Source organism: Melanostigma gelatinosum (genome assembly GCF_949748355.1).
Source record: "Melanostigma gelatinosum genome assembly, chromosome: 3".
In the NCBI taxonomy this organism is placed as follows: Eukaryota; Metazoa; Chordata; class Actinopteri; order Perciformes; family Zoarcidae; genus Melanostigma; species Melanostigma gelatinosum.
The window spans coordinates 9620659-9691115 of NC_136636.1; the positions used below are offsets into that span (position 1 = coordinate 9620659).

The 70457-nt window shown below is 41.4% G+C and overlaps 5 protein-coding genes across 8 annotated transcripts; 3 read left to right on the forward strand and 2 right to left on the reverse strand.

The window, feature by feature from the left end:
* The first annotated feature begins 1106 nt into the window (after positions 1-1106).
* On the forward strand, positions 1107-4202 carry LOC306797830 (golgin subfamily A member 7-like). Its single transcript, XM_079297271.1, has 6 exons — positions 1107-1162; positions 1684-1806; positions 1890-2042; positions 2142-2243; positions 3042-3099; positions 3399-4202. The coding sequence occupies exons 1-5, from the start codon at positions 1124-1126 to the stop codon at positions 3087-3089; spliced, it is 465 nt and encodes a 154-aa protein (XP_079153397.1). The 5' UTR covers positions 1107-1123; the 3' UTR covers positions 3090-3099; positions 3399-4202.
* Positions 4203-4454: 252 nt separating this feature from the next.
* r3hcc1 (R3H domain and coiled-coil containing 1) lies at positions 4455-7779 on the forward strand. 3 transcript variants are annotated; one of them, XR_013773138.1, is made up of 10 exons: positions 4455-4576; positions 4869-5000; positions 5186-5323; positions 5490-6024; positions 6216-6391; positions 6547-6617; positions 6700-6795; positions 6935-7078; positions 7295-7424; positions 7528-7779. XR_013773138.1 is itself a non-coding variant. In XM_079297044.1 (9 exons), exons 2-8 carry the CDS (start codon positions 4936-4938, stop codon positions 7045-7047), a joined length of 1194 nt encoding a protein of 397 aa, XP_079153170.1. In that variant the 5' UTR covers positions 4455-4576; positions 4869-4935; the 3' UTR covers positions 7048-7078; positions 7295-7779. The 3 variants fall into 3 exon arrangements, 2 of the variants coding, with proteins under 2 accessions (XP_079153170.1, XP_079153171.1); XM_079297044.1 differs by having other exon boundaries at positions 7295-7779; XM_079297045.1 differs by having other exon boundaries at positions 7302-7779.
* A 218-nt stretch (positions 7780-7997) lies between these two features.
* loxl2a (lysyl oxidase-like 2a) lies at positions 7998-37628 on the reverse strand. Its single transcript, XM_079297066.1, has 14 exons — positions 37527-37628; positions 35616-35929; positions 33569-33744; positions 26663-26871; positions 24322-24538; positions 21026-21209; positions 18669-18820; positions 18413-18580; positions 14265-14430; positions 13542-13782; positions 13043-13158; positions 12720-12856; positions 12194-12305; positions 7998-10124 (listed from the first exon to the last, which is right to left on the reverse strand). The coding sequence occupies exons 2-14, from the start codon at positions 35896-35898 to the stop codon at positions 10054-10056; spliced, it is 2232 nt and encodes a 743-aa protein (XP_079153192.1). The 5' UTR covers positions 35899-35929; positions 37527-37628; the 3' UTR covers positions 7998-10053.
* Positions 37629-39442: 1814 nt separating this feature from the next.
* On the reverse strand, positions 39443-52954 carry tacc1 (transforming, acidic coiled-coil containing protein 1). The gene is made up of 13 exons (XM_079297053.1): positions 52511-52954; positions 50832-50941; positions 46727-48776; positions 45779-45842; positions 44852-45044; positions 43987-44051; positions 43386-43517; positions 43209-43285; positions 43036-43079; positions 42458-42621; positions 42254-42360; positions 42014-42134; positions 39443-41509 (listed from the first exon to the last, which is right to left on the reverse strand). The coding sequence occupies exons 1-13, from the start codon at positions 52663-52665 to the stop codon at positions 41444-41446; spliced, it is 3348 nt and encodes a 1115-aa protein (XP_079153179.1). The 5' UTR covers positions 52666-52954; the 3' UTR covers positions 39443-41443.
* Positions 52955-57265: 4311 nt separating this feature from the next.
* On the forward strand, positions 57266-62863 carry aggf1 (angiogenic factor with G patch and FHA domains 1). Of its 2 annotated transcripts, none has more exons than XM_079265885.1 (15): positions 57266-57454; positions 57751-57944; positions 58083-58182; positions 58481-58668; positions 58877-59008; positions 59114-59308; positions 59510-59579; positions 60582-60690; positions 60906-60957; positions 61047-61148; positions 61243-61408; positions 61572-61651; positions 61743-61870; positions 61962-62061; positions 62157-62863. In XM_079265885.1, the coding sequence occupies exons 2-15, from the start codon at positions 57759-57761 to the stop codon at positions 62412-62414; spliced, it is 1866 nt and encodes a 621-aa protein (XP_079122011.1). In that variant the 5' UTR covers positions 57266-57454; positions 57751-57758; the 3' UTR covers positions 62415-62863. The 2 variants fall into 2 exon arrangements, with proteins under 2 accessions (XP_079122011.1, XP_079122010.1); XM_079265884.1 differs by lacking the exon at positions 59510-59579 and adding an exon at positions 59981-60410.
* The last annotated feature ends 7594 nt before the right edge of the window (positions 62864-70457 follow it).

The window sequence follows — 70457 nt, forward strand, 5'->3', positions numbered from 1 at the left end:
TTTGTAGCATGTTTGACTTCTTCGCTTTGGGTGATGGACCTTCAAATTTGCTGCATCACATCAAACCCACAACCTCAGGTCTTCTGAGCAGTTCACTACCTGAGCTACTTCGTCATACCATTTCTACTCACACAAAAACATCTGGGATAACTAAACATCTGCTCAACCTTGCAGCATGACATTATTCTGCACATTACAAATATACAAAAATAAAAAATGAATCTATTATAAAGCTCCTTCAGTTTTTAGTGTTTCACATTTGTTGTAGAGACAGAATGGACCTTCCTGAAACAGAGCTGGGTTTTGGACCTTTTATGCCTGTCAAGTATCAATTGTATCAGCACCTTATCTTGGTGAGCTATTTCTGAAATTCACAATTCATTTCTTGGTTCTAAAATTTGTTGTCCACATTACTGTCTGGATTATATCATTTTACTTCAGCGGTTTGAGGCATCAGCCTATCTTGCTGTTATAGCTCCCAAACTGTGGACCGCTCTACCTATTGACATCAGACTGTTAGCATTTTATTCTATTCATGTTTTTGGTTTTATCTGCTGTTTTTTTCTGAAAACAAAGTGTGTGTAAAAGTGATAAATACATAAATTCATTATTATTCATCATTACAAATATTTCTTTGTCTCTTATTGCTGCTACATTTAGAACTTGAAGCATATCAGTATATTTACAGAGGTTGATGGACTTGGATCCACATGTTGAAGGCACTTATTGGAAGTTGCTTATAAGCATTGGTAAATTTACTTTATAATTGTGCCAGAAAATTACGTTTTAATAGTTCTTCAAGATATTCTATTCTGATTTTCTATCCAAACAAACCAATCATAGAAAATAAAGACATACAATTTAATTTTTAAAAGTTGTATTAAATCAATACATGATCACGACAGGAGTGCATGAAATTAAAGAAAACACATTTCAATTTTTACTAAAATACATACTATACTGTGACTTCTTTATTCCACATTGGAGATACTATACAATTACTTTTTTTGGACATACTATACTTATATAACATATTACTCATCAATATATTTGTGCAAAAGACACTTTTATTCTGAAAACAAAGGACCGGAAGTGGCATAGGATCGGTGCAGCTGGAGCGTAGATGCGCAGTAGTTACAAGGAAACGTCCACTATGGCTGAGGTAAGGGCTTTTTCTTCAGGTGGACTGGGGGAGTTTTTCGGTTTTTAAAGACCTACGTGGCTAAATGTTTAATGTTAACATGTTTACGGTGGTTATTGATGTGGATGGTGTTAAAGGCTAACATGCCGTACTTTCCAGCGCCGTTGATGGCTCAGTAAACGTAAGCTAACGTGTTATTAGCTAACGTTAACTAACTACCTCATAGGCGGATCATATATTCAATACAATTTGATCATACTATATTGTGCTATTGTTTCATAATGTCACATAGTAGCCCACATCAACATCACATATGTGGTAATTGTCGTCGGTAAAATCCAAGATGTTGTCGTAGCTATTAGCGTGCTAACAATGTTAGCTTGTGTAACGTCTAAAGTCTTTAAAGTTAGCTGATAGTATGGGCGTCATGATTTCCCCTACAGTCGGTGTAGTTAGCTGTACAGCAGGTGCCACTGAGTCAACCATTCAGACGGGTACTTTTCTATGCAAGATAACCGCCTACATGTTGATTGTTGGTCCAGACCCACAGTTTACAGGACCTCCAGCAGCCAGCTGTGTCCTCCAAGGTGTTTGTCCAGAGAGACTACGGCTCAGGAACCATCTCCAAGTTCCAGACCAAGTTCCCCTCTGAGCTCGAGTCAAGGGTGTGTATAGTGTTTACATGGATGCAGTGATTGTTGACTGAATGTTTAAAAGATTGTGTATATCTAAACTGTTTGTTTTTCAGCTTGATAAGCAGGAGTTTGAGGAAACCATCCAGACTCTCAACAACTTGTATGCAGAGGCAGAGAAACTAGGGGGGAAGTCTTATTTGGAGGGCTGCCTGGCTTGTCTAACTGCCTACACAGTATTCCTCTGTATGGAAACACACTATGAAAAGGTAAAACAGTTTCAATGGTACGCTGTGTTTGACAGATCTACCTGACAATGTTTATCTTACATCTGCATGCTGTCTGTCTGTCTATCTCTCTGTGTGCAGGTGTTGAAGAAGATTTCGAGATACATTAAGGACCAGAATGAGAAGATTTATGCTCCCAGGGGCTTGCTGTTGACTGACCCCATAGAGAGAGGCCTCAGAGTCGTATCCTTCACCTGACATATAGCAGTATACAGCGGGGTAGAAAAGTATTGAAGTTATACTGATGTAAAATTAGGCTAAACGGTGGGTTTTGGTTGATTGGCTCCTCTTTTAATGTTTACATCTAAATGCTTCGGCAGGTTATTCTTTGACATGCGCCTAATTTTACACACTAATTCTAAAACTAGTCTTCTCAACGTCGGCGAAATACGATACTTGGCTCCATAAGTTGGGTAGTAAATTCAAACACAGCTGGCATAACCTTGTGAAGAAACGGTAGATAATGGTTGAAGCTAGGGTTGGTTATGTTGAGAAGATTAAGATGGATTTTAAGAATTATCCACATGAAATACTTGACCCAGTGTTACCAATTTATTTCCAATGAAAGCAGCCAGCAGCCCGAGCTTCAAAAGTCCCAAATTTAGCGAAAAGTCGCCAGGTCAGCAGCACTGACAGCCCGACCCTTCAGGCCTCCCTCCAAAGCCACTCCCCCTAAATGAGCTGTGGCTATTGGTAGCACACACGGCTGTCAAACTAGCAGCTTATAAAACACTCAGGTGATAATGAGTGCACTGACAGAGAGCGGGCCGGTATGTAAGTAGGTCGACACGTAGGTATGCAGCTTATTACAGTAACAGCCACAGACGATATCCCTTTTCAGTGTATTTGATTTATTGATTTCTGTTAGAGTGAAAGGAGAATTTTCAATAAATATAACAACATTTTATCACCCGTAGTTTTAACTATATGAGAAAATGTGCATCTAGCGTTGTGTATTTCCCTTAACTTTCTATCTTCTAGGTTGAAATCACCATCTTTGAAGACAGAAATATTGGTTCTGGAAGATAAAGAACTGTTGGTATGGAGTCTTTCTGGTGTATTATTTTAATGAAAAATCATTATCACCACATTTTAGCCCTTAACTCAAGATATCAGGATTTTATTAAGGTATTTTACTTAACGTCAGCCGTGAAGCTTGTTCTTTTTAGCCACGGTCAAATGGATCACTGACCACTTTTCATTTAATTAAATGTGTGATCACTTAAGCAGGACATTTACTACTATCTAGTGGTCTATTACTCATAACACTAGAATCTTCATTGTCTGTACCCGTTGACTATTCTTCATGACAGAATATTCTTTCTTTCTACCTCTCAGTGTATTCCGATGACCAGAGACTCATCTGTCTGGCAGCAAATATTCAGATGTCTGCTTCACCTGACTGGATGTATATAATTTCGATCTGATCCTCTTCTCTGTTATTTATGAGTACTCTACTGTCTGCCTATCCTGACATGTTTGTAAATGTGTGTTCATGTCTTTTGATACATGCAGTGATGTACAAATCGTGTCCTAGTTGATGAAGACAGGTCTTTATGAACAGTGCCATTGTGTTAAATGCCTCTTTTTGACCATGGTAAATATAAGTGTAATGTATGGCGTCACCAAGAACTGATAAGAGAGTTGTTGGCCCGGCCCATAAACTATAATCCTCTTATGGGCAGTGCTCGCTCCACAGTGTTGACATGCTGGTTGTAGCCTTTGTTGAGGCAAATGTTTTCTTATCAGTGCATGAATGTGATTTTTTTTGGGGGGATGGGGGGAGCGGGAGCCGTGTCTTGTGAAATATGCACGTGGAAGTTCTGAACTGGATTTCTGTGACTGCAGATGGAGCATGTATACTGTTTGTACGGCCATCACAATATAACAGTGTGACCTGGTAGATTTTGAGAAGTTTCCATCTGTGTCATAGTACAACATCACTAAATCTCAGTCAAGTCCTGTTACATGTTTCCCACGAGATGCACCATCTACATTACGAATGTCCTCCCGCTTATCCATAATCACCACAGAAACCTTAAACACTCAACACCACAGATGATTGCTATTGTTGGTGTTTGATGCAGCTGGTTTACTTTTCTAATAAATATTGTTCTGTTTTATCTAAATAAAATTTCCTGCCCGAAATATGTATAGCTCCATGTGTTTTTGACTTTATTTCCAATACCACAGTGCATAAGGCTTTGAAAATAGTATTTTGTGTGCGCAATGGGTTCAAAACACAGTATTTGGTTTGAAAATCTATTACCACATAAATATTAGATGCAATTTTTTAGTATGTGTTAAAAAAGATTTGTAGGAACGTCGCTTTCATTGTGAAGGAGTCAGACCGGATATTCTGCTGCTTCTGAAGTAACCAAAAAACATCTGCTTCCGGTAGATAAATAGTAAAGACAACTGTGATCTACTGCTGCTACCTGTGACTTCTTTAACGCTACGTGAACAGCATCTCACTGAAACAAGTCACAATAATAAATCGCACTTTAAGCACAACGGTAAGCACACTCTAATTACTAAAAGCTTAAGCTAACGTAAACATAACTTACCTCGTGCGTTAACCAGAGTCTGCTAGCTTTGTTTTGACTTGTTTATTTGTGCTTTAGGTAAATAATAACGCACCATAACCAGCTAGTTTTCTGCTCCAGTTAGCTTAAACTAACATAGCTATTAATACATTGACCTTTCCAACTACGGTTGCTAGCTCGCCACAGTGAATCTGCATGATTTCTTTTGTTACCATTGCGGCTAACGTTAGGTCATATCAGTAATACATGAACCTGTCCACAGGACCCGTCCCTCTCTGGCCACCCTGGCGTTTGCGTGTATCGATGGCATCTACCTCCCAAAGCAGGAGATGGTGTTCCTGCATCACGTCAATGATGAGCTGGAAACATACCAACAGAAGAGCAACCACAAGAGGTATAAATGTGTTTATACCTGTACTGGTTTCATTGTTTACAACCTTTAAATCGGGTGGTCTCATTGACAGTAAATCCTCAAAACCAAGTCTTATCTTGAACATTTGTAACAATGAAGTTGCTTTTAAACTCTCAAAAGAAAAACTGACCTTATTGTCTTTCTGTGTTGACATGTGTCCCCGTCAGTGTGCTCCTGTTCCCCCCTCTACCGAGCAGACTACGATACCTGATCCACCGGACCATAGAGGACCTGCCAGAGCTCACCACCTTCTCAGTAGGGGACAGCTGGTGCCGTCGGGTGGTGGTCTGCCATTCTGAGCTGAGGTCCGGACTACAGACAAGATCTCTGTTATTTGATGTGGAATTAACTTTGCTGTATTGCTTTGTATGCGCAGGTTGCCAGTTTGTTTTTGTTACAAATTGCTGTTTTTTGTTTTCGTCTTATAGTTTAAATTACTTGTTGAGATAAAACATTTGTGTTTTCCTGTAGGGGTGTGGAAGAGGAAGTCAGTGACGGGGAGAGCAACAACAGCTTTTGTGAACAGCCTTTAAGAAACAGGAAGGAGAAAGGTGGCAACGGCAAACATAAATCTTCTATCCCATCGCGAGGCCGTGGACCCAAGAGGCCGGACAAACCCCTTTACATGCCACGAGCTGCTCGGGAGAGACTCTCCTTACAAAATGAAGCGTCAGGAGACCCAGGGTTGCCCGGTCCAGCCTCTAGTAGCTGTAGCTGCATTGGCAGCTCATGCGACTCTTGTTTCTCTCCCGAAACAAGAGAAAAAACAAAGTCCCCGACCACATCCAGCGAGGAGTGTGTCCTCAGTGCAGCGGAGTGTATCCCTAACCATGTTGCTGACAGTTCAACAGTTGGTGAAGTGAAACCAAAGTTGTTGCTGACGCCGAATGAAGCTGAGCCCCCAGTCTGGCAACAGACGGTGTCCTGCTTCAATGACATGACTCTGGAGGACGATGAGAAGGGCGAGGGAGACGTATGCACAGACACAGACGATGTAACTGAAGAGGTACGCCTGTTTTTGCTGTTTTTCTTACTTACCGGTAATCCATTTTACTGACATACGTATATATTAATATTAGCATCATGTCATTGCTCTGTACTTTTTGTTCTTTGGTTTAACGTTGACATTAAACTCTTTAAAGCTGAGGCCACATTAGCATCTTAAATTGTCATATTTCTTTCTGTTTGTCCTATCAGATCAAGACACGTCTGAAAGAGCCGGAGACCGTTTCCATTGAGCACGTTCACAATGACTACTCCTCTTATGAGAATGTGGGTTACAGCCTGGAAAGGTTTTGCCACGTCATCGAGATCTATGACTTCCCAGGTTGTTTGAGAACAGATGACCTCTTGGATGCTTTTACAGACTACAGGTACGAGCAGAGAGTTTAGATCCTAAATCTGTCTCCGTCAGCTTTTCTATTCTAGTTCATGAGGCCGCTGGGTTTAAGTTTATTCAATGTAAGCTACTTTAACATCTCAGACAATTGTTCCAGCTACCAAACCTGTGCTTTCCTGTCTGTCACAGTGATGGTGGAATGAAGATCGAGTGGGTTGACGACACACACGCCCTGGGGGTTTTCTCCAATGAGACGGCAGGTATGGATGGAGTCCTCGCTGCACAATGAATGTCGTGCTGAGGTTAAAAGGTTGTACTAACATATAGCAATGCCATGTGCAGCAATCCAGGCACTCTCCATTTGTCATCCACTGCTGAAGGCAAGAGCGTTGAGTGAAGCGAGTAAAAAAGCCAAAGGAAAGGCCAGCAGACGAGCAGGTCGGTGATTCATCGAACATGTATCAGCCACAGAGCTACTTGGAATAAATAACACAGCCCTTCTGTGGTATCGAGTATCATCTTTTGTTTCAACACTGGACGATGTGGATCAGATGGTTGTTTCTTTGCCATCTTCCAGAGTCTATCCAGCCGGTAAAGGAGCGTCCTCGGACAGACTGTGCTGTTGCCAGGCGGATGGTGACCAGAGCCCTGGGGATGCAGGGACGAGGCACAAGAGGGCAGCGATATTGAAGGGAATCGCAAACACTGTCGGCTTAAACAGGTGAACAGACGAACACAAGTGACAAAGGAAGTTCTCAGCATTTTTAAGAGTACGCATGCAGAATTGTGGAGTTTGCTACAGAGTTAAATGAATGTTTGTCCAACTATAGCTGCCACTGTTAGGATCTCGGTCTGACCTAGTGTGTGCTCCTCTGTTTTTCCCCCTGTCAGTGTTGTTGTTTGAAGGCCATGTGCTTATGTTTTGTTTTTGTGTCAGCCTATAGTTTCCACCCCCGAGTTCCATCTTCAACCACGCCCCTCTCCCCAGGCTCAGCTGTGGGGAATTCCGGCGATCAGCACCGACGGACTTAAATACCCCCGGCTGTCCTCCGGCGCGTTGTCAGTCCGTACGGTTACCAGTCTGGTTCTAGTCTCCGTGAGTTTGAGCAGTGTTTCCATGACCAGTTATTTCTAACCTTTCTGGCTGTCTGCAGCGCTCCTGCCGCGCAGAGTCGATCCCCGGGAATTCACCTGTGCGCAGAGGCCGATCCGAGTAGTACCACGGAGTTCACCGGTCGGCATCCCTTGTGTTCATCCCGGACCGTTTCCAGCCGTGAGTAAGGTTGAGTTTCCCTCCCGACTCAGGGAGAACGGACAGGCTTTGGCCACTGGACACGAGCCGTAGTCTGTTTGGATACTGTTGTCTGTTTAGGTCTGCAGCTATATATATATATATATATAATAAAGATCTTGAAGGATTAATCTGCTGTGTGAGCGTGTGTTTGGGTCCATCTACTACACCACCACATAACAGCCACAGTGATTTGATTGCTAGTGAGCAGAACACTAACTTGGGATAGCTGTTAACTGTTACATATACTTGAATGTCACATTCTGCAACGCGTCTCTTAATTTGCATACGAGGTTCCATTTCTATACACCAAGACCGTATAAACAAAGTTTCATCATTTAAATTTGGATCTGCATTCACCAATATTTATTTTAAAAATGTAAAATTCTTTTCCACATTCACCCTTTCATATAAAATATAACCAGTCAGGCAGCAAGCAACAAGTACTCTTTGAAAATAAAAAAACAAAAAAACCTTAATTCACAAAACAATGAAGAGCCATTTTCACATACATTTGTAGCTTTTTCAGGATGTCCGTCCACAATGTTATCACCGTCCCCGACGAGAATAATGTAACAAAACTCAGACATTGAGAAATAAGCTGAGGGGATGCACAGACCATGAAGAGGAAAATGTGTCGACTGAAACAACCAAGACAAAAAACAAATCAATAAATAAAACATTTTCAAAAGCGAGCTCAAGTATGTGGAACACAAAATCCTGATAGAAAAAAAAAAGCCTATTTACCCTTAATTCTTACAATTTATGAGTTAAAATGTTTACAAGTTGACAGAAACACTGCAGGAAACAAATCCAATACAATTTACCGTGTTCAGCACTAAAGGAGCCATGACAGAAAATGTAAAAATAAATCTAAATTTAGGCCTAAATTACAGTTTGGGTTACAAGTTGTCATCCTTTTGTGTAAAGTGAAATACAGTCTTTATAAAAACAGGAATTACTTGTCAGTTTTAGTGTTTGCCATGTTGCTCTACAGTAATTATAATCATGTACTGTATTTGTTCTCAGTTTAGAGTTAAAGCCTTTAACCATCCAACACTGTGGATTCATCTGTTTTGGGTGGAAAGCATACAGTGCAAGATTCAGTTGTAGCACCAGGTTTAACAATACACTCTTTTCATCCATCCGAAGCAAACACAACATACGGGTGAAAGGTGTCATCTAATGGATGTTGGTTTCAGGCTTTTCCCAAACTTTGGCTTCGAAAAACAACTGTTGGCACAGTTAATTTAATAAATGATGTGGCTGCATCCTATATTGATGATCTGTCCAAGCAGCTGAAAGCCTGTAATACTGGGTGCATGATTGGAAATACTCTGGTTAATCACATCATGTATGCAGATGATCTGGTGATCTTTAGTCCTTCTAGCGCTGGTCTTCAGCAGCTCCTCACTATATGGACTGTGTATGGTGTGGAACATGACATCAAATACAACGCTATCCTGATCTGTAGAACTAAAGAGGACAAATGTCTAAACTTCCCTGACTTCAAATTGTCTGACAATAATCTTGGTGTCTGTAGTGAAGTCAAATATCTTGGTCATTTTTTAACACAACACATGTCTGATGATAACGACATTTCCAGGCAATGTCATATGATGTATGCACAAGCAAACAGTCTCTCACGTTAGTCTGGTCTGTGTACAGATGGAGTGAAGATGTCTCTGTTCAGAGCATATTGTACTCCACTCTACACTGCACACTTGTGGTCAAACTACAAAAAAAAGAGTCTACAGAGACTTCAAGTCGCGTACAATGACGCCATGAGAATACTTTTAAAGAGACCGAGATGGAGTAGTGCTCGTGAAATGTTTGTGGCTGCACGAGTCAACACTTTCCAAACAGTTTTAAGAAATCTCATGTATAAATTCATCTGTAGACTGAATGACTCTGTAAATGGGATCATACTTGTTTTAACCAACATAAGGTTTAGCACCACACGCTACCAGTCCCAGCTGTGGCGACATTGTTACAGCTGTCTCTTTGTAAGGCATTGCTAGGCCGATGTACTTTTATTGTTTGTGTCTGTTTTTTTATGTATCTGTCTGTATGGACCCAGGGTCTGAAATAAAGTATATCTATCTATCTATCTTCCCTGACATCTCTCCCAGTGAGCACCAGGTCGAAACCTACATTTCACTGATGGCAAAGGCACTACAACATTAAAAGATAAGGACATTGTTTTTGTACAGCTGAATGTGGTTAATAGATAAGCAAAGCAGTTCATTTTCTCATTGAATCGTTGTCCGTTGTACCGGTTGAGCCCTGAGACCAAAAACAAACCAGCACGGCTCCAAGGAAGAAAAACAGCACAGCTCCCTCTAGTGGTTGTCGAATATCAATATATGATTCCCTAATGTCCGTCTGCTTGGTCTACCTTTGGTCTACCGATGGGAGACCTGGTTGGTCAGCAGTCCAGGGAATGTTTCCTCTGTTTCTGAACTCATTGAGCCACCTGTGAAGAAGGAAAAGATGATGGAGACAAGAGCTAACCAATACATAACACAACACAAATGCTGATAGTCTTAAGAGTGTACCACCCTTTTTGGATTCCATCATGCAAACGAACCATTCTGTTTTGAAGCATGTTGTAATATACCGTCTGCTGTCAAACACTGTGTTCTATTTCCTACAGAAAGGTCCAGCGGAGGTCTGCCTGCATTCATCGGGCCTCTAGAGCAGCGGTTCCCAAACCGCTTTTAGGCCGCGCACCCCCTTCTACATCCCGACCGAGTTCGCGCACGCCCCCCCCCCCCCTAATAAAAAAAAAAAAAAAAAAGGAACAGAGCCCATTTACAGCCGCATAAAAATCTGACCAATGATAGAACAGTTTGCTCGCGCGTGGCGTTAGTTTACAAGATTTAGTCCGCTGTTAAATGTTGCAGTGTGAACACAAACCGAACAAAGGGGAAACTGCAACATTGTATCATATTATCCCTGAATCAGAACAAAGCAAACGAACTGAAGGTGTGAAAACGCCCTGAAACACTGCAACAAAGTTTCAATAACTTTCAGTGACACAAGGCGTCACTTTTAAAGAGCAATCAGGATGGCGAGCACACACGCACAGGCTCAGATTATCACATTTAACTTACAATTAATGAGCGACTAATGTAGCCAGGATGTCTTCGGACAAAGCATCGATGCGGCGCGACACAGTGTTGTTGGACACCGGGATCATGTCCAACTTTTGTCCAACTGCTTCTTTCTCCCCAATCATACATTCCACCATCTCTCTGGCAGCTGGCAAGCACACGTCTTCGGCGATTGTGTGCGGTAGCCCCTTTCTCGCTATTCTGTAACCAGATATGAAGCCCGTAGTGCGTCATTTATAGACCAACACATGAATGAGACTGCAGTTGTTTTTGGCTGTTTTGTAACTCCTCCAATTTCGATATAAACAATGTAAGGTTGCTTTTGACTTGCACTGGCATGCTTGGTGTTCAGGTGGCGACGTAAATAAGAGCTTCAGACTGTTAGCCAGAACCTCACTGCACACCACGCACTGTGGCTTTGGGGAATCTGCGTTGCCAATCCAAGTGAAGCCCAGACACACATACTTTTCATCATATTTCCTCTTTTTTTCCCAGTCTGATGCTCACCCTCGTTTCCTCTTTTTTCACCTTGACTCCGCGATGGGCCGATGTGCTCCCGACTTCATTATGCGTTCGACTCGCGTTCGACTCGCGTTCGACTCGCGTTCGACTCGCGTTCGTCCCACCTGACAGTTTCCCCGATTTCAGCCAGTTTAGCATATTTGCATGAATGTTGCTGAATGCATGAACCCGGTCGGGATGTAGAAGGGGGTGCGCGGCCTAAAAAGTTTGGGAACCGCTGCTCTAAAGAATACAAACCTACCGTAGGATTGTTGCCTCAGAGGCAAAGTGTTAAAGTTTCTCTCTCCACATTACAGAACGAACGCTTGAGTTTGGAAACGTGGGATGGTGAGCCCTTTGTTCCCGTTGCTGTATTTAGTAAAAGAAAGATGTTGAGCGGTTTATGTTTTGTCGTATACTGAAATGAGAGGTTTCCCTGAAATGATCTTTTGTGCCTGAAGCGGGAGTGACGGGACTTGTTCTGTGGTCTCTATGCATTACCCATGTCGACTAATTGTAGAATTGAACTGCATCCCTTGAGTTATTTCAGGGAAAAGAAGACTTAATTATAGCGTTTAATTCTCCGCAATCCCATGAAAATGTGAAAACCACACATGGTTTAAACTTGATTCGTTGTATAAAAGTTTCAGTGATGTAAAAGTTGTAATAAACAAAAGGTGCAGCCAAAAAGGACAGTAAATGTGTGCGTCAGTGTCTCTACTTTGGTACGTTTGAAATGAAATGTGTTAAATGTTGATTATCTTAACAAGGATGTTTATACCTTCATCAGGTTATCGTATAAAAACTAAACTCATTTTATTTAATATTTTGCTTCAAACCCCACAACTGAACTCTTGCCATCTTAGTCAATACCATTTTAACCAAAGTGCAGAAGGGGTGGTGGGTCTTTATCAGGTAAGGGTCTCACCTATATGACAGTTGTATGTCCATATGCGCTGTCCGTCGTACCGGGAGCGGCACTTCATTATGTTGTTGGTGTAATCTGATTCTGCAACCTCATAGTTCGGGTTTATCACAACCTGGGAGAACAAAAACAAACAAAACAATGTTTGTCAGAAGTCTGAAAGAAACATTCTCTTTCCTTGACACATAAGGGCCGAATAATACAGATTTAGTGAGTTTTATTGCTGCAACTGATTTAGAAAGACAATCGTTTAGTGGCGGATGTCAAGAGTTTGTCTCTCAAATCAAACTATAGTTGTTAGAAATTTCAGCAGTTTCAGAAGTTTCAGCAGCAGCCACAGTGTCTGTGTTCTTCAACAACCTCTGCTAAGTCTGAGTATACTCAGGCTGAGCGCCAAACACCAGCAGATGAGGAGACGTGGAAAGTCTTGGGATGTGTTTGGCTGGAGATGAGACAATCATTCCCGATGCAGATGTGCCGCTATCTGCTCTTTATCTACCGCTATCGACTGGCAAATCAAATGTTTCACCTGGAAGATGTAGTCGCCGGGCTTCACGTCTGTGATGTCGATCCACTGACAGTCGATGTCGTGCCTGTAGGTATCCCAGCAGCCCAATGTGATGCCTTGTGCCCCGAAGTTTGCACACGCATACTTCTTCTCGATACCTGTCAGCATTCACAACAGTTTCAGTTTTAGTATTAAGCCTTTTCAGAACTTTCAACAACATGCATTGTTTTTACAATGTTCTCTTCGTATGAAAGCAAAATCCTGTTCAACCACAATTCAGTAGCACAATTCTACACAAAGCCACAGTATGTGATATCAATATAAAGGGAAGGAAGACTGTTTACCCTCGTCACAGTGAGTGTCCTCCAGACAGAAGCTGGCTTTGTGTCCCTCTGCAACTTTAGTGCCATTTAGACTCAGCAGGTCATAGTGGGTGAAAACCTCCATACTGTGGTAATGTCTGGAATAGACGAGACAAAACTTAATGTTGAAACGTCCTATATATGTCATCATGTAGCAACTCCTCAATAACACACATGCTCTGATCCAGGACTAGGCCTTATGGGGGGAAAGCCAAATCGCCAGCGGAATATGGGGCTTTCCAGGGCAGTTAATGTCAGCCATTAATTATAAAAGATTCATTCCATATGATTTCATTCAGTTTCACATGTGCAGTATTCTTATGTGAAACTGAATGATCCCCTTGAAGGATTCATGACATTTTGACATCCAGCATTAACATGAACAACAGTAACCCCCGTGTCATCATTTGACGGTATCAGGTTTCATACAGTCAATATAATAAAAGCAAACTACAAACTGTAGCTCTCGTTGAGGTCTCACCTGTGACACTCGTGCCAAACCCAGGAGTGGTGTGCCGCCCGCGGCCTGAAGTCTGACTGGCCGTTGTTGTGGATCTGGGAGGAGAAGCGGAGAAGGCGGCGGTAGGAGTTGGGGTCAGCTGTGTCAGCACTTTCGGACAGACAGTGCTCCTCGTGGGCACACTGCAACGCGTACATGGGTCTGTCCTCCAGGTAGGTGGTCTGCTCCACAGCCTGGCCGCTGAGGACCAGGTCTGGGGCCACTGGGAGGGTGAGAGCAACAAGGTACCAAGTGGTTAAGACCAGCGTGAAACTAAATGTTCCCCAATTAGCTGTAAAGCATCAAGTTCGTCTTTGATAATATTCCTTACTATCAGAGTTTTATAAACTTCATATCCAACAGCACAATACAGTATTTACCACATATTTCATTTCTTTCCAAAGCATATTGTTGTCCAGTTCACAGCCTTCTTCACAGCAGACATTTCAACTTGCCATTAATAGGAAAAGTGCAAGTAATACCAATAACATCAATGATGGCTCAGTAAAGTGTCCCAGTAAGTCATGAGAGCGTGACAGTCAGCCAACATGCACAACACCAGGACCCTGAAACTGAAGCAGCTTACGCATTCATTGTTTTTCATTTACACGTGGGCTTTTCCTGCCGTGACATGTCGTCATGTCTTCCACATAACAAAGTAAGATTGTGACTGTAAAACAGTGATTGTATTCTACAGTTTCTTACTCTGAGTACAGGAGACCCCCGCAGCGAAGCGTCCACCTCCTTTGGGACAGTGAACGTGTTTCCCGTGATGGAGACACTGATCCAGAGTAAGCTCAGTTCCTGAACACCGCACTCCACTCATCAAGACTACGTCAGCTGAGGGATCGCCTTCCCAGTACCATGTTTCCTGATTCAAGAGAAGAGAATGTGTCCATCAAGCTTAGTTTGTTTGGACAGACCTGTAATGTGACGTTATATGATTTGGGATTGTCCAAGGTCACATACGACTTTAAAGTTTTTGCTTTCAGGTCTGAGGACTAGTCAAGCCTTATACACACATGACTTGGCAGCATGGACCTCCTGTCTGTCTGTCTGTCTCTCTCTATCATAGTCATTCAGGTCTTATCTTTAGAGCCCCCCCCCCCTCCCATTTCAAAATAAAAGCTCCAGAGTGATTTCTAACTGGAATGCTTGTGATGAAGCCTGACATTTAACAGTGTGTCTATAAAAGTAATGAAAAAAATCATACTATAGCATGTTGAAAAACGTTATCGTATAGCATGTCGAAAAAAGATACCCACAGGTTACTTTGTAAAAAAAGTTACTTTTTAGTTTCTTTGTAAAAGTTACTTTTTTAGTTTCTTTGTAAAAAAAGTTACTTTTTAGTTTCTTTGTAAAAGTTACTTTTTTAGTTTCTTTGTAAAAAAAGTTACTTTTTAGTTTCTTTGTAAAAGTTACTTTTTTAGTTTCTTTGTAAAAAAAGTTACTTTTTAGTTTCTTTGTAAAAGTTACTTTTTTAGTTTCTTTGTAAAAAAAGTTACTTTTTAGTTTCTTTGTAAAAGTTACTTTTTTAGTTACTTTGTAAAAAAAGTTACTTTTTAGTTTCTTTGTAAAAGTTACTTTTTTAGTTTCTTTGTAAAAAAAAGTTACTTTTTTAGTTACTTTGTAAAAAAAGTTACTTTTTAGTTTCTTTGTAAAAACAAGTTACTTTTTTAGTTACTTTGTAAAAAAAGTTTCTTTTTTAGTTACTATATTCTCAAAGTTACTTTTTTAGTTACTTTGGAAAAAAAGTTTCTTTTTTAGTTACTTTGGAAAAAAGTTACTTTTTAGTTACTTTGGAAAAAAAGTTACTTTTTTAGTTACTTTGGAAAAAAAGTTACTTTTTTAGTTACTTTGGAAAAAAAGTTACTTTTTTAGTTACTTTGGAAAAAAAGTTACTTTTTTAGTTACTTTGGAAAAAAAGTTACTTTTTTAGTTACTTTGGAAAAAAAGTTACTTTTTTAGTTACTTTGGAAAAAAAGTTACTTTTTTAGTTACTTTGGAAAAAAAGTTACTTTTTTAGTTACTTTGGAAAAAAAGTTACTTTTTTAGTTACTTTGGAAAAAAAGTTACTTTTTTAGTTACTTTGGGAAAAAAGTTACTTTTTTAGTTACTTTGGAAAAAAAGTTACTTTTTTAGTTACTTTGGAAAAAAAGTTACTTTTTTAGTTACTTTGGAAAAAAAGTTACTTTTTTAGTTACTTTGGAAAAAAAGTTACTTTTTTAGTTACTTTGGAAAAAAAGTTACTTTTTTAGTTACTTTGGAAAAAAGTTACTTTTTTAGTTACTTTGGAAAAAAGTTACTTTTTTTAGTTACTTTGGAAAAAAAGTTACTTTTTTAGTTACTTTGGAAAAAAAGTTACTTTTTTAGTTACTTTGGAAAAAAAGTTACTTTTTTAGTTACTTTGGAAAAAAAGTTACTTTTTTAGTTACTTTGGAAAAAAAGTTACTTTTTTAGTTACTTTGGGAAAAAGTTACTTTTTTAGTTACTTTGGAAAAAAGTTACTTTTTTAGTTACTTTGGAAAAAAGTTACTTTTAAAATATCAAATTTCTCTAATGACAGAGATTTTGTTATCTTCTGGACAGAGCGAGTTTCCCCCGGTTCTCTGTCTTTGTGCTAAGCTAGGCTAACTGGCTGCTGGTAGCTTCACAATTATCGTATAGACACAAGAGCGGTAGCAATCTTCTCATCTGACTCTCTGTTAGAAAGTGAATACGTGTATTCGCCAAAATGTCAAACTATTAATTTAAATCTGACATGATTCCAAGTCTCAAGTCTACATCTTTGTTACACAGGTTCATCTATTTATGCTCGAGTCAGCTGGACTCAAACAGAAGATCATGTTGCTCAAGCTGCACAAGACTGTTTTCAGCAGAAACATTATCTTAATTTTCCTCCTGTATTTAATTTGCAGACATCATCCCAGTTCCCACACGGCATATCTAATCAAAGGGTCCACCACACACACACACACACACACACAGCAAGGGGCGCTCTGCTGTCCTCACAGTCCTGACTCGGCCTCATTACAACATTTTGCAGACCACGAGGAAACCATCTTTCAAGAAAGTGGAGGATTCATGAGAAAGATATTGAGCTGAGGGATATGGATGTGGGAGTAGTTGCTGGTGGGCTGAGGAGAGGGGTAGACAGCAGTATAGTTTGAGCTTGGTGTCATTTGTTCCGTCTGGTGACGTTTGCGTGCAGAAGTATTTAATTCAGACAGGAACGCGTCTCAGAGAAGCTGAGTCTTTGCTCTGCTACGATAACAACGAGCAGACATTTATTCATTCTAAACCTACAATATGAGAAGTCCTATGTCATGGCAACGTACTGTATGTGATAAAGAGACTTGTTATTATTTAACTTGACCTGATTATTTGACTTGGCACTGTATTATGTCTTTTTATAAAGCGAAATAGCTACTTGTAATCCAAGTAGACCCTTTACTTCACCCCGGAAAAGCCCAATGTTGAACTGTACTTGACTAAAGGACGAGTACTCAAGCAGTGACCGCAAACAGATGATGACATGTTCATGTGTTGTCTCATTAGAAGTGCATTGTACTTAATTGTCCAAAACACACTTTAGTGAGATAATCAGCCAGCAACATATCCAGTCCATGTTCCACTCCACACGTACACACATGAGTCACACTTTCCAGACCTATATCATCTGAAACCACACATACACCCCTGGTTTCAAAATAGAAACATATAAAGAGCACAAGGGAGGGTTTAACTTAACCAGCTTCTCACATTATGACATAAAGAGAGCACTGGGGGTGTCCTTTAAATATAAAGACATAGACGTAAGCAGGACAGCACTGTGACGCTGCCAAGTCATGCCGCGGGCTTTAGCGGTGGAAAGCTCAACTAAACTTCAAACAGGAAACAAAAGTTTCGCCATCACTCCTGCTGAAGAGTTTAAAGCTCATCTGTGTTTTAGGTTTATCACTCCAGGCCAGCTTTCTGCTCTGACGTTGTGTTTTTGAAGTTTCCAGGACAGTTACAACCTTATTTTGCCCTCTGGGATCAATAAAGCTCAAGTTCAAGTTAATGGCATCCACACACACGCGCACACACACACACACACACACACACACACACACACACACACACACACACACACACACACACACACACACACACACACACACAGGTAAGGCCATTAACATGGGTAGTCCTGCAAGAGTAGTTTTATCTCATGCATGTTATACATGATAGTAATTTTCAAAATATGTCCAATCTATGAAACAAATCTGATCTCACAACATGTATATTATCTAAGATATTAAATACCATAAGTTATTAACAATGGCACTATAATGTGAGGAAACGGACGGCTGAAAAAGTACAGGCCTGGCCTGAGGTGCAGACAGACCCCACTCTTTAGTTTGGAAACGGAAAATGAAAATGGAAAGAAATATACACAAACATTTAGTGGACACTTTCCATTTTACCCATTTAACCTGGTGGTTAAGGTATATCTATATTCTAGGAATCCATTTCCTAAGTCTGATCTAAATTATTTTCTCACCTGTGTTGACTTATGAACAGGTGAAAACCTGTTTTTACCGGGTTAATCTTCCTAAGATAAGTCTTTTATCTGTGAAAACAGGTGAAAATATAAAGTTTTGTATTGAAATACACATTTCAGCCACAAGAGGCTGAAGTGCAACACCACCCAATGTTCTAAATAGGACAAAAACCATTAATGTTTTCTTCCAATTTCTCCATGCATTCCAAACACAGGGTACATACATTGTATGTTAGCAAGTTATGCAATGAATTCATCGGAAAAATATTTTTTTTGGAAGTAGATGTGGAGACCATCATTTACACCTCACCTGGAAAGCATGGCTGGCAAAGCCCAAGCCGAGCTGCCTGCACACGACCATGGCCTCCATGGTCCCCCAGCTGTCACTGCACACTGAGCCCCACACCTTAGAGCCGTTCCTCTCTGCCAGAACCTCCACACGGCCCTCAAAGGTATTGCGGCCGCCATTTAACCGGAGCTGAGGACAAAGATAGACAGATGTGTCCTCCAGTTCTATACAAATCTTTATTCTTTTATAGTATATCGACGTACAGAGAGGTCCTCACTCTTTTGTGGAAGCCCATGGCGGGAACATTACACCTGAGTGCTGCGTCTTCCTCATGGCTGCAGCCCAAAGCGTCACGGTTGAAGTTGCACTCAGTCAGTGACTTCTCAAAGCCAGAGCACTCCACCTCGTTCATGTGGACCATCCCGATTCCTACGGAGAAACAAACACATGAATCCTGTTTAACTGTCATTCTGTTGAACTTGTGATTAAACTCAGGATCACTAAAAAACAGCTGGAGCAGTAGCATCATGCACATTACGGAAAAGTATTTCAGAAGAACTGATCTTTGGGTTACACAATTATTTTTGGAAACAAAAGCCTGTGTTGCCCACTATTCCTGAATAAAACAGCATTGGCCTCGCTGCTTGTGGGTTTTCATAGACCAACAAGTCCATCTAAAGACAGATGGTAAGATTTCCTGTTCCCTTGAAATGAAATGCGACAGGAAACAGTCAGCTATATGGCTAATGAAAATGAGACACTTGAAAAAGAAAGATCCTCTCTCTGCTTCTACAAAAAGATAAGTCATCTTAGTTTCCATAATAACATGTGTGAGTCCTCCCTCCATGCTGGCTTTCTTCCCATGTGACTGAGCAGGAATGTCTCTAGTGATGCGAGCTACAGCCAGAGACTGCGATGGACGAGCATCCAGTGGAGAAGAATAAATTCACAACAGGAAGAATACAGTGCTGCTGTAATCAGTCAGTTCTCAGGTCTGACTGATGATTAAAATAGATTCAATGTTTATAACTTCACAAATGCAACACACAAAAAAAATGCATATGAGTTTGTACCCTTTATCAGCTGAAAATTGGTGAAAAGTATAAAAACAATACATAGATTGCATAAGAACTAAGCCTAAAAACTAATCTTCCCATCTGGGAATCACTTACAAGTACAATTTCAGTTTTATTGACATTCTTCTTTAGTTCACTTCAGTGACTTCTGAAAACAAACACAATAAGCTATTTCAAATCTATGGTCTGTATGTGGAACCCTTTTTGGATCCAGTGGTCAGCTCATGAAGAAAATCCATCCCTCAAATAACCTTGTGCACTCTCCAATGAAGAATTCCTCCTCTGAAACCCATAAAGGCTGTTTTTCTTGCTGGAACATTTTGTGCGCTCTTGTGTTTTGGTGTGAGAATACGGCAGAGGAGAGGACAACTAATCCAGTGCACATGTGATTCTTATAAGGCTGTGGGATATTGCATTTCGCAGATTCAGGTTATGAGCATTAACGTGCTACATACATTCCCAAATGTACTTATATGCTGACTGAACGTCTGGGCTGATTGAAGTGAGACGCAAACAGGTGGTGGTGCAGAGGCCAAAGATAAGATGCCGATGGGAGTTTCTGGTTTCAGCCCACACCTTTCATTTTCACAGCTGGGAATGAGTTGCTTAAAGTTCTGCCGGGACTTTGAAATGTCATCAAAGCTAAAAGCCTGCAAGAAGTTGAGTTCAACTGTTACAGTCTACCTGTGTGAGCGAGAGTTGTGACTGCGGCCTATGCATCAGTGTCTATCTATCAGTGTATGGAGTCGCCACCAGAATAATTACATGATTTATTCTAAACCCCTTACAGAACTGGATATTTGAGGCCATATTTCAAAAAACTGCGAACAATATACCAGCGGTTTTTTTTTAAGTTAAGATTTTATTTTCATAGGATCCTTTCAATTTGGATATTTAAGAATTAAGACCAATGTATGCTCTGAACTATGAACTGGAAAAACACTTTCTGAATCACCACAATTATGGGCCAGACAATTGATCTTTCTAGCATGATTTTTCTGCTAAATCTACCATTTTTTTATGAAAAACAAAAAAGACAGAAAGAAAAACAATTCAATATCTTTTTTAATTAATGAAGGGGGGGGGGTGTTAAGTTGCTCTCTAATTATAATCAAAATATAAGTTGATACATAAAAAATATATATTAATTAATTAATTACATTTGGATTTAAAAGATGATTTGTAAGATTTTCCCCTCCTATATATTCTTTTAATAATTTTACTCTTTTTTTTACTCTTTTTTGGGGTGTTTTTTTCCTTCTATTCCATTCTGGCACACACCCTTCATATAAAGGTACCACCATTTACAATTGTACTATATGTTACAGTACGATAACAATACAATTGGTACAGCTGTCTCTTTGTAAGGCATTGCTAGGCCGATGTACTTTTATTGTTTGTGTCTGTCTTTTTATGTATCTGTCTGTATGGACCCCGAGTCTGAAATAAAGTCTATCTATCTATCTATCTATCTATCTATCTATCTATCTATCTATCTATCTATCTATCTATCTATCTATCTATCTATCACTATTAGTGACTAATCTGTAGATCATACCTTGTCCAAGTCGGGCGCCAGTCAAGGCCTCTTTGGCACTACCGAAGCCCAGCTCTCGACACACCACGGTGGCAGCTCGAATGTTCCAGTTGTCGTCACACACTGTACCCCACTCCCCAGTCTTCAACACCTCCACTCGCCCCTCGCCAATCATAGCTCCGCCTCTTAGACGCACCAAGGGTTGCTGCAGAAACAGTTCACCAAAAACTAAAATTAATGAAAATGCTGACAATGAGAACAGTCTTGTCCATTGTTATTACCAAAAACCACAGAAATTGATGAAATCTGAATTAACTGCATAAGTCAACTCTTTCAATTTGGACATAATCGCAACGTGCAGCAACATGTGATTAGCTAGACGGCTTAATCAGTCATATCCTGAAATATGATTTTCTCAATATCAAAACACAAGCAGAAAGCAGGCTCACGATGCTGCACACGTTGCATATACCTGCATGTTGAAAGTATAAAAAGAATGTATACCATCGTCCCTTGTTTTGAAGGGTAGATAGAAAATAGATGTTTCCTTGATAATAATGTATAAACTATAAACACCACACGGGAACACTGATTATCTAATTGTACAAACAACGGATGTTTAGCGTTCGTCCTCTCAAATGTTTCCAGCTGCTTGACTACAGGGCCACTTGATTAATCAGTAGAAAATGTTGAAATCCAGTGCAGGACTCGGATGAAGAATTGATTATTGGATGGTATAACATGTGCTCACCCAACTCTGTACTTCACATAATGTAATGTGATGCAGCAACATATCTGGAGAGCATACATTTTGAATCAGACATTGAAATTAGCACTACAGCACCACATGCATGTTTTTCTTTTGAATTAATTGAAGAGTGTAATTCAGACGAAATCTGATTGTTCAAGATATGTCACAAACATCTGTAGAGATTAGTTTCACATCTGCAGACTGTGAAACCAATCTCAGCCACATGGTACCATAACCTGACTTACTGAAGTGACAGAGAGTCTGATATCTTTCAGTTTATAGTTCTTCTCCCACAAGGTAAGACTCCGGGGATTACTCTCAACACAATACATACTGTTCTGATTTAAAACCCTTTTTTCCCCACACATCTGATTCTGATCAGTTGCAAAATCACCAAAATCCAATACAATGATTGACCTTAACTGCCCTCCTTTGCATGAGATAGATAGATAGATAGATAGATAGATAGATAGATAGATAGATAGATAGATAGATAGATAGATAGATAGATAGATAGATAGATAGATAGATAGATAGATAGATAGATAGATAGATAGATAGATAGATAGATAGATAGATAGATAGATAGATAGATAGATAGATAGATAGATAGATAGATAGATAGATAGATAGATAGATAGATAGATAGATAGATAGATAGATAGATAGATAGATAGATAGATAGATAGATAGATAGATAGATAGATAGATAGATAGATAGATAGATAGATAGATAGATAGATAGATAGATAGATAGATAGATAGATAGATAGATAGATAGATAGATAGATAGATAGATAGATAGATAGATAGATAGATAGATAGATAGATAGATAGATAGATAGATAGATAGATAGATAGATAGATAGATAGATAGATAGATAGATAGATAGATAGATAGATAGATAGATAGATAGATAGATAGATAGATAGATAGATAGATAGATAGATAGATAGATAGATAGATAGATAGATAGATAGATAGATAGATAGATAGATAGATAGATAGATAGATAGATAGATAGATAGATAGATAGATAGATAGATAGATAGATAGATAGATAGATAGATAGATAGATAGATAGATAGATAGATAGATAGATAGATAGATAGATAGATAGATAGATAGATAGATAGATAGATAGATAGATAGATAGATAGATAGATAGATAGATAGATAGATAGATAGATAGATAGATAGATAGATAGATAGATAGATAGATAGATAGATAGATAGATAGATAGATAGATAGATAGATAGATAGATAGATAGATAGATAGATAGATAGATAGATAGATAGATAGATAGATAGATAGATAGATAGATAGATAGATAGATAGATAGATAGATAGATAGATAGATAGATAGATAGATAGATAGATAGATAGATAGATAGATAGATAGATAGATAGATAGATAGATAGATAGATAGATAGATAGATAGATAGATAGATAGATAGATAGATAGATAGATAGATAGATAGATAGATAGATAGATAGATAGATAGATAGATAGATAGATAGATAGATAGATAGATAGATAGATAGATAGATAGATAGATAGATAGATAGATAGATAGATAGATAGATAGATAGATAGATAGATAGATAGATAGATAGATAGATAGATAGATAGATAGATAGATAGATAGATAGATAGATAGATAGATAGATAGATAGATAGATAGATAGATAGATAGATAGATAGATAGATAGATAGATAGATAGATAGATAGATAGATAGATAGATAGATAGATAGATAGATAGATAGATAGATAGATAGATAGATAGATAGATAGATAGATAGATAGATAGATAGATAGATAGATAGATAGATAGATAGATAGATAGATAGATAGATAGATAGATAGATAGATAGATAGATAGATAGATAGATAGATAGATAGATAGATAGATAGATAGATAGATAGATAGATAGATAGATAGATAGATAGATAGATAGATAGATAGATAGATAGATAGATAGATAGATAGATAGATAGATAGATAGATAGATAGATAGATAGATAGATAGATAGATAGATAGATAGATAGATAGATAGATAGATAGATAGATAGATAGATAGATAGATAGATAGATAGATAGATAGATAGATAGATAGATAGATAGATAGATAGATAGATAGATAGATAGATAGATAGATAGATAGATAGATAGATAGATAGATAGATAGATATGAACTTTATTCATCCCCAGGGTGAAATTAGGTTGTAATTTCCCCCTGGGGATGAATAAAGTTCATATCTATCTATCTATATCATGCAAAGGAGGGCAGTTAAGATACGCTTCCTGCATTGACAGTAATGTATCGATACATATTTTATAAAGTATTATAAACACACTCAATGACATGTATTCTAGTTCCTTTCTGTCTCATAATGTCAGTATACATTGTTGCAATAAGTAAGGAAGTTATCTGTCCTTTCTCAAATGCCACAGAGACCGATTCATCACACGTTTACTGTACCTATTTAAAACCCAGAACATTCTTCCTATGAAGCGACAGAGCTAACCTTCTGAAGCGTGGCACACTCTGACCTACCTCGACGCGGTAGGCCTTCCTGTAGCCGGCACTGACGCTGGGAGCAAAGGCACGTCCAGGCACACAGCTGACCACTACAGGCATGCCCTCCTCACAGGTGCTGTTTCCCTTCAACTGTATCTCTCTGCCCATCTTACAATCTGTCAGGTCGGCCTCGTTGCCTGTGCAGTTTACAGAGAAACCCCAGAAGTTCTTCTTACGACGCTTGGCCAGCAATCTGAGAAGGAATGACACAGTTACAAAATATACTGTATGCTTTTTCCTGTTGATTTGTACATGTCTACATTACTGCAAACATATTAGAAAGCGTGTCATCATTTCCAACCTTTTGGGTACCCATGGCTATCAGTTCATGCCAAAACCTGCAGACTTTGACACCTGATTCAGACGTTAATCCCTCACAGCGAACACATCGCCAGTCTTTTTTGTTATTTTATGTTATGTCATCGCAGCATCGTAATGCTGTTACACGGATCTTTTTGAAAAGTTGGTCGCTTGGTGTGATCAAGTGCTGGTGAGACGTTCTGACATCAAACACTTAATAATAAGGTGCTGAGCCACATTCTAGTCTCAAGATTCAGATGTCAAGAGATTTTCCACGAGCAAATCACAGCAAAGAAGAGCTTTCAAATGAGTTATAAACAATAAAATTGCAGCCAGGTTTTTTGAAGCACCATCTGCAGCACATGAAATATTTTACCATTCTTTCTCACATTTCACAAAAATATTAAGGAGCTGTTTTTAGTTATTTATTGCGAGGAGCTGAACAACAACCATACAACACTGTGTAGCTCAATGGGGGTATTGTTGTGAGAGTACCTCAACACTCATGACCTGCATACTCCAGCTAAGGGTCACTGAGGAGCCCAACAACAGTGGACCTTGAAGCAGGTTCGGGTCGTGGAAGAAGCAGACCATTTAATCAAAGCAGCATGAGCTTCATTCACAGCCTTTTGATTCTTACAGCTTGTCCAGATGCTGCAAACAGAATGTAGCTCTACGTCGGTTTGAACAATTTGTGGTCTGTGGAATTTGAAGAGATGCTATATTTGATTGAGAGTTTCTAATTGCGTTGGGCTGTTATTTGCATGTTTGGTGAACAGAGCTGTCCTTTGTTGTTCCAGATAAAAGTGACAGAGTGAATGTGATCTTTCACCTCTGTAAAACAGTGAACCATGTGAGACCACACACTCTAAAAGCCACACAGGCTTTGTGATCTTAAGAGATAAAGAAAAAACAAAGAGCTCCTTGCTGGTTTCGTGCGCTTTACATGGTGCTTCCTTCAGTTAAAAGGCATCCATATTTAAGACTAGCGTCAAATCAGATAAGATCATTTGAAATTGTTTTTATAAAAGTCATCTGCTTAGCCTTCATCTTACTTTATTATAACGAGAAGCATCAATTTGAAAATCAAGGTGAAAACTTGACCACATTACACGGGATCATTGCGATAACTCTCCACATTTGTAAATAAATGCATGTCTGATGTCTCTCTGGTCTTAATTTGACTGTGGTGGGACAGTGGAGCCTTTCAGATGATTGTGGAGACCAACGCTGACTGTATGTGCACAATGAATAGATTTGACTTATAGATGAAAACATAAACCCATGCACACATAAAGTTCACCCGAGACCAAACAAATCAGGATATCTTCTTATTAGAAGGCAGGTAGCCACAAATGTTAGAATATTAGATTTATACCTCAGGCGGAGCTATGAAAGAGACAAACACGGTGTTCTCATTCATGCAGTTACAAGAGCAGAAGAGCTGCTCGTGGTTTTGTTTTGAGCTTCAGTTGCCGTGTTAGCAGATAAAATACATTATAAGACACAAAGTGTTCTAGGAATAGCTGGTTTTGTGTAGGGCTACATATTGACGTTTTGCTCAGAGGGAAACAATGAAATGCAGCCAAAAGAGCCACTGTTTCACAACGTAGAGCAGTCAAAGGTTTCCCAGGAGGCTCATCCTTCATCCTCTAAAACTTCTTCCGGCGTTTGGCTTCTTGTCAAGAATCTCCAGACTGAAGTCTGTTTAATCTCAGTGTGCGGATGAAGGGTTGAGTGATGACCAGTTTAAACAAGCGTGGTTTTGTAACATTTCTTAACATCAGTTTGCTATGATAGAACATTCCTAAATAGACTAACAATATAAATAAGAATGGAAGAAACAGGAATTTGTCTTTGTGTGGATTGTAGCACTACTATATTCCCATAACCAAAACAGTCATTAACTCAACTAAAAGCTGAATGTACGTGTTAGAGTTTAACTCCTGTAAAGACTTTCATCATATTAATCGGCCCTATTTAATCCCTGCTGCTGGCCTCAGGCACCATTACTTACTTATAGGGTCGGGTATTGACGCGTTTCTCCCCGGGGAAGCCGTACATGCCACAGATGACTCTGCTGTTCTTCTCAGTCCACTCCTCGTTACAGATCTGTAGCCACTTGCCTCCGTCTTTCACCTCCAAAAAGCCCTCCGTGATGGGAATCCTTTTCCTCTGAGAGTAAGTGGCCCTGAGCCTCACATCCTCCACCTGCACCGACAAACCCTGAGAAACAGCCGAGGAAATGGGTCATCACTGCGTGCCATATTACCGGTAACGTACAACTAGTTTGACCTCTTTAAGGAGACAACTGTGCTGAACAGAGAATACTAAGAGTTTTATTCAACAGAATATTCCATTGTACTTTTATTGTCATTCATAATATCATATCAGCATCAGTCTTCCGCTGACCAAAGACCTGACCACTGCTTTTACCTTCTTTGCCGATCAAATTGAGATAACATTTGCTATGTTAGCAAATTTCTCTGCTGCAGGATTATCTTCTCTTAACATGTTTCAAATTGAAATGTGTTTCTGTTATCACTATGAAACAGGTGTGAAGTATTAAGGTTGACAATTTTAGGATAGAAATAGTTCTAATGGCATCTAAGAGAACAAATGGTTGTAAGCACACTGCTTAGTTGTTGTTACGATTAAGAGGGGGTCCTTGGAAAATGTTCTCCGCTGTAAAAACCCTGATTCAGAGGACAGACAGATGTATCTGTCCTCTGGACTTTGCATATGCTGTTCCACTTGATATTTTGGAAATACAATATGGGCTATGAGTCATACGGGAAGAATGCATTGTGAGGGAATGCAAACGTGGTTCAGAGAAAAGGAAAAAAATCCCACTGTGGCTTTTTAAGGACTGCCCGGTTTGCACATATGCTTGTCAAGTTGAAAAATCTAAAGATGAAATCATTGTTTAAACCTGTTCAGTGTTGCCGAGAGGCCTAAGCAGATTGGATGAATGTATGGAATTTTTGTACTGTCTTTGGACTGTAAGGGCCCAAAGGGAGTTGGAGGGCAACATACATCAAATATGACGTATGACACAGCACAGATATGACAAAAACAGTTAACAGTGGTTTTCTTTCCTCAGAAAAACAACAACCGCAAAGCTACACATTGTTGTTCACTAGTATTACATATATATGCTGAAAAGTCACTGGATATTCACTGAAGTGAAATATATCCTTGTGAGTGAGCCAAGAACCTGAAATGAACCGGAGCACAAAAGGAAAAACACTGCTCTTGTGGAAGAAATCCAAATTTCTCTTCATAGACTTCTCACAGAGCATTTTGGATTTCCTGGCCAATCAGGAAACAGAGAGCAATGATAGGAGAAGTTAAAACAGAAAAACCTATTCCATGAAATTCTGATCAGGATTTTAAAGAGAGGCTAAAGACAGGTTGCGGTTGGTCCACAGTCTACTAAAAATGACTGTAAAGCCTGTCCACATTATCATCTCTCAGTCACCCAACTCAGTATCGTGTATCCTAAACACCCCCTAATCAGGAAGGAATGGTAACCTTTGACCTCCAGGGCTTCATGAGAAAACAGCTGCCCTAAAACTCTGCCATTGTTCATTTCCCTCCTTCTGCCAAGTTCTGCAGTTGGTTCCTGGTTGGGTGTGAGGTTGCACCGTGCATGTGAAAAAGAGCCCAAACTCTGAGCTGCTCAGTGGTATGCAAATTCTGATCTCAGTAATTTCGTAATGGCCCGCTTATTTAACTCTGCAACAAATACCTAACATCCAGGCATGTCTCCCAGAAATATCAAACGTTTGCCCACAGGGTGGTTTCCTGAGCTGGCGTCAGCCTGGGGGAATGTTCAAGGCTTCAGGGAATCTAGACGCTGAAGACTGGAAATGCAGGAGGAGCCACGGCTCAGTCAGACTGTTTCTACAGTGACCCCAGTCCTCCCACTGACCGCAGTCGTTAGAGCGGGTAAAAAACACTCTTTCATGACGAGATTCCTGGTGGCCATAGCATGACACAGTGTTTTCCGGCGGTGCGTGGCAGTATGGGAGGGTGAGGAGACGTGATCATAATCAGGGATCCGGTGTTCTCAATTTAAAACATTAAAAAAGCAAGACGAGGTAATTATCGTTCCTTATGGTATAAAAAAACAACAACCATGAAGCCATATTAAAACATGCAACAAAATAAAAGACAAAGAAAAAACCCAGAAACGATACTCATGAATGGCTAACTGAAGTACACCCGATACAGAACATGGAATGAAACGCAAAATGTGAGTAATCAAAGTGTCGCCAGGTGTGAAGACGAAAATACCAGACAGGACAGGTGGTACGAGGTGCGTATGAAATGAGGCACTGAGATGGGTCTGGCCAGTGTTGCATTTGGCACAGAGAGAGGAAACCGGCCGTCACAACGTGTGAGACGAAAGAGAAGAGGACGGATATCCACAGCTGGGATCGGTCCAGGCATTTATCCCCCAAAACCAGACCACCAGACATAAACTCAGCATAATCCTGTTTGGCTGGGGCCCAAATCTACACACTGGTTTTTCGTGGAAAAACTCAGCGAAATGACTATACATCACAAAGAACATGTCATAATATCAATGTGGAAATCTGGACTTGTCTGAAATACATGAAAAGATCTTCAGATCTTCAGAATCTGCCGAACTAGCACCTCTGAAGTTCACAAGTGTACTAATTGACACATAATATGTTTGGTCAATCTGCAGATCATACTGAGGTTAATTGTCAACTGGACATTTCTATGAGGTTGTCTCATCTTACAGTCACTCCCTGGCTGTGTGTACTGTAGCGATTCATTCATATATTCTGTGGGCTGTTTGCAAAAGTACTAATTTCCTAAATAACAGTCCTCCAGCCCCGCTGCACGTTTATCTACACATGCCTCCAGACACCAGCACACCCACCCAACCCCCTCCCCACCTTACGAAACAAGTATGAATGGTAATCACTCCACAGTTTAGATGAGAAGCAGGAGAACAGCAAGGCTCTTTCCAATGACTTTCACATCTGCCCCACCCCACTCTCTGACTTGAATAAGGAAGTGTGTGTGTGTGTGTGTGTGTGTGTGTGTGTGTGTGTGTGTGTGTGTGTGTGTGTGTGTGTGTAACTGTGTGCTTTGCATCTGGAATATCTATCAGTGAGCGTATTTCATAACTGAAATCTTAAGACCTGGTTAGCTGGACAACAGCATCTCCGTCTGTGATGGAAATGTTCTAGTTGTTATGGTAAGCTAAATGTCTCCTGTAGCTTGGCAGCAATCTGTTCAACTTCCAAAAAAATCGAACTTTGTAACGAAATGCTGAAACATCACTGTGCACGTATGCTGGGGCTTTTATGCTACTTCAATAAAAAGAAAAAGTTTGAAGTCTGAATGGTAAATGGTAAATCATTGAGTGCAGGTTTGAATAATAAAGGTCTCTCTGGGCACTCTGCAGCCCAAAGGAGATCTACTGTAAAGCCACAGGGGGATCCAGCTGTTGAGCATGTGGTCGATTTGTCTGATACTCTATCCACAAGAGAGGAGCTGGCTTCAGCGCACACATCAACCTTTTCTCCCCTTGATCACTCTCCTCCTCACAAGCCTCTCGCTCATGTTGGAGGCAAATCCAGCTTTGGCTCGGGTTTCCTTTTGTTGTATAGCAGCGAATGTGAGGAACTGGAATTCCTTTGTGTGGATATCATCACGCCTGATGAAGAAGAGCAACCTTTGCCCTGTTTGGATGTGCAACCAATCAAAAGGCTTTTAACCGCCGCATTCTGTTATTACAACTGGCCTCTGACGTCTTTGTGTTGATTCTGGATCCAAGTGTTTGGTTGGAGTGAAAACACTAAATTCAACCATGAACTTATAATGATGCTTAAAGGACACATCATCCTCTCTCACAAACATCTAACTAATATACAGACGGCAATTTCAGGCATCTTGTAATGAAGGAGACGTATTCAGCAAAGATCCTGTAGACACCGATGACACGTGCAGCACACCATTCACACGTGAACAACAACCGGAGCTGGCAGAGTTGGTTAAAAATCCCCGACTAACAGATAATCAACAAAGTCTCCTGCCGTCTAAATGTTTGGTTTTGATGACAAATGTATTCAACCTGCTGCTGACTGAAAGACCAAACCAACACAGGCTGATCAATAAAGCAACTGTGCCTGGTTAGACAGTCAAAGTAAAAAAGGGATGATTGCAATGGTCAGCGGCATTCGATGCTACATGTTAAAATACTTAAAATAAATCACTGATCCAGTCAGCAAGGAATGTCCTGTTGTGTTATGAGTGTTGCATAATAGCTGACGAAGGCTGCAATGGTAAGAGACTTGTCTTTTGTCTCCAGCGGACAGCAGACGGCATTAAAGACTGACATGACTCAGATGTCAAATGACAACTCTGACAAGAGCTTGGGCTGACAAAGAAAGGCACTCGTAAATGAGTTTTTAGCTAAATATGACACATTTTAACTTGGTATTTTGTAAATGCTAATGCCTTCATAGTACTTCTGCTCATAGGGTAGCACATCTTCAATTGCAAATCATGCCAGTGGAAGCGGCTGTTTTCATTCATGACAGACTGATATTTTCGGGATGCTATTATTTGTGTTCCAAGGTGAACTTGCCAGAGCAAACTTATCTTCACATAATCCCAGAAAGTGTAAAGTAGCCTCATGATGTTTCTCTCATAAAAACAAAAAATCATTTCAGTTTGAAGCTCCTTTGTGTAGCGTTATTCTGACTTCTCCATAACAAATTGCTGGTAAACGCAAATTCCAAATCTTTACTGAAATCATGTCAACATGAACAGACACTAAAGGTTAAGAGAGTGCAGACAATGCCTTGATAAGCTAAACTATCTCACATATACACATATCTCAGACATATAAAGATGTGTCATCTTGAAAGTTGGAAAACATTCACATTGAAGCAAAACTACCAATTTTCTCCATCCTTTTAGCGATGCCCTCTACATGGACTGCAGCGCATGCTTGGTCAGGGTGTTAACCTTCCAGATTGAGCACAGAATGTCAATTCATGCTGTGAATAAACCGATTGAGGGAACAGTTCTGCCCATTGCTGACATCAGCTCAAGAATGGTTAAAGAGGTGTAGCTACACCTTTTCCCATTCCTCTCCCTGCGACTTCAAAGGCTACTGCCAGACCGAGGAAATATTTGCAGGGTGGGGGGACTGAAATACACCCTGAGACCCAAAATACACAAGACAAACAGGGAACAAGAGGGTGCTGCTTACATACACTACCTGTAAAAATAAGAAAATTGTGAATGGGGTTCAGCGGTCTGTCTTCTATTCCTCCGTTCCCATGACTCAACTAGGCATGAGAAAGATACACAAGAATTTCAGATGATCTCCTCAGGCGTGTTGCCTTTACTGAACCCAGTAAAAATCACAGTCACTGTTCTGGCTGCTGGAGAGAGTCTGGTAACGCAGCCAAATCTCCCACCCAACTTCTAGTATGGACACACATTACACTCTGGTATTAATGCGGTTATATAGTGTTAACGCATCAACTTCTAAGCTGCCAAAAAAACCCTGTTGCTTCCTATCTATCAATCTGGTTTTAACAGGGAAACCCTTTGTGGCAATGACTTTTTAATAACTTGTTCCCAGACAAGCTGAAGTAATACCTCCATCCTCTTCTCTCCCGTCACGTCCACAAACCCACACTGGCTTTCCATCTGGTACAAAGGCGTTCTATGCAGCCAGACAGGATGGTCTTCCCCCTCTATGAGTCATCTCCAAAATCTCCCAGGCTGCCGAGCGGGGGTCTGGCGTGGGCAGGGACAGACTAATAGGAGCCTGGCAAAGTCATCAGCTCAAATGGCGGAGTGGACAGCTCGACATGACATACTGACTTGTGGATTACTTCAATGACTTCATGTCATGGCAGATATGACAACGCCCATGGAACAACTGCCGTCTCATTTTGTCCGGACATGCAGATGTAGTAATCATTTGGCTATTATCTTGATTATTGGTTGTATCCATTTAATCATACAGAGTGCAAAAATACTGGAGCCGGTTGAAACAGCAGTTTGTAAGTTATTTTTTCGCTCAGCCTCGTTATAATGTTTGAGGAAGTGGAGATTTATGCATCACTAAATTACCAGGAGCTGCACACATACCACAAGGAGAGGAATTGTTACAGAATATTTACGCCTACAAACCTCCAGCTGTGCTGCTGCTAGCTAGCTAGCTTAACTGACAGACGTAACATGACAGAGCTAATATATTGACCAAGAGTAAAGAGTAAAGGAGATAATGGTATGTGGTCGACACATCTGACCTGACGCTTCATAAAATGCTGTTAAATAATAAAGAGACATTCTTAAATTACATCTTGAAATTACAAGACAATATACCTCCAATAAGGAACTATTTGGTCGGTACCATTAGACTAAATGAACAAACAACATTGGGTAGGCTGGTTAGTGTACCTCCACAGTCTGATACTGCAAACTCTGACACACATATCTCTTCATGTATGCATATGCATACATATTGCATAAACATTGGGATTGATTGTTAAGTTTATGAATCATTTGGCCTCCTGAAACTGTACGTTTTGGCAGTTACAGTGTTAGAGTCACAAATAGCTGCTGCGACCGACTTTTTGTCTATTTTGTTTAGGACATGCATCATCATTTTTATGGTGGTAACCCACAGCAATCTGAAGAGTGTGTTTTAATGCAGGACTATGATTGCTCGTCCTTCATCATAAGCCACGATCTGTTCCCTTTTCTTATTGTGCTGAACATCTGTTCAAGCTACGTGTGTGTACTTAAACCACGAGTGGATGCTACTTGAGTATTATTAACTAAGTGATCAAGCGACCCCGCCCCAGTGTTTGCGTTTGTGTGAGTTCCTATGGACCTATCTGTTTACTGTAAGTACCTCTTCGCTGCTGGCCTGGTTCCGGATGAACTTGAAGCCTGCAATGCGCTTCTGGGTGCAGACCACTCCGACATCTTCTGAATGTTTGCAGTCCGACACTCCAAAGCCATTGGAGTGACACTGAGCCAGGCTCTTCTCACCACCAGAGCAGTGCACATTGTCTAACCAGATACGACCTGGAACAGAGGCAGAGGCAAAGATGAAAGCAAAGTTTGTTGGTTTGGTTGACCCGTGCTCTCACGAATCAAACCTGGTGCCCCGCTCTTCTCACTAAGCTGCATGTGGCCACAAGCTTCAATCCTCAGTAACTTTCCCGATTAAGGAATTAAGTCATGAGAAAGAATAAATGAATGGTTGTAACATTGTACCTTGGTAGCTTAGGCCATGTATCACACACTTCTGACATACATTTCAGCATTTCCTCTGAAGTCCAGTCACACAGCCATTGAACCTACTGACGTGGAGATGTGTTTGGTCTTTAAAAATAACCTGACGCATTCTTTTAGCAAAAACCTGCCAAATAAATGTTGTCACTGCAGCAGACCATCTGCTGTCCAGCTGGCTGTTCTGAATCAGCCGTGAGGGAAACCTCACAACTGTGGCCATGGAAACCATCATTCGGACAGTCTCAACACGCTGCTGAGGAACATCGCGGTCATACCAAGAAAGTGACCGCATGTTGTACGGTCACGTAGCCGTCCTCCTGGCAGAGAGTTGATTACCTCTGGAACATTTTCATAATACCAGCCAAAATCTTCTTGGAGTCTCCAAGTGAGAACCAGCTTGGTCTCAGTACACCAAAACAAATCTTCCGCATTACCAGTAGTGGTATATCTGGATTGCTGTGTTAAAACAATCGTTTGCAGGCCTTGTGGGAATGCAATTATACATGCCAAAGAAAAGAACAGCGAGCACAGTGCACAGGGGAGCCATGACTTTTCTGATTTGACTTTTATTGGCCCTTACAGCCAGCAACTTACCTCCAGCCACCCTAGACTCAAAATATTAACAAACTGGCAGAGCAGTGTTCCTCAGACCATCTAAATAAAACACATTTTGTGCATTTGTATTTGATCCTGTTTTGAATTGTAACCTGAAACTGAGTAGCTTTCGCCATTTTCTCATATATTTCTTGTACACAAATTATAGCCGTGTGGCTGTGGCAGCTGAGGATCTGATCAACATCCCAAACAAATGTTCTCATCCATAACGGATGTCCTTGTACTTGTTATGTAGTTGTGTCTTCAATTAAAAACATTTAGTGGTTTCTCCTGCTGGTGTCATCATGATGGGAAATGGAAAATGCTCTTGATGACTTTTATAGCCATGTGTCTCCACCAACAACAACAAAAGAAAGCACGGATAAAAGCAGTTTACATTCACAGACTAGCACACAGCTAGTCTCAAATACTCTCCTTTCAAAATGATTCTATTCCAGAGAAAACATCTATCCGCCTGGAAAAGATGGTTGTGTTGCTTTTGGAAAGCAAGAAAAAAAAAAAAGTGAATTACTTTGCGTTTGAAGTGGCTGGCTGGCTGTGGCCCAACCAAGTGGGACAACATGTGCCTTTAACAAGGGACACTGAGTTAATTAACAGCTACCAACTGACATTTACCACCAGCAGCCAGCACACTCACAGCGTGGGGAACCTCATCACCGCCTTTACAGGGATGGAGGAATTCAGACACGTCAAAGTGAGAGAAGATGAGATTACGTCTTCGTGTCTGTGTTTCCAGTCCCCCCCCCCCCCCATGCTCAGAGATGATTGCCATGTCTCAGTTCTCCTCTAATGGGGAAACCAGTGCCTGAGGATGTGAGCAGTCAGACAGGAGGAAACGTGTACCTCATTCAAGGATTTCCACGGAACACATGAAACAGTTTGAAGCGATACACTGCCTTTGAATGTGGTTGACCCTCACCTCAGTTCTTAGACAGCTGGGTAACATGATTCTGAGATGCTTTTAGGAGGGTTTTGATGATGTAATACAATGTTAAGATCAATCCCTGGAAACCAAAAGATGCTTCAAACAAACTCCAGTTTCTTACCTTCTCCTTTCCCGTACTTGGCCGAGGGCAGCCAGGACTCGGCATCCATGAAGCCGAGCTCTCTGCACACCACTTTGGCAGTGGACATGGAGAAGTCGTCATCGCACACCGTCCCCCACTCTCCATTGTAGAAAACTTCCACCCGGCCCTCGTAGTGTTTCCGCTTCTGCCCGGCTAGTCGTAGCTGGATCGCAGGGGAGCTGGAGTCTGACTGGGCGTTGCACAGCGTCCACATGCACAGCAAGGTGGAAAACAGACAGTGGATGGCAACCGGGCGCAACATGATGCAGGACGAGGGAGGAAAGAACAGTGATCTAGGGAAGATAATAAGACAAAAGACGGTAAGCGTCGGTAATAGAAGCGGTACTGAACGATGCTTTTTTTTGATCATTTTCAAATGCCAAAGAGTTAAAGTGAGGGCTCTACGTTGCAGAGGCAGACAGTAATGTGTGGTGTGTGGTAGTTTTGTCCATAATTTGAGCGAGTGAGCTGTTGCAGTACAAAGTCTTGTGCAGTAACAGTTTATATTGGCCAGCATCAGGCACCCAGAGGCCCCTCACTGGGATGTGGTGTGGTGCAACACACCACAGTTGTAGAATGTGTATTAAGTAAACAGTGAAACTACATTTGACTGTCAATAAGAGAGAGAAGAAGGAGCATTTTTGAAAAGTTTGGTTGAGAATAAAGGGTTATGTTGCTGAGACAGTGATTCCTCTCTTTCTGACAGCCTAATGGAGAGCAAATGTGGGCTCTTGCAGGGTGGGGTAGTGGCCTGCTCCTTTATATCTGCTGATCTGTGCCCGGAGGCTGCACAACTGAGGTTCAGAGGGAAAGCTGACTCCGCCTTAATATTTCATGGCAAACCATGAAAGTGTCAGCGGAGGGACCAACAGCCCCCGGGGAGGAATTTTCCTCCCCGGGGAAAGGGAGGGAAGGAAGACAGAGAAAGTCAGGAGACCTCCACGTCTTTGGTGTGTTTTAAGAGGAGGAAGAGGGAGGTCCATGTTGCCGTCATAACAACAGCCAAACAAACACTCCTGAAGTACACGGTCAATAAATTGTGAGACTGCGCGAGAGACGTCACTTGTGATCATCCGAAACATCTGGTTTATCTTCTCATGAAAGTTCAGCAGGAGGAAGGAGCTACTTTAATTTAGCCTTTAGACAGGGTGTCCGTTCTCACAGCACTTAGGAGTGAATGGACCAACGATGTGTGTGCTTTAAATTAGTCCATCAGAGTTCAGAGTTCTGAATAAACATCACTCCAGTTAGCATGTGTCATCTCAACATACCCTTTCATGAAAAACCAGCACTGATATGTATGTTCTGGATCATACTGCAAGACCGTGGAGACAGACCCACCTCACAGAGGTTCACAACACTTTCTCAGAAACTTGACTTATATTAACAGCAGATTGCAAATGGAGAGTTCAACATCGGAGACAATTTAAAACATGTAGCCGTGAACGACCAGGGCCAAACAATAAGTGAAAGCTGCCTGGAAAATTCTAAACCCAACATGCTGCATTTATTTATTGCTTTCTCAGTCAGAGCCAGGGCTCTTAAATAGTCTATTGTTCAATTCAGAAAAGGACAAATCAACCATCAATGTATGCTAAGCCCTGGCCAGCACAGATCCAAATATTCACAGGAGTGTCAAAAGAAAGACCTCATCCTGAGCCAGAGGAGTCCTGCAGCTACTTCAGGAATTTCGTCCAATGTCAGCACCAGAGTAAGGCATACATTGCAGAGTGATGCTAATTCCTTTGAGATTTGGGTTAATGTTAAGGTATTATTATGACACGTAGCAGCCCGTGTTCAGATGAATCTAACTTTAAGACACTTAAATGAATAACAAACATTGGATGGAAAATAAAACGCAATGAATGAAAGGTGAAAGGAAACACTTACTTTGACAGACGAAGTAAAAACGGTGCACACTTTCCAAGACGCAGGCGTCGAGGTTTCCAACACTTTTGGAGATGATGAGCTGTGAACCAGCGGTTCTTTGTCCTTTTAGTACTCTTCCCAGCCGTCTTCTCTGCGCCCCTCACAGCTGGCCGCGCGCTACCGTCCCACTTCTCAGAGCAGCCAATGAGAATCCGTCTCAGCATCCTGGACCCGCCCTCTCTGGCCCAATCACCAGAGTTACAAAAGCACAGTGCATGAAACCTATCATGTAAAGTCATGCAAAGTTAAATTTACTGGCATCTCGTGATTTAAAAGTGAGACTGGCACTCTATCTCTTTTAGTGTTAAATTAAACAAGTTAATAGATGATTGACTTCCGTGGAACTTTGGGTATTCATTTATGAATATGTATATGTAATGTACTTTTTACACTTTTCTTTCCAGCAAACAAGCTCAGTCAAGTCCACTGGATTTATTCTTATCATGGTATGGCTGACAGGACAGACAAGGTGTGGCTGATACAACAAGTCAGATAGATAGGCAGATATTATGTGAAGTGTTTGAGAATAAAATCAATGAAAAAAAAAATAATGTTCATATTTTCACAATGGAGAACCAATTTTACCCTGGATCTTGACCTGCTTAGCTGTAGGGGAGCCCCATCATGCAACCAGGCAAGAAATATAAATTATATATGCGAAACAAAGCTTATAGTCTAACTAACATGTCTAAACCTTTCCAAGTGATCTGTCAGAATAAACTCTATTTAGAGTCCCACCAGGAACTGCCCTGTGTTTGTGGTACTGGGGGCGTTTAAGGACACCACCATGTGGTGAGAAGGCTCCAACTAATTTGTACAATGTGTAAATGCAATTAGGAACATAAACATTGAAGCCATGTAATAACAGGCAATTCTTAAATTTACAAGGGCTGTCCTCGACCAAAGAAATTCGTGGTCAACTAACACTCATACGATTTTGACAGTTAATTTATTTGTTGATTTAATCGACAGATATGGAAAATCTAGTTTTTTTCACGAAGACACACACAAAATCACCATTTTAATTCTTGTGTTTACTAAAGATGTGCTCATAAGTTTCTTAGAAATAAGTTATTCTGCATAATAAAAATGACTAATCGACAAAAGAAATCTTAGTCGACGAAGACCTAAAGAAGGGATTAGTTGACTAAACGACTAAAAGGTGGCAGCCATAGAATTTACTGACAAAAGCAACACCAAATATAAAGAAATTAGACTGAACATCATCCAACCTTTCTGCCATCTGAAGCTTTTAAGGCTTCTACATCTCCATTCAATTGTCATTTCATTGTCATCTTTTTTAAATTGTTGAGTAAACATCATTCACCTGTTGTGGATTGTATGGTGAAGAATACCAGCAGTCCGTCCGTTCTTCTGTTAAATGGATCCACTTAACTGTTTAATGCTGGCAGAGGTGCATTTGACCCTATTTGTGATATTATCTTATTTTAAATTTGACATCAGAAATGCATATTGAAATGGTTAAATAACAGGCGGCTGCTCGCAAAATCACTGACACGTCACCATTGTGGACCATGCCATATGACCAGAGACTGTTTTGCTCATACTTTTATGACTACATTGTTATAATTGTTCATTTTGACTGCAGGAGGAAACTGCAGCCTCTTGACTCACAATCAAAATGCCACTAATGACATGTCTGTAAAAAGCAACAGGAGTGGACATTGGCTGCGTGCATAAAAACGCAATTTGGTGTCTGGCTTGCCTGTAGGAATGAAAAAATGTCAGAGTTTGCTTGTTTTGGTTCATCGCTGCAGTGATAGTGGCTTCAGGAACAACAAAGACATTACGTGTTTTCGACCCATTATCTTTTCCGCTTAAATGATTCAGGCAAACGAGTAAATATATTAAATTTTAACCATTTATTCAGGAATTCACAAAATATAGCCATTCACATACAATCTGAGTATACTTAATTCTTCAATTTTACAAATATTAAGAACAATATTCTTTTCATAAAGTATAAAATTTACACATATTGTACTGCAACAATGTATTTGCATCGAAAAGCACTGTCAGACGAATGTAACACCACTACAGTAGGACAGAGTCACACTGAAACTCATGTCATTTTACAAGGACATTTGGCAATTGATTGTGCTGACGTGAAACAAGGCTTCCACAGAAGAACTTGTCCTTTATATCTCAAACACATCCGACCGAAAACGAACTTGTGCGTTCCTTCAAGTTTAATCGGACCAGAAAATGCTGATGCTAGCAATGAGGATATGATTATTATTATTATATATTACTGATGAACTCCCTGGTTGCCAAATCACAGACTTTCAACTTTACTGCAAACTCATTATTACTCACTGTTCAGGATGTTGTTGATCATAAAATATTCATACTTTGGCCACAATGTTTGGAAACAACGGCATGGAGGAACATAGCAAACTATATTTTTTTTACAAAATAGACTAAATAAAGGCACACCAGTAACATTTGGGCTCACACAAAATATGAATACAGTCCAAAAACATGGCAACAACAGAATGTTTCTAACTTTCGGACTAACGCAGAACAAGAAAATGGTTTAATATGACAGTATAATAAGAGCAAAGTGTCATCACCATCAAACCACCATCAAATGAATAAGAAACAGAATCTAAGATTCTCTCAAGTGCTCTTCATATTTAACAATCGCAGAGATTTATGGTCGGCAAAATGTACATGATGTGGTTTAACTGCATAACTGAGGACTTCATCACACACTTGTATATGTTACAATGTGAAACACAGTCAAACAAACTCAAAGGCAACTTAAGAAATACTATATAAAGTATATAAGTAATATCACTTACCTTATAGTTCATTTGCTGATGAACGAAGATAACCAACAGAACTAAATTGTCTGTATCACAAAAGGAAATGGCAGCAAGACATTTTTCTATCGGCCAGGAAACAAATACACAAGGACCAGTTTAGTCACTCAATAGAGAAGACGGTATCATCAACGCAGTTAAAGGTATAATATCGGTCGTCAAATTGTCACTTTCAATTGCCCGACGTTAGTGAGAACCAAGAATAAAACATAATTTTTTGATTGTTTCACGGCAGTTATGTTTCTGAGGCACGAATAAACACATGCGCACCTCCTCACAAACCTGTGAGCCTCGGTGCGCCAAGGGGCGGGACAAAGCGGCTGTGTTTGAACTGGGAATGAGAACGGGCCAGAACACCCTGGTTATTGGCTGGGGGGTCACATCCCCAATGTGGGGTGCAAAAGCTCTTTGCTGATGCCCAGAAGAGCAAGATAAGACGAAAAGAGAAAACACAGGCAGAGGACAGGGTTCCTGTAGGTACGGACACCGCAACACACTTCTAGTGGTTCATAAGTGATGGTGATCAGTTGCATATTATACCTTTAATTATAGTGTAGACGCACTGTGTTAAAAGATGTCTGTGCTGTGTCTCCACATCGTCTTTCCCTTAGTTCCAACGTTATTTCCTACAGTTTTGTGCTCAACACACTGTATAAAACAGAAATGTAAATTCTTTGTCATAGAACCAATGCACACACAACAGTTAAAGGTGGATGAATCTTTGAACAATAAAACGAGGCTTTACTGTCAATCCTTCCCCAAATATCAATAAATCTCCTTCAAAATTATTAAAAATATACCTCACGATAACTCTGTGCTTCTACAACTGCCATGACATAATTAACAGTGTGACAAATGATTGCTCTGGTTTCATATTTCAGTCTGAAAAGAGCAACCATCTGTATTTCAAATGTTGTTGCTTTTTCAAAAACGTGTACGCAGGGGGGAGAGAAAGAGGCTGAAGTGTGCTTAAGTGTGATCATGTACAGTATTTACATCAATGTCGCAGTGAGAGTTTGATTTAAAGGCCTCTTAATCTGTTCCCAGCTTGGCGATCAGTTCATCGCATATCTTCGTGAGCTCCTCGATCTCTTGATTCTGTGAGAGACAGAGAGAGGAAGAGTCTGGTTTTAGTACACGAGACACTGCCCCCTAGTGTTAGATAAAGCGGCAGTGTGTTGGCAGAAGAGCATTTCTAAAATCTGTGCAGAACGCCTGCACATGATGAAGTAGCAATTTTGAAAACAATGTAATTGAACACCATTTATCTGCATCTTTTTTTTTTTTTTTTTTTTTACATTGTACAGAGCCACAGGAGTGGGATTTTGCTATAAAATCTATTCGATCTAACTGTACAAAGCAGGAGATACTTTTCCAAAGCAAAAACAACAAAAAGTTACTTTTGGTGCAATAAGTAAAGAGCTGATTGGAGGACATTTATCATTTATTTTGTATCAACTCAGAGCCAACAGACAAACTAAATGTGTTCGTGAAAGGGTTTTAACCTCAATCATCCAGAGTGTTATTTTCAGCATACCCTGCCTTCCACTTAAACAGTTTAACACAGCGAATCAATCTTAATCATGTTTGTAAGCATCCTACCTTTTGAAGGACAGCTCTTTCAAGTGAATCCACCTTCATCTGCTCCTTCCTCAGGCTGGCGTTGAGTGCGACACTCTCAGAGTCGGCCTTGGCACGTACCTGTGCTATGTCCTCATTAGCCCTGTTAGAGCGGGAGCGAGGGAGACAAGAGAGATCGTCACAAGGAAAGACTGTGTCATTATTAAAAACCTGCCGAACGATTCTATCCAGGAATCACAAACCGCAGACTTGGAAGCTTACTTGTCCAGTTTCTCCTCAGCGTGCACCTTGAGGGTTTGGTATCGCTGCTCCTCCTGCTTGATCCGCATCAGGTAGTCCTGTGCGCACTTCTTCAGCACCTCCTCATTCTGGAGAGACACATGCGGAGAACGTCTAGTCACCTGGCTCATACGTGGCAGCGGGCTGGAGAGCATCTCATGACATTCATACCGAAGCTTTACTGACCTTCTTGAAGCCCTCCAGCACTCCCTTCATGTTCTCATACCTCCTGAAGAGGTCAGCGAAGGAGCGCTCCACAGAGTTGAGGTCGGCTATGGCCTGATCCCTCTCAACGGTCAACTGCCTGACCGACTTACTGCAGGACAGGGACTTCTGCTGCTGCTCGTCCTCTGCAACCAACAGAGGAGTCAAAATACAAGATTTAAAGGGCTAGATGCATGCATTACGATAGGCCACAGCTTGAGTCGATGTTTACTTCCTGTCAGCTGATGTCATTCACATACACACTGCAACAAGCAACTCTCAGCCTTGTGGGTGCGTCTGCTGGACGTTTTGGGCCACAGCCTTTAGGCCGTTGTAGAATACAGAAGATCAGCGCTAGATGTAAACACTCTCAACATGAGGCTAAGAGTTGACATTTTGAACCTCATTGTCAAATGTTCATTTCAAATCCTACGCACTGCAACAGGAACCAACAAAAGACGACGTCTCACAATGTTGGGGAGCAGTCATACAAACACACACACATTCTGGTGGCATGAAGTGCATGTAGACTTCACCACCACCAGGTGGCAGCAACTTACCAATCATCTGTGCAACCGTTTTCTCATACTCTGCAACGATTTTCCTGTCAAGATAAAAACAGAAAGTGCAACATTTGTCAGCTTTATTTCTCCAAGGTATTGATATTTATTATCTATATTTATACTGTTTTAAATGTGAAGCAAGGTTCAAGAGAAACAGTGAAGCTCCATACCTCATCTCCAAAACCTCAGTTCTGCTCTCCTCATACTTCCTCTTCCACTCATTGACCTCAATCTCTTTAGTCATGATCTGATTGGACATGACGAGGTCAATGTTAAGATCTATAAACTTAGCAATCATCGGATTCACATAATCAAAGGAGAACCGGTTCTTTCGGACAGTGGCATACCTCTTCTCTGATCAGGGTGAGCACTCCTGCCTTGTCCATCTCACTCAGAGGCATGTTGTCCTGGGACAGGGCCGCTGTGTCTTGGACCTCACTGCTGGCCATCTTTGTTGTTTGGGTCATCGATATCTCACTCTGTGGAACATGCAGAAAAACATACTGCGGGCTCAGCCTAAGATCTGACGAGAACATCCATGATCCTTAGAGTTTGTAAGCGGATCCCTTATATGACATGTCACTAATGACCTCATCTGCTGCTTTAACTTTTCATTGCAGATCACATGATGTCTTTGCAAGGTGCACTCTGGGAAAACTGTTCACACGTGTGTTGATTTTACTCATCAAACACTTGTATAACCAGGAGGTGCAAGTGTGGTTATCTTAGAAAAATGTCTTGTGAGTAAATTATTAAATTGTTGGAGCAAAACAGCTATCAGGATATAAGAGAGCAAAAAATTAAAAAGCAGAAAAATGTATGTCCTACTGGCGAATAGTTTAGACGAGCTTCTTAGTAAATGAGATAAAAAACTGTGGGTGCCAAACAAGCCGGTCATGTTTAAATATTCATACTGCTCCCTCCCTGTGGTTCCTATAGTCTACTTACCATATCATCTTTCAGACAGCAGGTGTCCTTCTCCTCCTTGTGATCTGTCATTTTACTGCCAGGACCTTTGAGGAGAAAAAACAACAACACACAATTAAATGAAAAATGACAACTGTTAACTGCCCTAATTACTCCACACCGTAATCTTTCGGTCACTATTTGTCTCGTTTTTATTCGATTCCCTTGTTTCTGTACTGAGAAGATGGTGCGATACTTGCACTACAGACACAGACTATGGGAAACATTTGTTCCCCAGTGTAACATTCATAACTTTCTTATATCTGGGACAGGGTTTTGCTGAGCTTGCATGCTCCATTTTATTCCTTTATTAAGTTCGACACTTTCTTGGGGCATTGCAGATTCTCCAACAGAGTAACTGAGAGAATTATGTAACTGAATCACTCTTCTTGTTCAGTTTCCATTTCATCTCGTTGGAACTGGCACCTCTAGTTGCAGATGATTGACGGATGGATGTTGTGATATTGTGGGTTGAAATGGGTCGGTAAAGCTTACTTCATTATTTGTTTTAAAGGAAGAGATTGAATTTTGAAACAAAAATATGATAAATAGATTTTGTTTCTTCCTAATTTTTGCATATAGTGTTAAATGGGGGCACAATAAGACCACGGATTTGATTTCAAAGTTTGAAAAAAATATAAAATACTACGATCATTAATACATCACAATTTAGAAGGTCAGATGGAAGAAATGAGACCAGATATCAGGACTATCGATAGCACAACTAGACTTAATAATTCTGTTTGTTTCACAGAATATAAACGAACATGGCTTTGTGAAGGGGAGTTGGTCCTTCCACTAAAGCTGACTTAAAGGGAAAGTTGAGGGTTTGAAGATCTAAACATACCATCCATAAAAGAAATATCATCGATTGGATGTTTCTTCGCAGGTTCTTTTTGGCATTCAGGTTCTCCTCTCTCCTCCTGGCTGTCTGTTGTCTGGCTCTTAATGCCAGTGGAGGCAAGCTTCTCCTCATCAGTGGCGTGATGAACCCGCTGACTGATCTCTGGGGTGTGAGCCACCACCTCATCCTCCTCCTCCTGGAGAGAAGGGAGGAAGAAAGGATCCACATTATAATGGGATTCATGATTAGATTCACTTCATACTTAGATATCAGATATCAAATATTAAATACAACTCAATATATATGTATATACTATTAAACTCCTTACAGGAAGAAAAACATCAGTTTCAAGCAGCATCAACAAAAACTTTTTCCAATATGGGAAAGTGTGTACCGTTGTGAATTGAAACTCTTAATGAACAAATGAAGATACAGTACATTACTGTAGACATACACAAGTATAATTTATTACAATGCCAAAGATCAAACATAACTCCATTTCATGAATATATTCAAGATGCAATATCCTGAGGAAGTTACACTATGTAAGGTAATGTTGGTGGACTGGGCCTTGACAAACTGCGGTGCTGTACATTTTCTTAGAGACTCTGGCATTACACAATATCGTTAAGGATATCTCCGAAGCATGGAGGAGGTGATAATATTGAGGGCGAATAGTAGCAGCAGACTTATACTTGACTGCAGAGTTATAAGTCACACATCTATCGCCATGCCAAACCAGCACTGCAGAGCATGTGCCACTGCTGATGCTCCTGCCAGCTTGTGTGTGTGTGTGTGTGTGTGTGTGTGTGTGTGTGTGTGTGTGTGTGTAACGAGATGAGGCCAAAAGGTTCGACAGCTGCTGAATAATGGAAATTGCAGTGTCACTGCAGTAAGGTGAAACATTTCAGCTGACAAAACACACATTACCTGATTGCACACGTCAAGCACCAAGGCCTGGCTCTCGTCATATTTCTGAACTTTACAGGAATTCCTACAAAACAAGCACAAAGCAACAACACAAGGGTCAGCATATATCGATCTAAAATCAGCGAACCTTAAAAACGTCTTCTTCCTCCTGTTTCTACAACCACAGAGCTGCAAGTATTTCTGTGCCTTTTGAGCTAATTTCATAGCCCCATAACAAGTGAGGTACAGCTACATACATAACCAGCATAACCCTTCTAGTGCGGCCCAACATCTGGAAGGATCCCAAAACAGGACAAATTAACTTGATGATGTACATGGCCTTAAAAGTTAAGGATAAACCAATGATTTTTTTCTGGCAAAGCAGATGCCTCGTTGAGAGTAATATGGGAAGCAAGCATGCACGAAAGAAAGAGAGCGTTGATAGTGAGAGTACTTACAACAGAAAACAGAGAAACTTGACTTGTTCAGATGTCCTGGGGCTAGTAGTAGTAGTAGCAGTAGGCGAAAGCAGCGGTTGGGGGTTGCGTAACAGACAAGAGGAAGTAGGATGAAGAATGAGGGGGATATTGATTCATGGATGTAAAACAGATCAGGAGGAAGAGATAAAGGAGAGTTTGTGAGTGACTGAAGGCGTTCAGTGTTCATTGAAAATTTGAGCATCAACAGAAGCTGCCGACAGACCTGGAAAAGCTGAAATTAGTCCAAACTACTGCAGCTATAAGTACTTCTAAGAGCTTATATATAACCTGTTTGGGATTTACATCAATGGCCAGTATGAAGTGTTAAGTGTGTCCAGCCAAAGAAGAGGAAGCTCAGTGGAGTGAATCTAAACTTAAAATGACATATAAACTGCATAAAATGAAATCTGAATGTTAATATTGACGATAATGTTACGATCTCAAAACTCCTGGGGCAAGAAAGACAGTTTTCATTTTGCCGTAGACTTACGTGATTGTCTTCTCTTTGTTTTTCTTGGGAATCGGCCTCACTTTTTTCTCCCGCGCCGGTTGCACTGCTTTCTGTTTGCCTTCGTCTTTCACTTTTTCCTCCGGCTGAGGGGCGCTACTGGACGAGTCCTCGGTGCTCATGGGTTTTGAGGGTTTGAAAGGGTCCACAGAGTCATCAAAATTGTCTGGATCAAAACTGTAGGAGCTCTTCGGGAGCACAGGAGAGCCGCTCATCGCACTATTGCTTCCAAACGGATTGAAGTCCGGGTCGTCCCACTGATTCGGATCAAAGTTATATGTTCCTGACTTAGGAATAGGAATATCATCAAGGTTCAGCAGTGCGGTAGAGTCTGAAACCGGCAAAGGAGTTTCTGGAAGAGGATCCGAAACTGGTTCTGATGCTGGTTGAGAAACTGGTTCTGACTCTGGTTGAGAAACTGGTTCTGACTCTGGTTGAGACACTGGTTCTGAGATTGTGGGTTCGGGTGCAGGTTTGCAGGGAGCCTCAGATCCTTTGGCCTTCTGCCTCTTAGCTGCGAGTTTGCCGATTGACTTTTTACCACCTAATTTCCTCGGAGGCGGCTTGCTGACCGTCCCCTCGTCCAGACCGAACTCAAGCATCACAGGCTTGGCCTCCGACGATGACTCGCTCATCTCTGGTTCTGCTGGAGCTACTGAGCTGGCCTCACACGCAGGCAAGGAGCTACCGAGTGGCTCGAGACTGGGGAGTGAGCTTGAACCGAACGGTGGGGGAGAGTTCTGGATTTTGGATCCGCCGCACTGAAAGGGGTTGAAGCTGTCATCCAGCTGGTCAGGGTCAAATTTATAAGTGGCCTTGGGAACAGGAAGTTCTTCTTCCTCCTCATTTGTTTGGGCAAGCTCGTTCAGTGAGGCCTTTACTGTCAGGGGTGGAGGCTTGGACTTGCTGGTTTTAGTCTTTTGAGTAGGCTCTGTCTGATCCAGGCCATTGCACTGTGGTTCTGATTCAGCAAGAGGTTTCTGCTCAGGGGGCTCTGGAGCTAGACTGACTGCAGGTTCACTGCTTAGGACCGAGTCTGGTTCTGGGGCTACAGCAGGAGCTGGAGTAGGAGCTGGAGTAGGAGCTGGAGTAGGAGCAAAAGCAGGAGCTGGAGCTATAGCTGGAGCTTGACCAAGAGCTGGAGCAGGAACTGGAGCTGCGAGTTTGCTGATTGACTTTTTAGCACCTAATTTCCTCCGAGGTGGCTTGCTGACCGTCCCCTCGTCCAGACCGAACTCAAGCATCACAGGCTTGACCTCTGACGATGACTCGCTCATCTCTGGTTCTGCTGGAGCAGGAGCTGGAGCTTGAGCTGGAGCTTGAGCTGGAGTAGGAGCTCGTGCTTGAGCAGGAGCAGGAGCAAGAGCTGGAGCAGGAACTGAAGCTGCGAGTGTGCTGATTGACTCTTTACCACTTAATTTCCTCGGAGGTGGCTTGCTGACCGTCCCCTCGTCCAGACCGAACTCAAGCATCACAGGCTTGGCCTCTGACGATGACTCTCTCATCTCTGGTTCTGCTGGAGCTGGAGCTGGAGCTTGAGCTGGAGCAGGAGCTGGAGCTTGAGCTGGAGCAGCAACTGGAGCTGCGAGTTTGCTGATTGACTTTTTACCACCTAATTTCCTCGGAGGTGGCTTGCTGACCGTCCCCTCGTCGAAACCGAACTCAAGCATCACAGGCTTGGCCTCTGACGATGACTCCACCATCTCTGGTTCTGCTGGAGCAGGAGTAGGAGCCGGAGGTTGAGCCACATCCGGGACAGGATCTGCAACTAGGACGGGGACTGGGGCTAGGGATGGCGCTGTGCATTTAGCCACATCAGCAATTTCCTTCACTGAGGATGGAGCAGGGACAGACACAGAGCCCAGGACTTCTGAAAGATTCTCTGTTTGTTCTGCTTCTAGGGTCTGGATGTTTACTTCCAGTGGTGCACCCATGGGGACTGCAGGCTCATCTTGACCCATGTTGTGGCTGAGCAAAATATCCTGATCCCAAACCGGAGCAGTCACTATCAGCTGCTCCTCCTGATCCACATCTGAAGAAGAATTGTGGGGGAAAAAACACCAGAATTAACCAAAAACAATTCACAATGCAAAAAAATAAAACATGCACACTTCATCCTTTGACAATCTCCCCAATCAAATCCAAACTCAGATGTAGGTGACATCTGATTGGTTCCTCGCCAGCCAACTGCTCCCATTGCTGCTGTTGCCATGGAAATCTCTTATCATGAGGGCCACGATATTTAAACCAAGTAAAAAAAAAAGAGAGCAATGATTTATTTTGCGTTGTGTTTAAGACTAAAGGGGCAGCGGCCGCTGTGGAGTAAGTACTGCCTCTAGGGGAAGCTTTTGACACTTCAACATATTTCAGTATGCCTGTCATACTCGCTATCATGTAATATTATGTTGCTAGGAGACAAGCACAGCCTGCTGTGTTTCTACAGACTTCCACACGCATTAGCATGTTGCCAGAGTGTCATTTTCAATGTACTCCTGCAGTCCAACATGCCCATACAAACATGTCCTCATCCAGGTCCACAACATATTCAATAGAAAAGTATGACTCTCACTCTTGTGTTCATAAAGACAGAATGTGTCACAGCATGCCTGTTTGCAATAATGTGCAAAACATGTGATCAAATTGAATGAATGAAATTCGTTATTTTGCATTTGTTTACCATTTTGTTATATACTTTAATTTTAATGTGTAAAAAGTGCACCTGTGCATATCTGTTTCCAGTCGAACACACATCTATATCATATAAATGATTATCGCTGAACTCAAAGCATTTTTTCCAATGTTAAATAATATTAAAACTAAAACAATGCAACATAGTATTCATATAGTTATATCAAATGGTATTGATCATTAATTATTCATGTTTTAACTCAAGTTGATCATGCATTTCACCACAAATGTATACGTCCATTCAGGAGACATACAAATTAATCCTCAAGTGTCAATCAGTTAATGTAATCAATTTAACATTAAGTGCCTTTTTACCTATCTGTTAAATATTCATGAACTGTCACAGCATATTTAGACTGATGCTGATATAGCAATGGAGACGTCAGTATGTTTACACTCAAAGAAGTTTCTAGAGGCACTTCCACTCCTGCCTGCCAGGATTCAAACTTCCTCATTCACACCTGCAGGACGGGATGTTTGTGGTTGAAACAAAAAGGAACTCGCTCCTCGCGCCACACTGGTCGACCTTCACAATGTACACTTTTGGAAAAATGTTGTCGGAGCTGCTTTAATTAAAGGAAGGGTTTATTGCTCCCAAAATGAGAATTGCACGGTCTTCTACAAACCTCTTTGAAAAGCGACCTACATGATGGTTTCATTCTGCATAACAAGCTTTGTTCTGTCCCGCCCCTCATTGTGAACTCGATCAGTTACCGATACAAAACGGGGCAAACCAAATCCCTTTGTTGAACCTGTTGAATACCAGAGCAAGGGTCATTCCCACACTCTGCTACAGGCTCCTCCTCTCAGTGACAGTGCTTCTGCCATAATCACACCCAAAAACTCAGTGTGCATGCCACCTCACATACCGAGCATGCAGAACATGTTTCACTACTTAGGCATCAGTAACCTTATCTACCTGTAACAAAAACATTGCAACTGAACACATTTGTATGATCCATGAAAAAACGTGAGAACTTGAGATAGTGCTCACAGTTCAATTTAATTTTAAATGTGTACAATTTAAAGCTAAAATGTTGTGGGTAGGTAAATTCCTAAAAATATCAGACTGCATGTGCTCTGATGAACCACGCAGACAGTTCAGACACATTAGTGAAGTTCATATTCACCCAAATATACGATTTTAGAAACGTTTTTTCTTTTGTTGACTATGAAGACAAACACATGTGCAAAAGACTCAAGGAGGGACACTCTGCCTTTAATGTGTGCTTGAAACGACATTTCTTCTGATCTGGTAGGTATTTGTAACGTTAACCTTCAGCTTCACCGTGGTGTTGTGACTGCAGTGTGTTTACGTCTCAAACAGTACGCCAACTCTGCTGCTTCTTCTCTCTCTCTCTCTCTCTCTCTCTCTCTGTTGGCTCAGCAGTGGCCTCACCCGTTTTGTCTGCATCAGTGTTGTTGTTGTCCAGCTCTCCTGGGAAGGTTGGAGGGGCACGGACAGGAGTTACTGCTTCAGGAGTGTCGAATTGACCGTCTGAGTCAGAGCTGTGGAAGCCAGAGACAGAGAGAGAGCGTGAACTTTCCAAAACATTCAAAACATGAGGAAGCAGGAGGCGAAAACTGAAGAGCAGTGCTCATAACTACTGGGACTATGTACTCGTAAGCAAACGGCTTAATCAGTACTGTGAAACAACTGCACTACAATATGTACAATATGTGCAATATGTGCAAGGGCAAATACAATTCTTTATTTCTGTTTGATGCCTCATCACTGCAGTTCAACTGCAGAGTGATGTTCCCTTCTGACAATGTTCTATTTTAGAGACCTAAAGGCGTAAAACTATCATAATTGTTTTATTTCTTTGATTAAAAAAAAGCAAAGATCTGAGAAAAATGATCGTAAGGATGACACCACAAAAGAGCCTGTATATGGAAATGCATTTCAATTATTTTTATTGTTTATTACATCATTTTCAAACAAATTCTTGACGCCAAAATGAAAGTGTTTGAAAAAGCTTCCTGTCGGGAAAAAGATATTAAAACTATGCTGTTTTGGATACAAATCTGAAGTGTACTGAATATAATCTTAAATATATATATATATATACACATTTTAATATTGTAGCATCATGTACAAAGAGGACTTTAATGTGCTTTCTACAAGTATATACTGTCCCCAATCCATCTATATTAGACCTATACATAAATATATCTACAAAAATATATATAAATACACCGAATACTCTTTCCTCTGATGTTGCATTGTGCTTCTGCACCATTTGAGTCATGACGGCACGAAAGAGAAAGAAAACGATGACCGGTAAGTAAAAGAAAGAGAGAAAGAGGAAGTAGGGCAGCCCGCTCTTTCCTGTCACATCTTCAGCACGAGACTGCACCATACAAACTATTCAATGTGTAGGTGTGTATTTATCTTAAAATAAGATGTGTACATTGCAACTGAATACAGTTGCGATGTCCTTTACACAGACAACTTTCAACACTGGCCACATGCATCACAGCGCAGTTAGATGTGACTGGTTGGATAACGGCATGGATAGTAAACAAACAAGCATTTGGGCATTTAAGGTAGAGTGGTGACACATTATTTTGGGGTAATAAAATGTTCCAAGTGTGGAAGACAGCACAAACTTTACTTGGAACAATGGCGAGGACAATATCAAAGCATGACACGAGGAGCAGCGATAAGGCCATGATGCCTTGAGCGTGTGTCACGTTCGTGAGCAACGATTACATCACGAAACTAAACCGAATCTGACTGCAGTGCTGGAGTGTTGTTTCTGTGAAGCCACAGACATCAGGATGTCGTGCCAGTGAGGCTGAGAAAAACATTGTGACGGCCTCAACCTCAGCCACACCAAACACGTGTCAGCGCTGAACAACAACACATGTGATGAATCTGTATGTAAACAAAGGATGTTGATGCAGATAAACCAAAGTGTTTATTTCCCCCCTCTTTGCCGTCATATAATTAGAGGTTCCTCAACCCGACAGGTGGATACACATGACAACACGTGTGAAAATGCCCCGTCCTCCTGTTCAGACAATGTGAAGCAACACTGTGACAGAGTCTCAGGGCTCCAGCACAACACTTGCCTGCAGCCTTGAGATCTCTCCTCCTCCTCTTCTTCCTCTCCACGGTGTTCCCTCTCCTCGCTGGGCTCCTGCCCCTCTTCATCCTCCTCTCCCTCTCCCCCTCTCACCGCCGTCCACGTCCATTTGGCCCATGACACAGGTGACAGCCAGGACATCGCTCCTCTTTCCACGGGTGGGGGGGGTTCCTTCCGCCCTCTTTTCACTCTCACGACTGAACCTTTTCTGTGCGTTTCTTCCTCAGATTTCCACCCTGCCAACAGCTCTCACATCTTTCCACAGAGACGCTCTCTTCACACGAGTTGCTAGTTCCCCATGAAAGGAAGACATCTCTCTTCCGCTCTGCTAGTTCTATATTCTCCGTCCTAAAATCACAAAGGCTTCAGCTGCTTTCTCGCATCCTCTCTCTTAATGTCTCCAGTCACGCTCCTTGTCCCCCTGCCTCTGTGGCAGAATACCACAGCTCTGATCAGCTGGGTTTCAAAATGCTGTTCTCCCTCTCTCCTCTGCGGAACACCCCCTCCCCAACCTCTCCCCTCCACCTCGGGCCCGTCCACGCACAAGAAACACAGCGGGGGAGGCAGGAAGCGTGAAGCCCTAGAAGCGGCCGCAGCTACCGCTCACTCCGCTGAATGACTCCCCCTGTGGTTGGAGAATGGTACGATCCTGTCAGGCCGCTCTTCCACTCAGAAGCAGAAGGAGGGAGGGAGTCAAAAAACAAACACAGAAGGTGGAGGAGGAGCTGGACTGTTGGGGCTCCACATTTTATAGCCCAGAGAGAGGTTAGGAATGTTGGGCTAGATCTTTAAGCCTACAGGCAACTGTTTCTCCCATCCAGCGGCACGACCAGGGGAACCAGTTCTGTTGCATAGCCCCAGGAGGTCTACCTGGCTGGATTCAATGTGTCTGCGGTAACAGTTCACACAGGGGAACATGGCCTTCAGTGCACTCATTAAGTGATGGTAAAAAGCCATTGTTGCATCTGACACAGGTGCATGTTGTTGAGGAAAAGAAAGCGTCACATGACTCAGGATGTGTGTATGAAATACCTCAACAGTATCACAGCGTGTTCCCTGAAATAACTGATGCTGCTAAAGCCACTCGTCACAGCAACAGAGGACTCTCTGTGTAGACCAAAATACCAGGTTTATAGATAAACCTCAGATCATTGCTGAGAACCACCGAAGGCCACCTACGTCACCTGATGTATCGTCGATCAGAAATGAAATGCTGTCCTAAAACTTCCTCCAGCTAAATTAAGACAAATCAGAAATAGTTGTATTTGGTCCGCAAAAGTCCACGCCCTCAAACCACGGTGTTAGACGATGACCTCTCCTGTCACATGTGTTTTCCAAAGTAGCATTTCAAGAAGGTCATACATGCATTTTCATCATCGTGTCTTGATTGTTGTAATTCACTGTATTCAAGGTCAAGCCAAAACACAGTCTCACGTCAAAACTCAGCCGCCAGCCTTTGAACGAAATGAGAAAATACAAGATCACTTAAGCCCTGCTCTGGCCTCCATTTACTGGTTTTTATTCAGTTTTAGAATTGATTTTAAGATTGTGCTGATTATGTTAAAAGCACTTTATGGCCTTGCTCTTAGTTATGTTGCCTGATTGCTGCTCCCCTATAAGAGCCAGCCTCAGATCCTCAAGCAGGGCTCTGCTGGCTGTTCCTGAGACCCGACTCAAAACTAAAGGCGACTGGCTTTTGAGTTCAGTGTCACTCAACTTTGGAACTTCCTGTCGGCGAATCAAAGGCTTGGAGAATCAGACACATTTTGTAACATGTTTGATCTGGTCTATTTGCAGCAGTTGTCATGTGAGTTTTCAAACCAAAATGAAACAAATGTCAGAGCTTCAATGTGGCCACAGCTTCATATAACATGCGAATGCATCCTCTGTGTATTGTTTTCTAATACTGTACTCCTCCCTCATGGTTTGGTTTGGCCACGCAGCAGCTAAACTCCTCCCAAATTCCAATGGAGGAGCAGCGACACACGTGCCTCAGTCAGGCTCAGAGTTTCCACATAGGATCAGAAAGGGAGGAGTTTGTCCTCTGCCCACGTATTTATGTCTGGGTCTGGAGGAGCTCGAGGCTGAGGTGAGGATATAGGGGACCCTGCCTACAGTGATCACGTGCAAGTAGCAGGATATGGAGTAGTACAACGAGATAATCACTGAAGCACAAGGATCAATTTGTGCCTTTATTCTAGGGTCAGTATAGAAAAAGAAATATAAGCACCAGGCGGTCCTACTGAGCCACAGTGGAGCCCCTCAGTAGCTCAGGCTCATGAGAAGAAAATATTACTGTTCCCAGATGTTGTCCTTGTCTATCTGATTAATAGACAAAGCTACAACACATGAGAAAAAAGGGAAGGTGTTATCATGGTGTGTTTTCTGCATGTGGAGGTTATTTGGACAATAAATTGAGAGTGAAAGGTGCATTAAACTCTGTTTTTATGGATTCTCAGTTTATTCTAAATTGCTCCCTGCACCACAGTGAGGGGCCAGTAAAAACTCATGGTAGCCAGGGATAAGTGGGTTATATGAACACAAACTCATGACTTTTCATTGCCAGGGCTTTTTAACAAACACACTAAAGAAACTTGAGCTGAGCACCGCCATCGATTTCACTCCTTTAAAAACAAACTAGTAGTCACAGTAGACAGCTTTATGCCTGTTTTCTGGTCTAAAAATGGGACCAATAAACATCAGTAGGTAGCGTGAGGCAGCTGTGCGTCTCCAGATAAAAGCCTACCCCATTCTACCACCACCACAGCCATTAGAGGTCCTGCCAAGGAGCCCGACACTCCACCAAAATCCAAATAGAACTCAAAGAGCTCAGATTTCAAACACAGTGGGAGGAACCCAAAAGCAATTTTGAGAAAACAGAAAGAAGGAAAACAACTCAGGCCTTCCGAGCCCATTGTGGACTTTTTTCTCAGCAACACAAATTCTGCCTGCACTCTGTACAAATGTGACCAATAACATATTTATATCCAGTCTCCATGAAGCTTAAAGAATGAATCCAGTAACAATATTTTCCTGACAAAGTTTCCCTGTAACTTCACAGCTCAAGTGTCTGAAAGAATTCAGAGATAATATTTGCACAGTATGATACTTTAAATACCCTCTTGCCATAAATGGAGACACTTTAACTTGCAGAGGACAATGGGGGGGATAAGTGCAGACACACATGGAGGAAGGAAGTGAATCAAAATGCGACCAGAAGAATATGTGTTTGTTTGAGGAATAGATTAGGAAGAGGAAGGACAAATGGAGCCATTGACAGAGGGGATGTGTGCAACAATTAGCCCAAGTTAGCATACAGTAGTCCTGACTTTTTCCTTGTCACAACTGTGAGGGGAACTAAAATGTCTCTGACAGCAAATATGAACAGAGGTAAACTGAACAGTGTGAGAGGAGCATTCATCAAATAGCAGCTAGAATACTTGCTGAAAACGTTTGGCTTTGAATTAAAGTTGTGACCACATCCTGCCAGAGATGAGTAACTACCTTCTCAGGTCATAAAAGTAGGCTACTGCTCATGCATCATATTATTTCCCCCAGTTTCACTCGGAGCTGTCAAAAAGCAGAATCAGTGTGTTGCAGCGACATCTAGTGGTGAAAGTGCATAGTGGCACAGTGTACTTCAAAACGTAACAACATTGCTGAAAATGCTGTTTACATATTCTGATAGCAATAAATATAATCAATTTAAATACTGACTTAACGAAGGTCATAAACAAACATAAAACTAGCATATGGCATCTATTACGAGACACACCTTTAAACAGTGCAAACTCAATTTATATTTAACATGCTTAAAACTGCACACCAATACACTGGATGTAAATTGTGATGACATCTACAGTTGCACACTGATCAACTGTAAACAAGTTGTTTATGATGATATGCACAGTCCATGAGTTATTATGAGTTTTTTTTAAAGCCTTTTGAGCTCAATTCACGTCCACTGTAAAATGCTCAGTATCGAGCTGTCACTCCATGTCCACAATCAACAAGCAATTGGGCTCACTTCCTTCGCTGTTAGAGGGGCTTTATGGTCACCTACATCTTTTCAAATAACTTTTCTATTTATTACCACAAACTTCTCTCATAAACTACCAGACAGTCCTTTGCCTGGCTGGTAATTCAGGTTATTTCCCATGTAACATTACTCCCCTTCAGTTATTGATACAGTACAAATAAATATATATTCCTGCAAATTCCCTAAGACCCTGAACAACCTTATAACAAGAACCTCTAAAATTAAAAAAATCTAAACATTTGAATGTTGAACATGCTGCACCAAAATCAAGATAATTAGCATGTCAGCATACAGTACAGGCATTTTCTTTCTAGAGTCAGCTGTTCTCTAGTATCAGCTGGAGGAAGACTGTCCAATCCTTTATATTTATTATTGTAGACTGCACTGACATGAAAACTGAGAGCAGATGGAGGACTGTATGCTGTTTTCTACCTAAGTAAAATATGTTGTAAAGACCATAAATCTATTGCAAAGTAAAGGGACGCTAAAATATGATCATTTGATATAATATATATATACAGTATATGCCTGTTAGTTTTAACTGGTAACGTTAAGCTATGAAATTAGTTTGTCGAAAGTGTGTCAGTAAAGTTCTTCGAGATACGTGGTCACATTTGAAAAAAAGGAGAAGAAGTCCGCCAAACCCGAAGAAGAAGTACTTCCGTTGTAACAGCATAGTTAGCTAGTAGTAAATGGCGGTTGTGAAAACAGGGTGGACAGTAAACATTACCACGGTTATAACTGTAACTGTCTCATTATCATCAAAAACATGTACTCGAGTGTGTCGGAAACACGGGATAGTTACAAAATGTCTATTTTCAACTTTCAGATCGGTTCATGTGTCGTGCTGACAGGAAAGTCACTGAAAAAGAGCCGAAAACGACGCAAACGGTAAGCGCACCTATGAAGACGGAGCTAACGCTAGGTTAGCACAGTTACGGTCATCAGGTAGTTCGTTAACAGTAACAGTTTATGTGCTTGCTTAGCAGTAGTGCGGTGCTGAACAATATCTAGGTAGTACACCGTACTGTCTATTGTATCTCTGGGGGGAAAAATGAACTAGCAACCTCCAGAAACAGATATGCTAGACGAGCTAGCGCTAGCTTCAACTAACGTTATAGTTAATGTTCGGAGGCAGCTTTCCTTAAACGTTACAAGTTACAAAGTCGATTGTTAACGTCTTTTAGTTGAACCAATGGAGAACGAAAATGGAGAAAAGGACACGGAGTCTGAAGAGACTGAGCTCCGTCTCAAAGTGGAGTCGTTGAAACGGGAGCTCCACGACTGCAGAGCCGAGCTGACCAAGTTACAGAAACAACTGAACCAGTCCGACAGACTGCAGAGGAGCACCGAGAGCTACAACGAGGACCTGAGGAAACAGGTCAGTGCATCACAATGGCCGTTACGACCTGTACAAGTGGTCTTTATTTAAGGTGGTCCACTGATCTGATTTTGTTAAGCCCCCCTCTAACTTAAAGAATATCTGCCACTTGAAATTATTTCAAATGTATTTTTTCAGGTTGACCAGCTGAGTGCAGAGATCCATGAGCGGAAGAAGAAAAATAAAGACAGAGTCGACAGTGAAACTCAGACTGAAGAATATGTATGGACTGAAACAGGTGTGTTCATTGTTACTTACATCTTGCTTACATCTTGTATTGTTACTTACATCTTGCAAAAGAGATTTTTAATGTCAATGGGACTACCTGGTTAAATAATGGTTTAAAAAAAAAATAAAAAATCTTTTTGTTTTATTTTTTTATTCAAACGTATTCGGTTCGTCATGCGTACCGAACCGTGAGCCTCGTACCGAACGGTTCAATACGAATACGCGTACCGCTACACCCCTACAAATAAATCTTTTCCGTTTGTCAGAAAGCGAGTAAACTATTCCAACATGTTTTCAATATTCCTCAGATTATTACAACTACTACTATGGAGGCCACTCTCAGAACCCGGAGGCTTCAGACACTAAGGACGGCCCGAACAACACAGTAGCAGCCGAGGATGAAGCTAATGGCAGCGAGGCAACAGAGGTTTCCACACCAACTGAAGCAGCTAATGCTAATGCTAACCCGGACGACAGTGTTGCAGTCACACCAGAGGTTTGTGTTATTAAAAAGTTACTGAAAGTAGAAGTAATGGTTTCTTTCTTCGTGATTTAAAAATCGTTAAAATTGGAATGGGTGTTTCAACTCATCGATTAATGGGCTGATTGTATCAACACAAATCCTGTACTGTGATGTTGATATGAATGATTAAATTCAATTTATACATTAAATTATGACGAATAAATGGCATTGTCTCTTTCAGGAGGGTAATGGAGGATCCATAGCAGATATGTTGAGGGCTACTGCTGAAGAGGCCATGACACAAACTGGGTTTGTCTTTGATGAGACTACTGGGATGTACTATGACCACAGCACAAGCTTCTACTACGACTCGGTTCGTCAAATGCACTTTTCTTTAGTAAAATTAAGTTGTCTATAGCATAATTAATTCAGCAGCATTGTGTACAAGTCTGCTTATCTTGTTTTTTCTCTTCCTCAGTCCAGTCAGTTGTACTATGATGCCAACACAGGCATTTACTACTGCTTTGATGCAGAGAGTGGACGATACCAGTTTCATTCCAGGATTGAGGTGTCTGCTGTACAAACCGCTGCAGAGCCGTGCCAAGCCGCTGGTGAAAAGAAGAGTCGAAAGCTAAAGAAAGGGTCCAAGAAAACATCCCACCAGGATGATAAGGTATGTAACACCTGGATCTGTTATTGATGCACAACATAAATACATCTTAGTGGCTGACAGCTGGCTTTGGACTTTGTAGCTCCCCCTTCAAAACCGTGATGTTTCAAATACTCATGACTCTATTGGTTTCAGTCTTCAAATGCTTGTTTCTTTTGTATTAAGTTGAGGTTAGATGACTGAAAAGATTATCCTCTGACCTAGGTGCAAGAGGTGGCTAACTCATTGGCTAAAATGAAGATTTCTTCTTACTGGAAGACTGCTTCCCACAGAGGTATGCCTTTAATTCCAACTAGCAAAGCAATTGAAAATGTTCAATCTATTTTTAATAGATACACCACTCGTACAGTTCCACTGAAAGTGGCAGGTTCGGTTGGTCACAACAATACCGTTTGAAAGATTTTGACTGTGATGTGATGATTCACAGTCTTGTGTCTATATCAAGCTCTTAAGTGAGTGAGGAGATTTTAACACAGTCGATAATGTAATGGTAGGAAAACATACCCTACTACTAAAGATTACACTAGTGGAGGTCTATAGTGAATTGTCTTTGAAGACTGAAACCACACAATCAGTGGCAGACATGACCAGCAGAATGGGATCTTCAAAGCCAGCCCGCCCTGTCAGTGAACTTCACTGGAGATGGTAATCTCACTGTTGACTGTCTGATGGCAGGAACTCACATTTGATGAGGTAAAGTTGGAAGACGAAGAAACCGAATGGGTTGAAAGGCAGTCAACTAAGAGGACCACAAAACTGAAGCGAAAGTCTCGCAGTCCAGATGTGGCTCCACGAAGAAAACACTCTTCCAAACGCAGAGCGGAGAGCGACAAAACTTCATCAAAGAGGAAGAAGCAGAAAAGGGATTCGCACGACGATGATAAGGATAGATCAAGGAGGAAGAGGAAGAAGGCCAAGTCAAAAAAAACGAAGAAGAAAAAAAGTCCGGCTCGGAGCGACGGCTCGGAGGGGAACAGTGAACCGGAAGAGGGTGAGATCACAGAGTCGGAGAGAGAGGAGTGGGAGACCACTCCCTCAGTCTCATCGTCTTCTAGCTCCAGCTCCAAGGAAAGCCCAGAGTCAGAGATGGAGACTCAGAGTCAAGGTGAGAGGAAAAACAAGCCCAATTTAGAGGTTGTTCAAGGCAGACTAAAAAAAAAAACGGGTCAATTTGTAAAAGGTTTTTCGATCATCACCTGTCATATGCTCCGAACACTTCAGCCTGTTGAGGCTGCCATGTTCCTTTCACAATGCAGCGGGTTTATTTTTCTTGCAGTAAAAGACATTTGGCCGCCCTGTGTACGAGTGACGGTGGTCAGATCCCCAGTGCTGCAGGTGGGCACTCTGTTCATCATCACAGCCGACTCTCCAGCCACCATTGGCAGGTTTGTGATGTTTACTTACATCTGCACAAGGTATGAAACTTTCGTACCAAAAAAAAAGCGAGTGCATGTTGTTGTAGAAGGGTTCGTTCGCCCTGAGGGCGCAGCACCAAAGACAGAATGACATGGCTTTAAGTGATGTCTCACTTAGTGAAAATATGAGGAATGAATCTCTCAGTAAGTCATAAAGAAGACAACCTGCTGTCTTTCTGTTGCAGAGAGAAGGATATGGACCATGCAGTCCGAATACCAGAAATGGGAGTCAGCAAGGTACCCCTCTCCAGTTTTATTTGTGTCCAGTGATCTTCATAAATAATTTGCGTATTTGATGTCCCTAACTGAACTGCGTTTGGTTCCAGTTCCACGCAGAGGTGTACTTTGACCAGGAGCAGCAGAGCTACATGCTGGTGGACCAGGGAAGCCAGAACGGAACCGTCATTAACGGCAACAGGATCCTGCAGGTCGACATTTTGTCTCTCGTCTGTTTGCCTCTAAATAAAACAGTTAAAACGTCAACTGAGTAGTGACGTTATCAATGCTATGTTCCTTCTGCAGCCCAAAACCAAATGTGAGCCACATGCACTGATGCACGGCGATGAGGTGAAGATGGGCGAGACGGTGCTGTCTTTCCATATCCACTCGGGGACAGATACCTGTGATGGCTGTGAGCCCGGTCAGGTGATGGCTCACCTCAGCAAGCACAGGAGAGAGGAGGCTACAGGTGAGCCAACTCTAGAGAAGCCACATCCACAGAACTACACTTCCTGTTTGTGTAGAGTCATGAAACCACAGTGATATTACTTGTTAAAACAAAAAAGCTTTTTAACCATGTTAGAAGACATGAGAAGAACGTTGTTAGAGTTTTCCTCTGTATTTTCCCGAAGGTCCTGCTCTCACCAAAGAGGATAAAGAAGCACTGAGACAAAAGGAGCTGAAGCAGATGAAGGCAAAATACGGCCTGCAGGTGAGTGTTATCAGGACTAGCAGCCGCCAGTTAAACTCTTCTTCTCTTTATGCCTCTCACCTCTCGGTTCTCTGTGCGTTTGCGTAAACAGAGCAGTGAGTATGAGGAGGCCAAAGCTCTGAGGAACCCCAGATACCGAGATCGAGCAGAGTCTCGGCGGCAGACGGTGGGCAGCGAGGGTGTTTTTCAACGAGACGATGCACCCGCTTCTGTTCATCAGTAAGTATATCCTCCTAGACTAATCACTGAAGAAGGGGAAATAATGGACGGATTAGTAACCATATCATATGTTTTACTTGTGTTCTCAAAGGGAGATCAGCGAAGTCAATAAAGGACGGAAGATGCTGGAGAAGATGGGCTGGAAGAAAGGAGAGGGACTGGGTAAAGAGGGAACCGGAATGAAAGACCCGGTAAGACAATCTGTTGTTTGCAGATTCTATGATGAATAAAAAGTATTGCAAAGCAGCACAATGATTTGGTTTCTTTCTCATTCCTGTCTCTGCAGATTCAGTTGAAAATGAGAAAGTCCCAGTCAGGTTTGGGGGCGGGTGGCGCCGTGTCGCTAGACTGCACCTCTGTGACCAAATCTAAGTCCCAGAAGAACTGGGAGAAAGCGCGCGAGAGATTTGCTGACTCGTGCCAGCCTGACATGCTGTCACCTAAAACTCAGAAGAACAAGTCACCCAAAGTCTGGGTCAAAGAAGAAGAGACTGAGACGACAGACGCACAAGCAAGTGTTGATACAAACAACCAAAGTTTGTAATAACTGAGATGGGTATCTCTCTCTGCTGCCCGAACTATTTTCTACATAAGAAAGCATCGCTGAAGACTCCAGCAACCAATCAAATGTGAGCTGGTTTCCTCGTATGTCACCATCATTAGTCTGTCAGTTTGTACAACACTGACAACCGGTTGGCCACTGCGTCATTTGTAAATGTTGCCATCTGTGGTTGTAGAATGTTTTTTGTTTTTTTTCTTCATAAGTGAACTGTGCGGAATGTTTACAGCAGTGTTTGTTTGACGGTCCAGTGTGTCTGCAGTCCGACCTACAGAGGGCAGAGCTGCTGCTACGCCTCCCACATCAAGGAGGACACTGATCGCCTCCAGCAAATCTTGACACAATGGAGCTATATTTGTCACAATCAGATCATGATTAAACAACTGGATCTGTAACTGATCATGTTAACTGCTTGGTGTCAAGTGTCCACAAATCAAAAAGAAGTGCTGCACATAAACATGTGAACATGCTCAACCTTTTAGTTCTGTTTGATTCTTTGAGTTATTGTCATGAGTGTGTTTACCCAAAAACACACACACATATCCACGTACTGATGTAAAGCTCATGAGCAAACAGTCCGTCTGTATGCAGTCTTATCTGTGGGTTCATTGTGAGGGTGTGTGAATATTTGCATGTGTGTGCAAGTGTACGCTTTAACAGAGGCCACTCTCACACAGTAAAACAGCATGTTTCTTATTCTCACTGCTACTGCGTTACTATAACTCCATATATGTTCACAAATATGAACTAGTGCTGTGAGACAGGTTAGATGCCTGATTCAATACTGGTCCAGCTGTAAACAACACAATTCTACAAAGAAAACTTTCCCAGTTGAAAGTCAGCATTAAACAGGTGAGTGATTAGACTCACGTGACGCTGCTGGTGTGATTCCTTGTGCTGGCTGTCTTGCCGCCCTTCTTCTGACTGATATTACCACCCATTTCTCTCCAGTCGATGGATAAACTGCCGCTGGTGTGTTTCCTTTTAGATAGAAGGCATACTCTCCTCTGAGACGGTTCAGTGTGTCGCGGTGGTGCAATTCTGTCAGGTTTCTTCTCTGTTGACAGGTGGCTCCTCCTCAAATCTCCCTCAACTTGACTGGAGGTAAACACTGTACAGATGATACTGTAGTCGTGTAATAAAACAGGGAGGGATCCGATTGTGCCAACATTGTCCCAGCTTGTACTGAGTGGAAAAGTCTCAGCCATAAAAAAAAAGAAAATGTGGTGAGTCATTCTTCTGTGAGGATGTGGCTCAAGGCTTGTGAGAGATCTGGCTTGACCAGTTCCTGCCACAGAGCATTCAGAGGAACACTAAGCCACTGTTCCGTTACGTTATTCGGAAGTTATTAAGCCAAATGTGAAGTGATTCTATGTCCTTTAGGGCAAAATCACCAGATCTGTGTTCTATTTATGGACAGGTGTGTTGTCATAGTGATAATAATGATCATAGTGATAACGGTTGTTTCATCTCTTCGGTTGTGTCGGCCCTGTTGAAGCACATTTTCCAAACTCTTCAGCTGAATGCTGGAGTGCACTCAGCCGGGGAGGAGATCACCTGTCGCCCCGTGATACAATATCATCACGATACTAAAGTCATGGTACAATGTTACAGCGATTTTAAACATTTTGCAATACGCTGATGAATTCAATTGAGATATTACCTTTTTTTTCCAACTGCAAATTATGCAGTTTGTCTGTTTTTCACTCGATTCATCTCACATCAATCGTTTTATTGCAGCAAAACGTGTTTGTCAGTTAAGCAGACAAACTGATCAACCATCCATCTTTGTTTTGACTTCCTGCCAATTCCGCTGACTTCACCCATGACCTCACCAGGAAATACTCAGCACCATCAAATGGACCGAAAAAGCAACTATTACCAAAAGGTTTATTTTGTATTTGCAATATTAATAAAAATAGCAATAACAACTTTCCCCAACACGTACAGGTTGTGAAAGCAGTGCCAGTTCATACTAATGAAGAAAGAATAGACTTTCACTTCGGTCACAGTGGGAACATGTGAATGCTCCCGGGGCAACTTGTTTTTCCTGGTATTAGACTCTCACAGGCAAGTGGAGACAAGTTGTCAGATTCTGATTCTGGGTTGACAGACAAGAAATTGTGTTTTTAATCCTTGTGATTGTCCAAGAAAATCCTCAACTTGGACGGCAATAAAAGTTCAAATGGTGCTGTGGAAGCTGATTGGTTTAATAACCAAACTGAACTAAAAAAGCCACAGGTGTGATGAGAAACTATTACTATTTCTGATAACCAACTAGGATTTTTACAAAGTTGCTAAAACCTGCCATAACAATGTCTGGCTCTCATAATGACACCTTGTTTTCCACCCCTTCTTTAGGCTGCACACAGGTCAAAGGTCAAGGAGCGAGGAAAGGTCATCACACACATACACCCAATCACACAGACTTGTAAAATATACTGCTGTGTGGTGCATTTTCAAATAAGATTCGACAAAGACGAAGGGAGCGTCGGTCTGCAGATAACAGAGGTATGTTTCAGGTATTCAGATGAAGTTCACGTCCTCACTCCCAATCTTTTGCTTATTTTTCTGATGCAAGGTTAAATTCATAATAAATTAAATATCACATACTGTCATTCGTAAATAAAATGATTGTTACAATATAGTTTTATCTTTAAGATAAGATGCATTTATATAAGTTGAATTCCATGAAATACCTTAAATTAATAAAATACATTTAATTACATTAAATTACACAAAATAGACTGAATTAAAATAAATGTGTTATTATTAAATAGTAGATAGATAGTTTTATATAAATAGATCATTTTATTAAATAAAACTAATTAAATGACATTAAATTAAATTATATTATTTAATGTACACTTAATCAATCGTCGAAGAGATGTGGATCTGAAGAGCGCATGTTGAATAAGACAGCTGGGATATTTTAGGTTCATCAGCACTGCAAAGTGCATTCTTCCAGCATCCAGGAAGTGGAGAGTTGTGCAACCCGTAACCTCCGGTGTTATTGGATTCTTACGACTTGTTGGTGAGCTGATGTGATTCTTATTAAGTCACAAAAATTGCCACCCAAATATGCTTTAAAGAGTCGACCACGAGCCGACTTTGTTCTGTTTTAAGGAGTCACAAACCGAAGACTTTTGTTCTGTACAGAGTCACTGGATAATCTGTCACATCACTCTGCCACCCTGTGGAAACTGTTGTCCAGACATGCAGTTATCCTGATCTGTCACGGAGGGAAGCCTGACATCAGCTGGTAGACTCTGAACACTGCTACTAGAATCTTTGCCCTGTAGACTTCCCCCGCTTTGTGTTAGAGCGACCACACAGTAATAGTAAGAGAGCAACTCCTTCATCATCATCATTCACAGTTTCCCTACACGGGGCAGGATGTCATTCATTTCCAGGCTCGGCTCCCTGGAGTCTGTCATTTAGGAAGATGCTCGTCATAAATACAGTTCAGTTAGTGACGGCCTCATTTAAAAGACCTGACTAGCAGTGTGTTCTTGTGTAATATACGGTGTAGACATAAACAGTCACGGGGGTCACGTGAGTGATGACAGCCACAAAATGAAGACAACAGCTCTACGGACAGATGGGAGTCCTCTTTTGTAATCCACTCCGCTACGGTATGTGATGGTTCACTACAGCCAAGTAGAGCGCATGCATCTGGTGCCCAGATCAGGACATGAACAGGGTAATGTGTATGTTTGTAGTATGAAAATACTGGATAAATAGTATTCCTAATGAAGGATGACACAAGCATGCTTATGATTGTAAGGACCCAGCGTTTGAACAAAACGTTGAAGCCTTTGTGTGACACTGTTAATGCAAAACTCTACATATTCTATATAAAGAGCATTAATAATGTGCGCTTGAGTTGCACTTCTTTCGGACGGTCGAATGTAACTTCAGTAATTAATTACAATTTGGAGGCCCTTGTACATTATGTGAGTATTTGCGTTGTACGATACTATTTATGTCTACTTCACCACATTTTGGAGGCAAATATTGTGCTTTTGACTCCACTAAATCTAATTGACATCTTTAGCTGCTGGTTACTTTGCAGATTAAGATTATTAATAAGATAATAAATGATTATGTGTTATTATTGGTTAAGCTACCCAGCAGTTTATAAAGTTATTAAAACTAGCTCCACTTTTACCTCACTAACACGTCACCAATTATAATAAAGTAATACAATATATTTGATTGTGAAATGGGCCATTCTGCATCATGAGTACTTTTGGGACTTCCAAGTATACTTCGATGCTAATACTTTTATACTTTTGGTAAAGTAAGAGTTTGAATGCGGGGCTTTTACTTGTAATATTTTGACACTTTAGTGAACGATCTGAATGCTTCTTCCATCGCTGCTTGCTTCCTCCTTCTGCCTGTGACACACTTTCATTTCATCGTAGCCAGACCACGTCTTTCTGCCTGCGTCTGCAACTCTGTGTTATTGCAATCTCAGTCTGTGCTCGCCATTCCATTGAGAGGCATGAGACCAGAAGCCACACAAGTCCGAGGATCAGTCCTGTGTTGACTCAACCCCCCCCCCCCCCCCACACACACACACACACACTCCACTTCCGGCTCAGCCTGCCCCCCCCCAGCCACAGCCACAGCCTTCGGCATCGGTGACTGAGCCTCTCTATGAATCAGAACAGAGCACACACACCCTAAAAACACACAAGATTGCGCTTACAGAGATTTGAGCACACAAAATGCACTTGTTGGATGTGAATGCGCATGTGAGGAGAGGAGATGTCAGGAAGTGGGGGTTTAAATGCCTCCAAGGGTTCACAGGTCATCCAACTTGATCTTTTTTAGCAAAGAGGAAATGATCCTCATTCCAACCACATTCCAGTGTGAATATGTTCTATACTTAATAAAGCACCCGTCTTCAAAGCGGTCCTTTTCATGTTAGGAAATTAGATGACACTATTTGGAAAAAAATAAGCCTCTTGCACAATCATTTTTTGTGTAAAGCTGAAGCGCGTTATGTAATCCTATCAAAGCTGTCATCAGGTCTTCTGTTTGTGGATTTGAGGGGGAAATGGCTCTTGCCATGTACGTCACACCACGTGTCTCAGTATAAATACCACATCCAGACCAAACTTCTTGCACTCCAAACTGAATGGAAATTCCAACCAAGCTACGGCTTCCTCCCGACGAGTGACTCGGTCGGAGCCGCTGCTGAACGTCTCCCACCGCTGGCCTTTCCTGCTCGGAGCCCGAAGCCTCTGGGTGTGTCTCCCCTGTGTTGAGAAAATTAGCTTATATACAGCTTAATCAGCAGCTAGTTTATATGCAGCTTTAAGTAGCAATTGACTTATATACAGTTTAATTAATCACTAGCATATTTGTAGTTTTAAATAACCATTAGCTTATGCAGCTCTATTAACCACTTATACAGTGCTCACAGCATACAGCAAGGCCAGAGAGAAGCAGGTGAAAGGTTACTTATTTAACTGCGTCACAAGGAATAGGCCGCCATCTTTAAATAGATAAGGGAGGAACAATAGATAGTGAGATACAGGGACATCGCCCCAGCAGACTCCCCTCTTCACACAACCTCTCGCCTCAAAACCTCACTCACACTGATGGAAACCAACGCCTATTGGGAGGGGCCAAGGTGAATGGACATTCACGGCCTCCATCCAGGCGCCATAACGTACAAACGTGCCACGCCTGCATCTTTGAATTTGACCAATGTGTATCAAGGGGTGGACCCCCTATATTAAGTTTCACGCTGATGTGTTCAAGCGTGTCTTATGGTGGACCTCTGCGAGGAAAATCATTAGAGCCCATGCATGTTTAATTGTGTTGGCTGAATAACTTTGTTGATAACGAATCTATTGCTTTGATATAATAAATCTGGATATTGATATAACTAAACGTCTCTGAGAGCTTTCGTCGTATTCTTAAATCTGCCCTGGGTGTGGAAGATAGCTTTATTTTTCACAACAAAGTTGGTGCCGAAACCCGGGATCTCATACAGGGCTTATAGGATTGGAATACTGACGCACCTCTCTATCTGTGATTTCAGAAATAATTGGCGAATCCTCCCCGAGGCTGGGAGCCCCAGTATCTGCTACTGGGTCCGTGCCAGCAGTTTCGGGAGGTCTGATATTGCCGGCATAACAAACAGGTGAGCAGGTCCTATTTAACTGAATCCTGCATATTGTATTCATAGCTTGAATTCCAAATTTGATATCAGACTGACCGAACTGTGGGTAAGGAATAGTTATAAAGTATTGTAAAGAATAAACACACAGCAACAGAGTTGTTATACAGCCATTTGGGGGGTCTGTGCACAGGAATGAATGAGTCCAGCAGAAGACGTTAGATAAAAGGCGAAAAATGATGTTTTTTGTGGCAGCGTAGAGTGAAGGAATGTGAGCCGTGCCACGCGCCTTCTCTGTCGCTGTCACGCGCCTCGCGCCTCGTACTCAAATTCCTGCCACAAATAAAGCGTAATCTTTAACGTAATTATAAGACGTTTTGGACTACGAAGAAACTGTATAACATGACGGGGATATATGTGTGTTAAAGGTCATTGATAAACTGTAAACTGACAGTGAATGGACCGTGAAATATTACCGTATCAAGTGTGTTACGTGTGGTGTAAAACCAAGTTAACTCTGCGTAGAGTAACCTTCAGATAGTTTCTGCACGGGAGCACAGGTTTTAAATTAACTGATTGATAGCGGACGAAGAGAAAATTACCTTATCAAGACATCAAGTCTCAGGACACCAGGATTGTGCGTAGCGTTTAGTGGAAAAACATGATATCTCTGCTTAGAGTATCCTCGACGGAGTTTCTGGGCGAGAGCGCAAATCTTGAGTTAACCGGTGAATCGTTGATAACGGTCGGAGTGTAAAAGAAAAGTCGACAGGAGACAGGCCGGAGCAGAGGCTGTCGCTATTTAAGTGTGCTAAATTGTGTTGTGGATATACAGGGCCAGTAGCATAGGGGTTAGCATTGCGGCCTTCCACGCGGGAGGGCCGTGTTCGAACCCCAGCCAAAGCAGATATTATACTTGTGTTTATACTTGTGTTTATGATACGCAGCGGCCGCTGTGATGTATTAAAGTAACGTTGTTTGTTTTGTGTGTTGGTTAGGGAAAGAATTTTTATGATTTGACTGTATTTGTTTGCTGAAAAAGCAGTTTGTCATTTGTATCGTGATCAAGAGGTCATCGATACACAGTCGGTTTGCTGAGGGTGAGAAAGTGGATTAACTGTTCAGTTAATCCGAGTGTTCAGAGACGGGAGTGTGTGATTTTGATTATTTGGTATGAATGTGTGTGACTATTTGCGTTTTAACTTTTGTTTATTTGTTTGACTGTGTTTGTAAAGATATTCCTTTACCGTGTTTGTGATTTGTGCCCATTCCAAAGGCGGCAGTGTGCTTGGTTTCAATTTTGTTTATTTTGTTTGTTTTAATGGTTTAAAGGAGTTTGGAGCATATGAGAGAAAAAGCTGAGGGCTGCGGCTGCTGCAAATGTGTGTGTGTGACTTTCAAAGTTTGAGGGACAGTGGAAACGCATATGAGACACACCCGTTGCTATCAAACACAAACATAAAACATTAGAATAGATCGATACGTGATTTGTGCATATTTCAGAGGGGTTGGTTTTAATGGTTTTAATGGTTTTAATTTGGTATGTGTGAGGGACAGCTGGGGGTTAATACTTTAGTTTACTGGGAGACTAAACAAAGTTAGGAGCGAAAACAGAACAAGGCCACAAGAGGCTCAAGGTTGGAGATAAGCAACCAGCTGGACACAGAGAGTTGCTAGGGGCAACAGGAACATTTTGACAGGAGGCTTGGCTCCATCTAGTGGACATTTGAGAATACTACTTCCAAAATTCTATATTTCAAATCACAGTGCACAGTGAACAGTGCAGAGAAGTTTGACATGGCAGGGAGAGTGAGCAATTATCTGTGGAGTTTGGAGAATGAGGTCCAGAATCAGAGCAGAATGAATGGAAGAAAGACGCATTGGCCGGTGGA

What these genes read in the sequence shown, in the direction of transcription:
- r3hcc1 (XM_079297044.1), top strand. Translation starts at nt 4,936, where the DNA reads ATGGTGTTCCTGCATCACGTCAATGATGAGCTGGAAACATACCAACAG. An exon ending in GATGCTTTTACAGACTACAG is followed by an intron (nt 6,392 to 6,546) that starts GTACGAGCAGAG and finishes TGTCTGTCACAG; the next exon opens with TGATGGTGGAATGAAGATCG. An exon ending in TTTCTCCAATGAGACGGCAG is followed by an intron (nt 6,618 to 6,699) that starts GTATGGATGGAG and finishes TGCCATGTGCAG; the next exon opens with CAATCCAGGCACTCTCCATT.
- loxl2a (XM_079297066.1), bottom strand. Translation starts at nt 35,898, where the DNA reads ATGTTGCGCCCGGTTGCCATCCACTGTCTGTTTTCCACCTTGCTGTGC. An exon ending in TGGCGCCCGACTTGGACAAG is followed by an intron (nt 18,821 to 21,025) that starts GTATGATCTACA and finishes GTTTCTCCGTAG; the next exon opens with GAATCGGGATGGTCCACATG. An exon ending in GTTTGGCACGAGTGTCACAG is followed by an intron (nt 13,159 to 13,541) that starts GTGAGACCTCAA and finishes CGTCTATTCCAG; the next exon opens with ACATTACCACAGTATGGAGG.
- LOC306797830 (XM_079297271.1), top strand. Translation starts at nt 1,124, where the DNA reads ATGCGCAGTAGTTACAAGGAAACGTCCACTATGGCTGAG. An exon ending in AAACGTCCACTATGGCTGAG is followed by an intron (nt 1,163 to 1,683) that starts GTAAGGGCTTTT and finishes TTGTTGGTCCAG; the next exon opens with ACCCACAGTTTACAGGACCT. An exon ending in TAGAGAGAGGCCTCAGAGTC is followed by an intron (nt 2,244 to 3,041) that starts GTATCCTTCACC and finishes TCTATCTTCTAG; the next exon opens with GTTGAAATCACCATCTTTGA.
- tacc1 (XM_079297053.1), bottom strand. Translation starts at nt 52,665, where the DNA reads ATGTCCTGGCTGTCACCTGTGTCATGGGCCAAATGGACGTGGACGGCG. An exon ending in TGATATTTCTTTTATGGATG is followed by an intron (nt 44,052 to 44,851) that starts GTATGTTTAGAT and finishes TTCTCCTCAAAG; the next exon opens with GTCCTGGCAGTAAAATGACA. An exon ending in TCACCCTGATCAGAGAAGAG is followed by an intron (nt 43,286 to 43,385) that starts GTATGCCACTGT and finishes ATGTCCAATCAG; the next exon opens with ATCATGACTAAAGAGATTGA.
- aggf1 (XM_079265884.1), top strand. Translation starts at nt 57,759, where the DNA reads ATGGAGAACGAAAATGGAGAAAAGGACACGGAGTCTGAAGAGACTGAG. An exon ending in ATATGTATGGACTGAAACAG is followed by an intron (nt 58,183 to 58,480) that starts GTGTGTTCATTG and finishes AATATTCCTCAG; the next exon opens with ATTATTACAACTACTACTAT. An exon ending in AGGCAAAATACGGCCTGCAG is followed by an intron (nt 61,652 to 61,742) that starts GTGAGTGTTATC and finishes TTGCGTAAACAG; the next exon opens with AGCAGTGAGTATGAGGAGGC.